General features: G+C 38.7%; 3 protein-coding genes and 1 non-coding gene across 4 annotated transcripts; 1 reads left to right on the top strand and 3 right to left on the bottom strand.

Moving 5' to 3' along the window:
* Positions 1 to 1,291: 1,291 nt before the first annotated feature.
* Positions 1,292 to 4,245, bottom strand: LOC104610284 (putative carotenoid cleavage dioxygenase 4, chloroplastic). Its single transcript, XM_010276830.3, has one exon. It carries the CDS (start codon positions 3,460 to 3,462, stop codon positions 1,549 to 1,551), a length of 1,914 nt encoding a protein of 637 aa, XP_010275132.1. The 5' UTR covers positions 3,463 to 4,245; the 3' UTR covers positions 1,292 to 1,548.
* Positions 4,246 to 26,791: 22,546 nt separating this feature from the next.
* TRNAI-AAU (transfer RNA isoleucine (anticodon AAU)) lies at positions 26,792 to 26,865 on the top strand. The gene has a single exon. It is a non-coding gene; the product is annotated as a tRNA-Ile (tRNA).
* A 3,174-nt stretch (positions 26,866 to 30,039) lies between these two features.
* Positions 30,040 to 40,726, bottom strand: LOC104610281 (2-oxoglutarate (2OG) and Fe(II)-dependent oxygenase superfamily protein). Its single transcript, XM_010276829.3, has 4 exons — positions 39,809 to 40,726; positions 39,518 to 39,693; positions 30,868 to 30,938; positions 30,040 to 30,781 (listed from the first exon to the last, which is right to left on the bottom strand). Exons 1-4 carry the CDS (start codon positions 40,514 to 40,516, stop codon positions 30,585 to 30,587), a joined length of 1,152 nt encoding a protein of 383 aa, XP_010275131.1. The 5' UTR covers positions 40,517 to 40,726; the 3' UTR covers positions 30,040 to 30,584.
* Positions 40,727 to 44,781: 4,055 nt separating this feature from the next.
* On the bottom strand, positions 44,782 to 53,960 carry LOC104610280 (P-loop containing nucleoside triphosphate hydrolases superfamily protein). The gene is made up of 7 exons (XM_010276828.3): positions 52,733 to 53,960; positions 52,331 to 52,636; positions 51,898 to 52,181; positions 49,179 to 50,210; positions 47,935 to 48,103; positions 46,649 to 46,806; positions 44,782 to 45,290 (listed from the first exon to the last, which is right to left on the bottom strand). The coding sequence occupies exons 1-7, from the start codon at positions 53,553 to 53,555 to the stop codon at positions 45,048 to 45,050; spliced, it is 3,015 nt and encodes a 1,004-aa protein (XP_010275130.1). The 5' UTR covers positions 53,556 to 53,960; the 3' UTR covers positions 44,782 to 45,047.
* Between the last annotated feature and the right edge of the window lie 18,129 nt (positions 53,961 to 72,089).

The following is a 72,089-nucleotide window of genomic DNA, read 5'->3' as shown; positions in this document are numbered from 1 at the left end:
TATTATTTAACTGCTTGTGCAACACATTTTCAAGATTGATAAGAGTTTTCTATTTATTGGGGACTCTGTTATTTGTTTTTGCACCTCTTCAAGTTTGCTTAGTAAAAACTGTTTTTTCTTTGAAGATATACCAAAAAACGTCTCTGTTCCTTTGATTGATCTTTTGTGCTAGATTATTACTCTGCTTTACAAATTGGACAGCTCGGGAACCAGTGGCATTGATATTCCTGGCTTGAGAAACCACCCCCTCAGGAGAAGGGTACATGCACCACATGGACTCAAATCGGAAAGGCTTTAACCTCTAACGGATTGGCAATCTATATTAGTTAAATGATGTGAAGCTAAAAAGGGGAGATTAGTTAAACAAGCATCGGAGAATAGGCTTCTCCATTCGACATTGACAAAAATCCAATCGAGTCTTTCCAAAATGGCTTTATTTCTCCACGTGAATTGGTTCCCCATCATCCCATCATCTCCAGCTCCAAGACAATTAGTGACATCACCGATAAATGTTGTCGGTTAATCATAAAATCTTGTCATTTTTATCTGATAGGGGTTCAAGTTCAACTTGGGTGGGCTTAATGCTAGCCTGGACCGATTCAGTCAGCAGTTTTATATGTATGAGTTTAGATTTTTAGTCTTTGGGTTGTCTCTATGCCTAAAATTTTGGTTTTTTAATCATTTGTATCTATGCCTAAAAATTTTAGTCTTTTGGTTTTTTAATCATTTGGGTTGTATCTTAAGATGAACCTAAGCCCAATCTGAACCTAAGATCAAGATCGGGCATTATTAGTTCCAATTCTTAAATTGGGACTAGATTCACTTGAAACCTAACTCAACCTGCCCGACTTGCACCCCCCAATGGCGATCCCATTCAACCAGGCAATCGGCTTTTCACCGCCAGTTAAACCAATTACCCATTGACGCAGTAACACTGGCGGCTCCCGAACTTCATTCATATGTTTCACACCTTAGCACAGGTAAGGGAAAGAGATGGGATCTGTTCCCACAAATCCAAGACTCCTCTCTCACATGTTGGAAACATTTTTTATAATAAATAAATACGGAAGATGTTGCCAATGGATGATAGGATATGTGTGTGTGAGACGCCAGGTGTAAGGAGCAAATGCAGTCTCCACATTTTTGCATGTGCTGTAGGGCGCTCTCTTATGAGGTGCAGATATGAACTCATCTAAATGTAACGGCATTTGCTCCTCACAATTGGGCGCCTCATATGCACTTTCACCTTACATTGAAAATATCTGAATGATAATTTATAAGTACAGGAGCATGAATAATAATATCTGAATGATAATTTATAAGGTGCAAATGTGACTCCCTCATTTTTTCTAAGTATTTACAAAATATGAAAATATAGTTACAATATCATTTCCAATGGGTGGATTTGATGATGATTGATCACCATTCATCATTCAATCGCATCCGTATATCTCTCCACTCAAATTAATTGTCTAACAGTAGGTCCCATTAACATCTCCAATCCTTCCACATCTTCCTATTTGCACTTTTTTTTTTATTTTTTTGACTTTACACTTTACAGCTTCTGAGATCCGCCTCACTTACAAAGAGGCCATGGAAGCCGTAGGGCACCCGACGGGGAAGTTTCACGGCAGCCACAACCTCCAGCGTCGGAGACCTGGCGTCCATCACCAAGAACCTCGACTCCCCGGAATTCTCATCATGCACGTACGACACCACGTACCCGTCGTCCTCATCGGCCGGATCCCTGCTTTCGGGGTTACTCGCTACGAAGAACGGCTCTCCCCCAAAACATCCCGGCCCGAACATCCGGCATCCCACGGTACAATCCTGGCGCTGCTCCCCCGACACGTCCAGTTTCACCACCCCCGATATCTTGGGCATGGGATCCCCAACGCCGAGATACACGTACCGGCTTTTCTTCGCCGTGAAGTCTGGGTTAACCACCCCGAAATCTATGTTCCTCGCCGACACGGGGAACCTCGACACAATACCGGTCTTGAGGTCGATCCTCACCTTCTCCACCAAAGCGTGAACCAGTTCCATTCTCTCCAAGGTGTGCTCCACCGATAAGATGTTAGGCGCGATCAAGACTATTGCGTCCTCGTCCTCTTCGTCCCACGCGTTGATGGCGTGAATGATGTTGAAGCCAGGTACGTCGAACCATCTCATCTCGGACTCGTCCTTGGCGTACCGTGGAATCACGCCGATTCTAGATACCTTCGCGGGGTCTGAACCCACTGGAGACCCGCTTCCCACGATCATCTCCATTGGGTTCATCCCTATCTGTATGTCAGCGAAGATGGCGTACTTTTTTGTTATGGCGAAGTCGTGAAGGAACGATGGACGGGTCATGGAGAAGATGGGCACGTCCGGCTGTTTCACCCCGTTCGCATCGAAGTAGAAGTAGGTGAGAAATGGTGGCACAGGGGCGTACCGGAATGCGAAGGCCTCGCCGGTGTCGGCGTCTATCTTCGGGTGGGCCGTCATGCTCATGGAAAGTTTGCCGTCGGAGTCCCAACGTCCAATAGTCTGGATGTCTCCTTCTGGAGTCAATCGAACTTGGTAGGGAATATCTGACTCGCCCAGAGCGAAGAGTCGGTTTCCAAAGAAGGCAAGGCTCGTGTTGGAAAGACCGATGCCGTTAATGGGGTTATACTGCCCTGTAAGGATTCTTCCGGCAGAAACTGCTCCCCGGGCGACAGTTGCTGTGAGGCCATGAAAGCCTGAGAAAACGTTTGGCAGCACGGGATGGCCGAGCTGTCTCTCGACATTGTACTTGTAAGTCTTGACGTAGCGGCTGCAGAAGGTGGCACGGCCTCCGGAAAAGCGGAGAGAGTGAAGCATGCCGTCGCCATCGAAAAGGTGGTAAGGACCACGTGGAAGGTACTGTGGGTTGGGACCGTTTCGGATGTAGACGCCATTGAGGCACGGTGGAAGCTTCCCTTCTATAACGGGGCAGTCGGTGGGGGGAAGCTCGTCGACGGGAGCGAAGTTGTCAGCAAGAACGTATTTTGGGTCGACGGAGGGGCGGAGGGGAGGGTCGATGAAGTTGTTGATGATGTCGTCGAATGCATTAAAGATGGTGAATGGAATAGACAACTCAGGGGTTCTTCTAGTAGCAGAGGTAGTGCCTACCGGAGGAGTCTGAATCCTTGTAGTAGGTGAGGTGGTAGGTGAAGCAATTCTTGTGGTGGTGGTGGTGGTGGAACTGAGTGGGGTTTCTGGTTTCTGAGGCTGGCGTGGAGTAGCTGGCTTTGTCTTTGTTGTGCTCTGGGATCTCTCTTCAATTCTAACTGCGGAGATGGTGAAGAGCGGACTGTGAGGAGAGGTAACTGTTGCAGTGGTGGACTTATTAGGAGGAGGAGAGAGAAGGAGATTTGGGTGTTGGAAGAAAGAGGATGAGAAGGCATCCATCCTTTCTCTGTTTGTGTTCAGAAATTCGGATGACACAGATTTCATTTCAGATGATGAACTATTTATGGTTGCTGAATGAGAGAGAGAGACAGAGAAAGGTCTAGATAATTTGATTTTATTTAATTTTTGGATGCAAACGAGCTGAGGGTGAATGTTTGCATGAAACAGATAGCTTTTCAAGGCTAGTGAGCTAGTCCATGAGCTCTAAAACGTACCATTATGAAAATTTGAAAATTTGGGTCCTTACATCCAATGTCTCTGCATTCATGGAGCATTTTATTAGACTGGAATTGTGGGTATGAAATCATTTGCCATGAATAGAATATAGAATCACTCCACGAAGGCACGAAAGGTGGAAAATGAAAGTGGGGCCACGTGTAACTATCGTCCACAAGAAAAAATCTGAGTGAAAGTGGGGCCATGTGCACAAGTGACGCGTGGGATATCTCAGACACAGGCTCTCTGGTTCAGGAGTTAATCTGGTGGTCCACGGCTCACATGGAGAAAACATTATCCATCCCGACTCCCGAATATCAATCCGGATCTAATGAGAAGTGAAAGAAACGAAGATGGTAAGTTGGTACTAAGTTCGGATCAGCTACCAACAACGGTCCCCACATCGTTCCAAACTGCGATGGCAGCCGTAAATCGGGAACATCTATATATGAATTATAAGAGAGATGTTCTCAATGTGCATTGCAGTGAGTCATATGTTGTAATAGTGTTGGATCATTTAGTTGGTAGCAGATCCTTACCCTTTCAAACCGATTGTTTTGGTCTGTGCCAGTAGGTATTCTTGCGTAAGATACAATAAACAGGAGGAAGAATTAGGGCCACCAATAGTGCAGGCAGGGACACCTTTCTTGTGTGAAGAATCAATATAGGTATCTCATTCAGCGGGACCCATTAAAACCGTGTTTTGGTTTTGTATAAAAACACAATAAATATTTAGATATAGATATTTTTGCTTAAAATACATATAAAAACGAAAATCAATTAAACCCATAAATAGACCCAAACTAACTCATCATGTCTGGGTTAGTTTTGCTTTAGCGTCGGTTGGTTTTACTTTAGTCAATAAATAAATTGATTAAATTAAATTAATTGAAAAAAAATGATTTAAACCGATCCAATCCAACCCGTAAACATCCTTAAGACCTACAATCATTTATCCGCACCTCATATTTATTACTGACGTGGGGCATTATCATTGGTTCGATGGGTTGTTATACAGCTAAAAGATTCAGTTAATTCAGATTATAAGGAAGAGAGTCCGGCTAAATAAAATCAAATTTGTTCCTCATCCATTCGTAATCAACCGGCTCGCACATTGCAGCCGTGCATTGACAACATCTCCCCAAGCTTTCTATGAGGAACAAATCCAATCTCGGGCCTCTCGACTAAACAGTTAGAGGCTGAATCTAGAGAAATCAATCGGTCGGGTCTGTCGTATAGAATCAAACTGACTTAACCGCTTATGTAGGTTCTGGTTCTGTTGTTTGTATCTCGATTAACAGTTCGGTGGGAATATCTGGTTAATCTTAATTTTTAATTTTTATTATATTAGTGGCGCCGTTTAATGCATGGAATTGGGTTTAAAATTTATTGATCTATTGAGGTATGGAGCTACACAACCTGGGGGTAGAGATAGCAATTTTCTCTATCTTCATCAAGTATTTGGCCTTACCAATCAGGCGAAGATGAGATGGAGATTGCCTTAACGGGGACAGGGTGGGGATGGGATTAATAGGAATTCCTGATCGGGGACGGGGAGTGAAGTCCACACCCCACCCCAACCCCAATTATATATTAAATATATGTGTATATATATTATATTAAATGTATAGTATTATTTATGTTATTTATAACATTATTTATATTATATGTATCAAAATTTATTTAAAATACTATTTACATTTTAATTTTTCTGTTATTTTAAATAAATACCTTTCTAAAAACAAACTTTTAATTAAAATATTCAAGGATTCAGGTCCCCGATGGGGAAGCCCTCTTTATTGAGGACCGGGGATGTAGGCTAAAATTTTTTATAGGCATTAACTTAAAATTCGAGGTCAAGATGGGGAGTATGATCCCCACCTTGAACCCGCCCATTTCCATTCCTACCTTGGGATCATCCCTTAAACCCATAACACCTCTAATCCCATAAATATATTCCATTAATTATAATAATTATAAATGTAGTATCCAATACTTATGGAAATTATTAAAATTTTTCAATATTTATTTAAAAAATTGGAAGTTTTATAATTTAACTTTCACTAAACTAACAAAATCACTAATTATTGCTAAAAAATTATACTAAATATCAAAATTACAGAAAATATATATTTATATTTATTGGAATTAATTTTCTACTAAAATTACTGAAAATTTTTAATTATTATTTGATAATATCATTAGATATTAGTAAATTGACCAAAATTACTAAAAATGTCAATAACTACATGTTTCTAAAAATTACTGATAATTTTAATTATTAAATTCCTATTTATTAATATTTTAATTAATTACTAATTTTTTAGTAATTATTGATTTCGGTAATTAAGTTTTAAAAATTATGAAATAAATTACTAAAATCAGTAATTTTCAGCAAGTAATACTTACTAATTAAAATTTTCAGTTTACCAAAATTATGAAAAATTATAGTTTAGGTGTTGATATTTACAAAATAATATTCAACAATATCAATAACTATTGAAAAATAAAAAATATTTCACAAAATAATTTAGCTATCCAATTTAATTTAATTTAATTGATTTAACCACGTTTTTGGTTTTTAGATGGTTTATAATATAGATTAAGAGGTGTTTTAAGAGGAATTTTAGAGGGGAGAGATTGTCTTGGAGAAATTTTAGGAAGGGGTTGAGCCAATTGGTAACATGAGAGAGAGAGCGAGAGAGAGAGAGACTAGTGAAGAAGAGAGGGCTGCCACTTGGCAATATAGATTAAGAGGTGTTTTAGGAAGAACTTTAGCTGGGAAAGAAAGCATAGGAGAAATTGTAGGAGAGAGTTGGCTAAGTGATTGGGAACATGAGATAGAGATTTGGAGTGGGACTCTAGTGTAGAAGAGAGGGCTGCCACGTGGTTACATGGAAGGGCTACGAATGGATTAGGGAGAAATGAAGAGGTTTAAGGAGAGAAGAGAGATGGGGGAATGGGAGAAGGAGAGGACTGTTGTGGGACCTAATCGCTTTATAATATAGTACTAAAGGGTACTCATGCAATGCACAAGCTTTGTTAAAAGAATTTGACACAAAAGCAATTAGGGTGCAACTTTGGTGGCTCCAATACAATCTTGACCAAGATCAACCCAAGATTTTGCATTGGTTGGGCTTCATTTTTAGAACTTCAAGCTGGGCAAGGGCCGAAAAAACTCAGGCTTAACCTAAACTCATGTTTGACATGGGTTGAGACCTTGGGCGCCTAAGCCCAACCTGACCTAATCTGAGCCCTTCCAACATATTGTGATATATAGATCTATATATTATCAATCTATTCTTCGTTGAAGTTGGACTACAAAGCTCAACATGCCCAGGCTCAAGCCTAGCCTGAGATGTTGAGTTAAACTCAACTTGGCCCTAGGTTGCTAAGCTCAAGCTTAACCTTGAGTTGTGCTAAACTTGAGCTCAAGGTTTGAGAGTTAGGATTGGGCTTGGGTTAACCCTCAACCCGACCCAACCCACCTAAGTTGCACCTCGAGAAGGAGTGTTGTGATATTCCTAATTAAATTTAAAACTAATAATTTTGTTAATTTTTAAATCTTATCAACAAATTTATTGCATCATTTTATCATTTTAAATGAAATATAAATGGATATCAAATTATAAGATTTAATTTTGAAATTAAAATTGTCTAACTTTTTGTTGTTTTATTAATAAACACGTAAATTTATTTTTATGAAAATTGCAAAAAAACTTATTACATTTGTGTAGTTTTGAAATATTATTGAAAATTAGTTTTAAATTGTTGTTAAATAGTTTATTTACAAAATTACACTAATTTATCTTTTTTCCCAATATAAGCTAATTAATAATTTCCTTTTGCAAAATTATACTAATCTATCTTTAATTTATCAATAATTCCTATTCCAATATAAGTTAATCAATAACTTCTTTCTTCAATGCTGATTTATCTATAATTTATCTTTTGAGGAAATTTTCCAAAACGACACTAACTTTTTTTTACTAAAAAATGTAAAAAAAATAAATTCATATTTATTAAAATTAATTTTCACTCAATGAAAATTTACTAAAAAAAATTAACTATCTCATAGTATCATTAATATTAATAAATTTATATCATTAAATATTAAAATATTGATGTTTAAGAATATTTTGATTAATTATTTATTTTTTAGTAATTATTGATATCAATAATTGATTTTCAAAAGTTTCTGAAATTAAATTTTCAAGATCAGTAATTTTTAGTAATTAAATTTTAAAATTTACCAAAAGTACAGAAAAATGGAAAATATTTCACAAATTAATTTAACTAATTAATAAATTATCAATTTTGGATAATTTAATAATTACCAAAATTATAAATTTACCAAAAACTTTAGGGGTATTTAAATGTAATGATTATTAATATATAATAATAGTTTAAAAATAAATAATATCTTACAATAATTAGGTTAATTTTTTATTGTTAGCAATAATTTCCGGTTAATTTTTTATAATTAATCTACCAATTTTAATGAATACAAATCCAGTTATTTAGTAAATTATGTAAATAATTTATGGAAATAAATTTTCCAATGAAAAATTACTGATAATTTTGAATTATTATCTTGTAAAGTCATTAATTATTAATAAATTGATACTTATTAATATTTTAATTAATTATTAATCTTTTTAGTGATTATTTATATCGATATTTAATTTCAATATTTTATGAAATTAAATTTCCAAAATCAGTTTTCCACTTTAACAAAATTACGAAAATATCAAAAAAATCACTACTAATTTAACTATCCAATTTAATTTAACTAGCCAACTTCGACAACGCATCAACTCGGATGTTTTCGGCTTGGGGGATCTGCTGAATAACAAAGTGATCAAGTCGTTGGATGAGCACTTGCACCTTTTGTAGGTAGCTCGCCATGGTTGGGGTCCGTGTCTCGAATTGGTCGTGGATCTAATTGACTACTAGTTGGGAACCGCTGAAGGCTTCGACGTGCCGAGCACCGAGGTCTAGGGCAGGTTGGAGTCCGGCATCAGAGCTTCATACTTAGCTTCGTTGTTGGAGGCCTTGAACTCAAACTTGAGAGTGTGCTCTAGCACTGTGTTATCTGGGCCAAAGAGGATGAGAATAGCCCCACTATCTTGCTTGTTGGATGAACCGTCCACATGGAGAGTCCATATCTGCGGTGTTGGGGCTGGATCTTGAGTTGTGAAGGTGCATTCTGCCAAGAAGTCGGGCAAGGCTTCGACCTTGATGGCGGGCCAAGGTGCATATTCGATGTTGAATTCGCTCAGCTCCACACTCCACTTGATTAAGCAGCCAAATGCTTCCAACCTCTGTAGCACTTGCTTGAGAGGTTGGTCGGTAAGCACCCGAACGCTGTTTGCTTGGAAGTATGGCCTAAGCTTCCTTACCGTGGTGACCAGGGCCAGGGAAACCTTCTCTAAGTTCGTGTAGTGGGTCTCCACGCCGTTGAGAACCTTACTGGTGTAGGAGCTCGACCATTGTACCTGGTCTTCCTCCTTGACCAGTACCAAGCTGACCACCTCGTCTCCCACCGGGAGGTAGAGCAATAGCTCATCCCTAGGGCTCGACTTTGTAAAGAGAGGCGGTGAGCTTAAGTACCTCTTCAGATCCTGGAAGGATCACTCGCATTCCTCAGTCTACTAGAATTCCTTCATTTTCTTTAAAGCCTTGAAGAAGGGTAGGCACCGGTTCACGGACTTGGACATGAACTTGTTGAGGGTGGCTACTCGTCTAGTGAGACCTTGCACTTCTTTGTAGTTCCAAGGTCACTACATGTCGAGGATGGCTTGGATCTTTTATGGATTGGCTTCGATTCCTCGCTATGTGACCATGAACCCCAGGAATATGCTGGCGCCGACCCCAAAGACACATTTTGTTGGGTTCAACTTCATTCTATACTTCTTGAGGGTGCCGAAGGCTTCTTTAAGGTCGGCCAGGTGGTGCTCGACCTTATTGCTTTTCACGAGAATGTCATCGACATACACCTCGACATTGCGGCCAAGCTGATCCTTGAACACCTTGTTCACCGGCCGCTGATAGGTAGCGTTGGCATTCTTGAGGCCAAACAGCCTGACCTTGTAGCAATAGAGTTTGCAGTTTGTGATGAAGGCAGTCTTCTCCTGATCACCGAGATGCATTTGGATCTGATTATAACCTGAGAATGCATCCATAAAACTCAAGAGTTCATGCCTCATCATTGCGCCGACGAGTTGGTTGATCCTCAACAGGGGGAAGCTGTCTTTGGGACAAGCCTTGTTTAGGTTAATGAAGTCGATGCAGATTCTCCACTTCTCGTTTTCCTTCTTCACCATCACCATGTTGGCCAGCCAGTCTGGGTACTTTACTTCCTAGATGAAGCCAGCGTCGAGTAGCTTCTAGACCTCCTCGTTGATTACTTGCCACTATTCCGTGCTGAAGCTCCTCTTCTTCTGCCTAATTGATCTGTAACGCGGGTCGGCATTCAAGTGGTGGGTGATGACCTTGGGGTCGATAATCGGCATGTCCGCTGACATATTCCCGAAGACGATCATCTAGGAGAGACTCAACCTGGACTGTCTTCTCAGGGTCTTCTTCAGAGAGCGGCACCTGGATGAGATCTTCGACAGGCTAGTCGCGTTGTGTCCTCAGTTTCTCCCACAGATATATACTCTGTAATGTTAGGGTTTCTGCGGCTGGGAAGTTTCCTTAACAAGACGTCAGGTAGCATTGTTGTGCTGCCCTCTAGTCTCCACATGCCACTCCCGCTCCATATGGAGTCAAGAACTTCATGGCGAGGTGGAATGTGGAGACAAAGGCCACAGAGCGTTCAAGGTCGTCTGACTGAGGATGGCATTGTAGGAAGACAGGCAACAGACAACAATGAAACCAACCATTGCTGTGGAGGTTACCTCACCGTCTCCGATCAACATGGGCAACGAGATCTTCCCCTTGGGCATGAGCAACTCTCTGGAGAAACCCACCAAGGGAGTGTTGATTGGGATGAGGCGATCCTTACTAACCCAAAAGTCATCCTATGTGAAGGTGATCAAGTCTTCGCACCTTCTTTTCTGTTTCATGTCATCGATCTCGTGCATCTGTGCATATGCCTTGCGGCCCGAGCTGCTCTCTCCTCTGACGGACCATCCCTCCTACAATCACAATGATGACCTCGACTAGCGAAGCTCAGCCTGGGGGTTTGGGGCACGGTTCCTCCTCCTTTGGCTTGTCCCTTTTAGGCCAATGAAGCCCAAAGGTAGCAATGCCTGATCAGGTCCTCAAGGTGGTGCTTCAGGTCATGAAAATTGTCAATCTCATGGCCATGGTCTTGGTAGAACTCGCAATACTTGTCTCGGTTCCTCTTATTGCTCTGAGTCTTAATCTTTTCGGGCCACTTGACGTACTTGTTGTCATGAATCTGCATTAGGATTTTAGACCGTAGTGCAATTAGCGACATGAAATTCTTATAGGTCGGGGGGGAGTCCTCGGCCTCTGATTTGGTCGGCGGTCTTGTTGCTTGATGTCCTGTACTAGATGGTGGTGACTTCCCACTGATTGGTTAAAGGACCCGACCTGTAGAACTTTTGTGTTGAACTTGGCGAGATACTCCTTAAGTGACTCTCCTTTCCTTTGTTGCACTTGCATGAGGCTCACTAAAGTCTTCCAGCATTTTTTGTTGGTCGTGAATTGGGCCAGAAACTGGTTCTTCAGCTGCACTTGAGAGTAGACACAAAGGCTTTGCACATCAGGCCTTCAGACGTGTCGTGCAACATCATTTGAGCTTTAAAGGCTTCAAGATGATCGCTAGGGTCTCCATTTCTATCATACCTCTTGAACCGTGGTGCTTGCCAACTAACTAGGGGGAATTCATCCACAATTTCTTGGGCAAAGGGCGGCTCCTTGGCAGGTTGGCTATTCAGCTCTACTAGTTGTATCATAGGAGGGGCCGCGCTTCTTTGAGCCTGGTTGTGCTCCAACTCGGTTAGGCGTTGTCGAAGTTCTCAGATTTTCACATCCTGTTATCCAGGATAGCGATGTACGGGACTCTTTCCTTCTTGTGCGATTCCCATAGACAACACCAATCTGATGTTGCTTGATTCGAGGTAGTTCTTGAACCAAGGTCACAGTTAGATAATTCTGCCAACTGGGCGGACTCGAGGTGGAAGAACGAAGCCACACTCCAAGATCGGAAACCAAGAAGAAGATCAAAGGCCCAAGGAGTTATCCCCAGGTAGATACTCCGACGCTCAAGTTAGTCGAGAAAGGTGGGTGGTCAGGCCGAGCAGTTAGAGAATGGTGCTGGTTTGAGCAGAGTAGCGGTATGGAAAAATTTAGATCCCCTTACCTTTAGTGTGAGGTACCTTTTTGTAGCCGAAGGTCCGTGTCCTGGTCGAATGAGGCTTCTGAAGTTATCAGGATGAGGTTGTCCATCGAGGCTTTCGAAATAAGACCTAATCCCCAGCAGAGTTGTCTCCATCTATTCTCCTGTCTTGGTCGCGTTTATCCACATGATGTGGTGTCGACATGGCTAAAGAGATAAGACTGGATGCGAGGGTGACACGGTGTTGATGTTGCCGAGGTGATAAGGCTGCCATAGAGGTGACACACGGCACTCAAGGCCAGCTCAACCGTAACCCAAACATGTATTAAATATGGAAGCAAGCAAAGAAAAAGATTTACATGACTTTGTAGTAAAGGAGTAGATGGATCTTGATGGGGGCGTATAGAGGGTATGTGCTTAAAGAATAGGGTTCCAAAAACTAGAAGGAGGTAACGTATATGCAAAAAAATATGTTTCTATAGTAAGAAACCTTAAGTTTCAATTTCTTAAGTTCCTTGAAAAGGAAAGTCTATTGTCATGGTTCGGTTAACTTAACCGTAGAGCATATTTTGGGACTGAATCGGTGCTATCAACTTTTGGAAAATCGATAACTGGAACTAAACCGAAACCAGTCAGTTAATCGGTTGACCGGTTTGGTTAATTGTTGGTTTTCAATTTTGTAATTTTTACAATATATATTATAAAAATATATAATATATAATAAAATATTATAAATATATAAAATATTATATTTTAAATAATAAATAATATATATATTTATATATTTATATAATGCATATCTATTACTCCCGAAGAACAAGGGATAAAATTCTTGTTCTAAAACATGAATTTCTAAACATATCTAGTACTGAAAATTCTTGTTCTAAAACAAGAATTTCTAAAAGAACAAGAACAAGTGGAAACATTGCAAAACAGGGCCCTAATTTCCCAGATGGGTCATTACCTTTATTACTTGTTGTCTCTTCAGTTGGGTAGTTGGTTTTGTTTTCCTCTTTGTAGGTGTTGTTGTTTAGTTTATGTTGCTTAGGTGTTGTTGTGTTGTTCTTTCTCCTTTGTTTGTTCTTGTTCTTTCCTTCGTTCTTGTTCAATGAAAACAAGGTTTAACAAAAAAAGAAAAACATCGTCATTCTCTTATCCATCAAATAAAACTACAACAGTATCTTTATAGCTCATAGGTTACCACCCTACTTATACTAGGTAATAGCTAGTACTTATAAACGAATTCACATATGTACCCAACATCTCCCGTACTTGTTATCGTGCCATGCCATGTGTGGAGCCAACCCGAAATCTTCAATTTGTATTGGGAACCCGTGCGATAGACAGGATTTATTAATCAAGAATGAAACAATTAAGACTTACAAACAAATTAAAAGAATCCAATTAAAAGAAATGTATTTATTTGAAAAAAAAAATTATAATTATTATTAAATTACTGTATTTGTAATAATAATTATTGAAAAACAAATTATAATTACTGTTAAACTGTTGAAAACAAATAAAATGCTGTTAAATTACCGTATTAATTTGTAACTATTAAAAATATGGTTAATTAAATTATAATTACTGTTAATTAACAGTATTTATAATAAATATTGTTCATTATATAAAAATACTATAATTATTTAAAATAAATGTAATTACTATTAAATGTAATTAAATTATAATTATTTTAATCACCACTTTTTATAAATACTGTTAATTATTTAAAAATACTATAATTACTGTTAAATTATTGTATTTGTAACCATTAAAAATACAGTCAATTAAACTATAATTACTATTAATTACAATTTAAAAATATTTACAGTTAATTAATTTCTATTTTCTAATAAATATTGTTAATTATTTAAATATACTATAATTACTTAAATTTCTGTTCATTATATTGCTGTTAATTAACAATAAAATTATATAAAATACGGTTAATTAATAAAACTCTATTCATTAAAGTAATTAAAAGAAATGTATTTAATATATGTAATTATTAAATTATAATTACTGTCAATTAATTACCGCTAAATAACTATGGAAATTAAATGTATTTTTCTGCTATTTATTATTATTATTTAATAAATACCGTTTATGATTAAGAAACATGTGTACTACATTGGTTGTTGATCAAGCGTGACACGGACTGTTGGGTTTCGCAACCCGCACCGTTATCCTAACGGAATTTTTGGATACGGGTGGAAGATGACCTGATTAGATCGTCTTCTTCACTCGCACGGTAAAACGGGTCATGCGAAGACTCGGTTCTGTTTTTTTTACCATTTTTTCGTTTTTTCCAAATTTTTGACGTTTAGTGAGTTGGCTTGGATAGAGGTCTAAATTGGGCTGGGCCGCCCGGCACGATGGCTAACGGGCCGTGTCAGGCCCGGCACGACAGCACGTGCCATGCCGCTTACGGCTCGCATGCCTGCACGGCCTAACCCGTGGCACGGCCCGCCACGGGCCGGCACAACACTGCCTGCCAGGCCCATAACAGGTTGCGCTCGGCCCACTTGGGAATATAGCCATTGGGCCCCCTAGTTTCATCTTTTTTTGGGGGGGAGGTTTACAAAAATACCCCCCAATAGCTATAAACAGCCATATTAGGGGGGTATTTCTGTATTTTGCTTATTGGGGGTTGAAAAAATAACATAAATGCCCCCCAACAACAATATAACAACTAGTTTAAGGGGCATTTTGGGTAAAGTAATAAGTAACTTTACAATAACCAAAATACCCTTCCCAACAATTAAATAACAAATAGTTTTTTGGGTATTTTGGGCAATTGAATTATGTTCAATTCCTATAAATAGCTCTATCTTCCACCATTCTCATCACACAATTTCAACAATTCTCTTCTCTCTCTCTCATACTCATACATTCTCAATTATCTACAATCCGAGAAATTCTGATTAGCTAATTGTCTGACTTTGCATTTTCCAATTCTCAAGTTTCAACTTTATCAAAGTTTTGACTTTCAACAAAAAGAAGACTTGCTCAACCAGTCAAATTATCTCAAATCGAAAGGCTTGGACGTTGAAAGGCTTCAACTATTGAAATCAAGTTTGGATTTTGAACTAACAATCCAGGTAAGTCAAATTAGATTAATATTTATCCTTTTAGAATTAAAAAAAAATGACCGGCCCTTCTCAAAACCGATTCCCCAACATGTTCACCGTGGATGAAATTCAATCGCATCATGATAGTATTAGTGCTAGCACTGATGCCGATGTGTTTGATGTCGATGGAAGTGGAACTCTCACCCCTAATATTACTAATACTATGGGAAAAAGGAGGGCTTCTAAGCTGAGTAACCCGGTCTGGAAAATTTTCAAAGCAGAGGATATTGAGGGGAAGGGGAAAAGGGTCGTTTGCCAAAAATGTAGGAAATACTTTAGTTGTTGTAGCAAGAGTAGTACGAGTCATTTGAGCAGACACTTGCTCACACATGAGCGAGAGGAAGATGAAGGGAGAGAAACAGCCTAAACACAGATTGGGAGGGGGACTAGTTTTGGTACTTTTAGATATTTACAATAAAAAATGAGACAAGAACCTGCTAAGTATATTGTACATGCATAACAACCATTTATGTTAGCTGAAGATCTAAAGCTAGAAAAATGGTTGCGTATAGTTTTGTAAACCCACAATATAAAAAAGTTTTTAGGAATACTATAAGAACTGATGCTTTAAAAATTTTTTATTCATATAAACAAAATTTAATTTCTTTGTTAGCAAATCTTAATTATAAAGTTGCAACCACTTCGGATGTTTGGACATCCAAATTTAATATTAGTTATATTTGTGTTATCGGTCATTTTATTGATGAAAATTAACTTTTGAATAAAAGAATTTTAAGTTTTACTAGGCTTGAATGGCCACATAGTGGCCCAACTATTGCTGCAAGTATTTTAAGTACTTTGCATGCTTATGAAATTGTTTTCTATTAGTTTTGATAATTCTAGCAATAATGATTCTGTAATAAATATTTTAAAATCTTAATTAAAACTATGCTTAAATGGTAAATTATTTCATATTAGATGTGCATGTCACATCTTAAATTTATGTATTCAAGATGCCTTGAATATTATTTCAAATCATATTTCAAAAATTAGAAATTGTATTATATATATAAAAAGTTCAAGGGCAAGAAAACAAGAATTTAAATATTTATACCAAAATTATGGTTTAAAATATAAACATTTCATATTAGATGTAAAGCATAGGTGGAATTCTACCTATGCTATGTTAGAAAGTTGTATATCTCATAAACAAATTCTTTCTGATTTTTATAATTTAAAAATGCCTAATGATAGGATATTTGAGGAAGACTGTGAAATGGAAGTCTATATAAGATATTTCTTAAAACATTTTTATGATGCAACAAATGAATTATTTGGAATTTATTATCCAACTAGATGTAATTCACCATATCAATTAATGGTAATTAGTGATTATTTTGCCAAATATAGAAATAATCCACAATTTCAATATATTGTTGAAATTATGGAAAATAAATTTAAAAAATATTGGGAGAACATTTCTCCCCTTTATTGTTTAGCTACAATATTAGACCCTAGGATTAGGAAAGATGGTTTAGATATTTTACTTGAAACATATTATGAAAATATGGATATTGATATAGGAAATAAAAAAGAAGAAATTAATAATTTATTATTTGAAATGTACATTTTGTATGAATCTGAAGTTGTAGGAGAGAAAAGCTTGTTCATCTTCTTCTTCTTCTCCTTTTGACTTTGAGCCCAATAGTAGAAGAAAAAAGCTTTTTTATTTAATAAGTAGAAGGTAGAAATCTGTTAGTTCTACAACAAGCTCATTTACTGAACTTAATTTTTATTTGCAAGCAAATTTTTCTAATTTAGGTGAAGTATCAAATAATTTTGATATTTTAGCCTGGTGGAGTGAACACTTAAAAAATTATCCGGTTCTCGCCGCCATGGCACATGATCTAGTAACCCCTCTGGTGTCTACAATTCCATCGGAGTCTTGTTTTAGTGCAGGTACCAGGGTGCTGGATGACAAAAGAAGCTATATGAACGATGAGAGCATAGAGATGTGCATCTCTGCTTCAAGGATTGGCTAAATGCTGAAGATAAATTACAAGACAAGGGAGGGCATTACACAACACCACACATTTCACTCGAAGCAGATGATGAAAGTCATGAATTTTTCATTGTTTCAAATTATTATAAATTTTTTAAATTTTATTCAATTTATTTGATATATTGTTTTAATTTTTTAACAATGCAATTTTGTATTTTCAATTTGTAACCATATTGTATTTTTTATATTTTATTAATTTATTCCATTTTTATATTTTATTTATCCAAGTATGCAATGATCCAATGTTGTATGTGCAATTCACTAATTTGTACCATTCAAATTTAAATGAAATAAAATTCCTATTTTTCTTCCAATTTGGTATTCCATCATTCTTATTTCAATTTGGTTAAGTATTTTTTTTCATTTATGTATTAAATAATTTAGATTTCTCATTTCTTAATTTTTTAAATAGTTCCTAATTCCCAAAGTTCATAGGAAAGTTAAATATTTTACTTTTACAATTTTACTTAGAAAAGAAATCAAAATTTTCAAAAAAAAAAAAAAAAACAGTGCAGCCCGGTTCAGCCTAGGCTCAAGCCCGCCCTATGGCCCAACCCGGTACAAATCAAACCCAAGGCCCAACCTACAACCCAGTCTGGCCTAGGCCCACGTGCTAGCATGGCACGGCACGAGCCCACTTGGGCCTAAGCCGTGGGCCGTACCAGGCTGACCCCGAAAATTTCCAACAAGGAGGATGGCACGAGCCCACTTGCGTCCTCGGCTGGTGCCCCTACCCATATCAAGATTTCGGATTTTGGATGGTATTTGCCCTTGTGAATAATACGACAATCCAAGATTGCTTCCGGTTGGGGTAGGATGGTCGAAGTATCCGAGATTGGGGGTAGCTGGGTGGAAGTTAGGGTGATTGGTCCCAAATGCTTCCATAGTAAACAAACATGAAACACATTGTGGATCTGAGAGCCAGGAGGCAAGGCTAATCGATAGGCCACTGGACCGACCTTCTCAATGATTGGGTATGGCCCAAAGTATCGTGGGGCGAGCTTCATAGAACGTCGAAACGCCACCGAGGTTTGCCGATAAGACTACAACTTCACATACATGAAATCACCTGCGACGAATGAGACTTCACGTCGGTGTTGGTCCGCTTGACATTTCATCCGGTTCCGAGCTACCTGGAGGTTATGTTGTAACTCGCGTAGGATGATGTCCCGGTCACGCAAGTATTCATTAACTGCCCCTACTCGAGCAGTACCTGGTACATAGGTCAGCAGACTTGGGGGTGGGATACCGTAGACCGCTTCGAAGGGTGTCATTTTGGTGGAAGAGTGAGTGGAGGTGTTGTAGTTGTACTCTGCCCAAGGAATCCACTCAAACCATTTCCGCGGCTGGTCACCTGCAAAGCATCGTAGGTATTGTTCCAACGTTCGGTTAACAACTTCGGTTTGCCCGTCGGTTTGGGGGTGGTAACTTGAGCTCATACACAATTTCGTCCCATGCATCTGAAAAAGTGTTTGCCAAAAGGAGCTGATGAATACCTTGTCACGGTAGCTAACAATGGATGTTGGAATTCCGTGTAAGCGAACAACGTTGGCAACAAATGCCTTAGCGACTGTCGTGGCAGTGAATGGGTGTTTTAAGGGGATGAAGTGGGCATATTTTGTCAACCAATCCACAATTACCATGATAACCGTATACCCATTGGACGGAGGCAACCCTTCGATAAAGTTCATTGAGATATCTATCCACATTTGAGTGGGTATCGGTAGCGGTTGAAGCAATCCTGTTGGCCTCATGCAATCTGTTTTGAAGCGTTGACACACGTCACATTGCTGCTAGAATTCCTTCACCGCCCGACGCATGTTAGGCCAAAGGAAACTGTGCTTGATACGAGAGAGGGTCTTGTGAAACCCAAAGTGCCCTCCTACTGAGGATGAGTGGCAGTCCACCATTACCTTTGAAATCAAGGTGGAGGCGGGGCTCAAATAAATTTTGTCCCCTTTGAACCACACTCCATCTCGTTGAAGCAACTTGTGGGCGAGCCGCTTCTTCATCAATTCTTCATAAAATGTGTCTTGTTTGACCTCTTTTTGTAGCGTCGGCCACCAATCTGCATGGGGTATAGAGATGGACAGAAATTGAAATTCGGCCATTCGCGACAAGGAATCCGCACCTTGATTCTCAACTCCTTTCTTATACTCGATCTCGTAGTCGTACCCCAGTATCTTTGGCAACCACCGCGTTTGTGCTGGTGTGGTTATCCGTTGCTCGAGTAAATACTTAAGACTTTTTTGGTCGGTGCAGATTGTGAAAGGTTTCCCAAGCAATATGGGCGCCATTTCTTAATGGCTTTGACAATAGCTAACATCTCCTTCTCATAGGTGGATAACGCCAAGGCTGAACCCTTCAATGCTTCACTGAAATAGGCCACCGATCGGTTTTGCTGGGTGAGGATTGCGCCAATCCCAGTTCCACTCGCATCGCATTCAATCACAAATTGTTGGGAAAAATCCGGAAGACATAAGATCAGCGGTGAAGTGAGTGCCTTCTTCAACTGCTGGAAGGTCAGCTCTGCTATCTCGCTCCATTGAAATCCCCCCTTGGTCAATAGTTGGGTCAAGGGAGCTGCTATGCTTCCGAAGTTGCGGATGAACTTCCGGTAGTATCCTGCTAACCCGAGAAAGCCACGGACCCCCTTTTCCGATGTCGGTGTAGGCCATTCGAGAACGACTTGTATTTTGGTTGGATCAACTGACACGCCTTGCTCTGAATTATATGACCCCAAGTACTCAACCTGCAAAACACCAAATTGACATTTTGACATTTTTGCAAATAATTTGTTAGAGGATAATATTGTTAGAACAATTCTCAAATGATATATGTGGTCTTCCCATGATTTTGAATAAACCAGAATGTCATCGAAGAAGACCAAAATAAATTTCCGGAGGTATGGATGGAAGAGGTCGTTCATGAGGCTTTGAAAGGTTGCAGGCGCATTCACCAGGCCAAACGGCATCACTAAGAACTCGTAATGCCCTTCATGCGTTCGGAAGGCTGTTTTAGGGATGTCTTCTTCTCGCACCAGAATCTGATGGTACCCGGACCGTAGATCTAGTTTGGAGTAGAACTTGGTCCCGTGGAGCTCATCTAATAGTTCATCAATCACCGGAATGGGGTACTTGTTTTTTACCGTGATGTCGTTCAGCGCTCAGTAATCCACGCAAAATCGCCAAGCTTCATCAGCCTTCTTTACTAACAACACCGGTGATGAAAATGGGCTGTTGCTTGGCCTTATCAAACCTGATTGCAGAAGTTCCTTCACCATTTCTTCTATTTCCATCTTCTGGTAATATGGGTACCGATATGGCCTCACGCTAACCGGTCCCTTGTTGGGAAGAAGCAGAATTTGATGGTCATGTGGTTGTTTAGGTGGCAGGTTGGTGGGCAACTCAAACACATGAGAAAACTCAGTTAGGATGCAGTCCATCTCAGGCGGATAGCAATTGGGTTGGCTGCTGCAGTTGGAAGGAACTATTTGGAAAAGGAACCCCGTACCTTGTAATCCGTTGCACTCTTTGTCGGTCAAGGCTTCAATGCTGGCTCATCCCACTCCCTGGAGGGTGCAAGAGACTCCTCCCTTCTTGAACATCAAGGTCAGCTGCTTATAATCCATCTCGGCGGGTCCAAGTGTTTCTAGCCATTGCACCCCTAATACCAGTTGGCATGCCGCAACTAGGAGAACATAGTAGTCAACAGTAATGAGATGCCCTTGGATGGCGAGAGTAAGAGCCCGACACTGCCCCACACATTCTATCTTTTCCCGGTTGGCGACCATAACTTGGAATTTTTTGTCCCGGTTCACTGGTATCCCGAACTTAGAGACTATGGCTTGATCAATGAAGTTGTGGGTACTGCCGCCATCAATAAGCACTATCACGTTCCTGTTTTTCAGCTTACCTAGAACGTGTATAGTTTGTGGGTGCTCAGCTCTTGCAATCGCATGGAAGGAGATCTCAGGAATCGCTTCTTGGTTCTCTGCCTCTGCCTCGTCATTTTCCGTGTCCGCCTGTATGGGATCCTCGATCATGAATAACTGTGGACGTTCGCAATGGTGGCCAATGGTGAACCTCTCATCACAGTAGTAGCATAACCCCTTCTCGCGACGCTCTCGCGCCTCCTGGTTGGTGAGCTGCCGGAACGTTGTTGGTGCAGCGCTGGGAACCTGGTTCATGCGCTGGGTGGGTGGAGGCCCGAGCACACCCGCCATTGGGTTGGATGACCCTTTCTGTTGTACTACGGATGGTTGGGATCAAACCTACTGGTTTGATTTCCGTTGCAGTAGGTTCCGCTCCTCAATCAGTCGTGCAACTCCGGTCGTGCCTATCAAGGTTCTAGGCTGCTTGATTTTCACGTTTATACGGATGTCATCGTGAAGCCCTGCAATAAAACAGCCAATGAGAAAACTCTCGGGCAGGCCGTCAACTCGATGGGAGAGCCCTTCAAAGGCTTCTTGGTAAGCTGCCACCGTTGTAGTTTGCTTGAGGCAAGTTAAAGCTTTCGACGGATCCTCATAGTCGGTTGGACCAAATCGTTGTAGCACAGCCTTGGAGAATTCTTCCCATGTAAGTGGTCCGCGATGTTTTGTCAGCCACCAGTGCCATTGCAAGGCGATGCCTTCCAATGGAAGGAAGCTAGTTGCACTTGTTGGTCTGACGCAATATTTTGGAAATCAAAATATTGCTCTGCCTTGTAAATCCAACCGCTTGGGTCATCCTCATTAAATTTCGGGAATGATAATTTGACGTACTGATGAGGGTGATCATGGACGGAACTGGAACGGGAAGTATGTGGGTGTGAGGCTTCTTCATGAACGAAGGGGTTGATCTTGGGAGTGGTTCGTAAGGCTCGGAAGGCTTGAGTTCAGTTAACACTGCTTGTAAGACAATGTTCACCTGGTCGAAGCTTGACTCATGCCGGGCCAAGGTCTCGTTGACCTCATTGTGGAATTCCACATTGGTTTTGCCACGAGTGTCCATGGTCGTAATCGGCTCTGATACCAACTAATATGGTCAAGCTCTCAGACAAGGGAAAGAAAGATTCAGAATAGAATAAGGAGAAGAGAGAGGGATTTCAGTTGTAGGAAAAGCCAATGCCTTTATTCCATTCTTCAGGCTATATTTATAGCCTTATTGTGCTACAAACTAGGAATTGAGATAGGAATTGTCGTCCCATAATCTTAGGAGCTTATCAACAAGAAACAGAATGGACTTATCTACTAAAACAGAAATGAAGACTTATCTACTTAAACAGAATTAAAACAGAATGGCTAAGGCTTATCTAATAACTAAGAACTATTATGACCGGGTCTCCTGCTGCTATCAACTTTGACTGTGTCAGCTTAGTGCATGCATGCACATGCACGTATCACAAACCTGGAAATGATTGCTCGTCGTCAGCTGCTGGTGGTTGCGATGGATCGGACGACAGTATTGGGTTGAAGGAGAATGGAGAGAGAGAGAGGTGGGAACTGAGAAGAGAACGATTGAGGGGAGAATGAAGGCGGGTTTAATAGACTTCAATTTTTTTTTTGGAGTCCAGACTCCCGTTAACCGTTTGGACTCCGTTAAGTTATGATTAATAAGGTGGAGTAACGTTCGTGGTTGCACATATTTTAATACAACCCGGATGCAGACGATGTGAACTCGGAACTTATACCAAAAATGGAAAAAAACTAACGATATCAGAAATGGAAAACTGATGCAGAAAAACAATGAAAAAAATACCAACCTGAGACTTTTCCCTAACGTTCTCAGACTACTGATTCTCAAAATCCAGAACCGACTTGAAAATCTAAGGAAGAAGGCGCCGTTGAAATCCAAGGAAGAAGGAATAATTGGGAATGGAAAATCAATGCAAAAATAAAAATATCTAAATATAAAAATAATAAAATATAGAAAAAATTCCAAAAAATATAGAAAATTTTCCAAAAAATATAGAAAATTTTTCTAAAATAAGGATTAATCAAAGCACAGTGAAGGGGCAGTTCTTAATCAGTTAATTGATTGATTCAGTTGAATCAAGAGCTCCCTCATCAATCAGTAAAAATAAGGATTAAGGAATTAAGTGACCCCTTTAGAGTTATTTTCTTTCAATCTCAAGTTGTTTATATATATATATATAGAGCTAATGACAATAAATTATGCCATTCTAGCAGGTCCAAAGAATTCAAAAAATCAATTAAATCATAAAAAAAAAATCAGAAAAAAATTATACCTTCAGGGATTTGCCGCCGGTGGGCTCGGGCAGTCCGCCACTACTGCAAGTCACTCACCATCTGCCACTACAAGTCGTTGCTGCTACAAGTCACTCATCGTCTGCCATTGTAAGTCGCTACTGCTGCTAGTTTGCTGGTCGACGTAGGGTGTGAGGGTTGAGACTTGAGAGTTGAGAGGACTGAGGAGTGACTGAGTAAGGAGGGAACTCGGGAACCCTAAAGGCTAAACTGAATAAGGGACAGGGATTCGGATTCGAAAATCATGGGATATAATTGGCATTTTAGTTTTTGTTTTTTATTTAAAACATTAAAAATAAAAATATTAACTCGCAAACTGCTGCACGGGTCGAACGGTTTAGTGGTCTGACTGCCCAGGTCAGCGGTTTTTTTGACTTTTCAATGTTTTTTTCAATTCTCCAATTTCTAGTAAAACCGGACTCAAATGACTGACTGGTTATCGGTTTTTCCGGTCCAACCATCCAGTCTGATCTGATTTTAAAAACCATGGATCCAACCCAAAACTGATCCATTGACACCCTACTTATAAGCACAATCGCAATACACCCGATGGTCCGCGATGGAACTGTCACCATAATCAGTACTCATGTATTTGTTCAAGACATAAAAGTTTATTATCCTACCTATAGGATAAAGCACATAACTCAAAGGTTTAAGATAGTAGAAAAAGCTTTATTCTAAGTATGCATTCACATCCACTTACTATCAGTTTGACAAACTTGAAACACAGCTAGACTCTAAATAGCAGAACAATCTAACTCTATTAGGCTATGTTTGGTTTGAAGAGAAAGGTAGGGGAAGGAAGGGAAAAGTAAAGAAATTTATTGAAGATTTGTAAAGGTATCCCTACATTTTCCTTCTTTTCCCTACTTTTTCCTTTAAGCCAAACATAGCCTTAGGGACAAGATTTTATTAAGAATGGCCATGCAAAGATTCAGTAGAGAGGGGACCCGAGAGTTCCTCCGTATGCCGATAGAACCATGCATCATGATTCAAACAAACCTAGTTTTAAAATGTCTCTTGTCTTACAATTCCTCATCCAACTCGTTTGGTCTAACATTTTCTAACCCAACCTGAAATTCAACCCATAATATCTTGACCCAATCCGGACCCAACTCATGCCCAACACAATTGCCAGGTCTATGGATAACGTATACTTAACAGAGAAGGTCTTAGTTCATTTTGAAAAGAGAGGGTGGTCTTATTATTTTATTTTACCCTAATTTGAAACAATTAAACATCATAATATGATAACATTATATATATATATATATAATATCATGAGGAATTTAATTCGGTGAAACAGATACCATTTGCAGCCCTAAATGCATAGGTACCAATAAGATGACTCTGAATCTCCTGCCCACAAGAATCCTATCCATGTTTACCCACGACACACTATCCCCGTGAATTGAGAACATCTCCCTCTTCATAATACTATGCAAAGGTTGAGATGCTCTCCATGTGTAGATGAGATAAATGTGGGCAAAGTTTGTGTGGATAAGAGATCCGGACTCAAATAAGACTTATAAGTGAAAGAGATGAACTACATAGTCTAGTTTATATATTAAATTTTGGGTTGGACCAATCTGGGCCTAGAAGTTTGGGAGTAGGCCCTGCTTGCAAGTTTTAAGGCACGATGTAGACCAAAGCCCAGGGCAGGCTGGATACAAAACCGGTGGCCATCTTAGAAATATCGCTGGCTATATGGGACATGCTAGGAATGATCACCCTTATGGAAGCTCTATCTTCACTTTACATCACCTCAAATTGCTATTTATTTTTTATTTTATTTCCTGAAACCCCCATTTATCACATATTACTCTTCTCTTGTATTATGCCAGATTCTCCCACCTGTCACGGTTCCCAATCTGATAATTTATCTTCTTTTTTTTTTTTTTTTCTCATGGGGCTATACAATCAATTCAGATCATCTACTCACATAGGAGATATTTCCAATGTATAGCTATAATGTCATATGGGTAAGTGTGGATAAGAGATCCGAAGTCCTATACAGCGGCAGTTGTCCATCCCCCAACCCTGATACAGGTGGGATTCGATCTCAAATATCTTTTACAAACAATCTGAAAACCATACCAACTAGCCTGTTGGAACCTTGCGGCCATGGACTTAAGAAGTGAAAATGTGGCCAAGCCATAGAGTGCTCTCTCTGGTATAATGACATTGGATTGGCAGTAAATAAATTAGAAGTTATTAGTTTTTCACTATGACTACGTTGGATTTTTTAGAGATTATCCGGGCAGTGGCAAATTTAATTCATATTTTATCAAAAAAAGAAAGCATGATTTGGTATTCAATTTTTCAAAATTTAATTCATATTCAACCCATTGTATGTTGAATCTCAAGCCTAGCCCATGCCCAATTTGTTGTAGGAGGAATAACTAACACAGGTTTATAACAAAAAATCCAATGTGCATTCATTAATACTTCATTTCAAGCTATTGGAGTTTCCCAATCATTGGTATAATCTCACCATGTCTTGTGTGCATACCACCTCTTAAGGGTATTGAAAGAGGCTGTTTTACTGGCTATTAAAATATCTCGAGGCAGTATTGAAAGAGGCTGAACTAACTTAGCTGGTTCAACTACTTTGATGTGCTTTGGATAAGCTATTGAAAGATGCTGAAGTGGGCAGCCCTTCAAACGAGTGACTACCATTGGATATGGGCTCTCCAAACTTCTCACCAAACATGGTTTATATTTGAAGGTGGAGAGAGATAGACATATAAATAGATATAGAGATATAGTGGGAGGAAAAGAGACATGGTTTATTGAGCATGTTTGATTGGGAGATATTTTAGGAGGAAGTTTTAAAAGGGGAGATAATTTAGGAGAAATTTTAGGCGATTCTTGAGAATATGAGAGAGAGTGCTGAGGTGGCAAGTTAAGAGTATTAGGAATGGTATTTTGAGGAGAGAGAGAGAGGCAATGGTTGAAGAAAGGGAAAAAGGAGAGAGAGGGCCATTTTTGTTTTAATATGTATTAATAATAGATTGGGACAAGAGTAGACTATAGAGGAACATTTTGCCCTTGAACCTTTAAATCCCTAAACTACCATCTAGACAATTTTGCCCTTTCTCTTACATATTTGTCTAAACCCTTTACTTGTTTTTCTTTCTTCTTTCTCACCCAATGTGGCAAGTAGGCGAGAAAGAGATAATTTGCTTTTCCCTACCCATTTTCATCATTTAGAAATGTTGTCCTCTCACGGTCTCACCCACACAAATCTCAAAAGTATTTTAGTAAATTACATTTTCCCATCGACAGGGAGGGGGGCAAAGTATTGGAATTTGAAAGGTCAGGGCCCTATAATAAAGGTGGTGAGTAGTGAACTAGGAAGATATTTCAGAACTTCAAATATGAATCACTTGGGTAGAGGAATCAAAAGATTCATGGTATGAATTGGCTAAGGAGTAAACGTAGAAACTAAAAACAAGCGTAATGGCCTATTAGCTCAGTTGGTTAGAGTGTTGTGCTAATAACGCGAAGGTCACAGGTTCGACACCTACATGGGCCAAAATGTGGGGATTAGTATTTTTACTATGACACACCACCTCTGGTTTCACATGTAAACATGGTTTTTAAAATCAGGCCAGAATCCACTTCATCTCAAAACCATTTTTTGGCCAAAAACCATTGATTTGATCAACTGCTGACCCAAATGGTTGGATCATTCGACCCGGGAATCAGTCCCTAGAATGGTTCCTTATTAGACCCGGTTTTAAAAACCTTGCATGTAAATACTAAGACCTACCCTATAATCTGTAAATTACTAAGGCCATGTTTGGTTTGCGGGAATAGGGTCTATAATCGGAATCAGAATAGGCTATTCCAATTCCAAGTTTCCAACTGTTTAGTTGGGTGGAATCGGAACCCCATTCCCATTTCTGCTGGAATGGCATTCCCCCATTTCATTCCTGCTGATTTCAATTCTCATTCCCATTCCTATCTGAACCAAACGGACTATGGGAATAAATCACTTTGATTCCAATTCCGACTCCAACCGCGAACCAAACGGACCTTAAGAAACTGTCAAATTTTGGAACAGCTTTACTCAATGAAATTTATATATATATATATTTCACAATGGTTTTTTATTTAAAAAAAAGAGCCTTGCATGCATTCGGGAATGGCATTTATTTCAAAAATATCTATTAAAAACTCTCATGTCACCCTTTTAGAAATTAAGGCTCAGTTTGGAAAGAGTACAAATACAAATGTTTATAGTGCAAATACATACAAAATACAAGGTTTTGCACTCTACATATTTACATTGTACTCCTTCCAAACTGAGCCTAAAGGTGTAAAATGAGCCTTGCATACAGTTGGGAATGGCTTTTTATTTCAAAAATTATCTATTAAAAAACTCTCATGTCACCCTTTTAGAAACTAGAGATGTAAAATGGGCCATGCAACCTGTGGGTTGGCACAGCCCACAAGGTACAACCCCAGGGCCGAGCTATATATAAACAATTGTTTACATCAAAATTCATGTTGGCCCACGGCCCAACTAGTCTTGCAACAAATTCGGCCTGAACCTCGGGTCGTGTTGGGCTTCCCTCACAGGGAAATAGAATTGTGGTGCAAAACAAAGTACTATGATAGTTTGGAACAAGTTATTTTGCACTTGGATTGTGTAGTACAAAACAGAGAGTAATGCCCAAAATTGGTTTTAGATTGCTTTAAGTGTTTTGTTGACCATTTCATTGTGTTTTGATTGTTGACCATTTCATTGCTTTAAGTGTTTTGTTGACCATTTCAAAGTCATTGTTGGTTGTGTTGTGATTTTCTTTTGTCCCAATTGAAATGGAAGAGAGTTCTTGTGCAATGTTTAAGTTGATAGCTACAAACTATACCGTTTGGACGATAAGAATGGAGGATATCTTGTATTGCAAAGAGATGTTTATTAAACTAAAAGGTGTTAAACCACCAAAAAAAAAAAAAAAAATCAATGATGATTGGGAATTGTTAAACAAAAAGGCATCAGACAAATTAGGCAATGGGTTTATCAAAGTGTTTGTCATCATAAGAGGTTGATGCTTACAAGCTTTGGCTAGGAGAGTCTATAGGAATGCAAGACCTCACAAAACAAAGCATTCATGATTAGGAAACTTAAAAACATGAAATACAAGGATGGGTGGAGTATTGCAGAGCACTTGAATAGCTTCCAAGAAGTCTTGATTAAGCTGTCCAATAGGAAGATTGTGTTTGATGATGAGATTCAAGCATTACTTCTCTTGATTTCCTTGCATGGCAGTTGGGTTGGTAGTTTCACTTAGAAACTCTGCTTCTAATAGTGTTGACCTTGATCATGGTGAAAGATAGCATGTTTAATGAAAAAGCAAGAAGAAAAATAGCATGGTACATTTTCTCAATCAGAAAAATTTGTTGTAGAAAAGAAGAAGCAAAATGTTATCATTGTGACTAGCTCAATCATATGAAAAAAGAGCATAGAAAGCTTAAAAGAAAGCAATCAAGGGAAAGAGAGGTGAAGATAAAAGAGAAGAGACAACTGCAGTTACAAGTTACAACCGATGGTGATGTTATTATTAATGGTGATGGTAGATAGTGGATTCGGGTGCCTCATTCCACGTTACTTCACGGCACGATTTCTTCACATCCTACACTAGCGGTAACTTTAACTATGTTAGATAGGGAAATGGTGGGGTATCCAAGATTATCCTCATAAGTGATGTTTGCCTCTAACTTGATTTTCACTAGTTATCTTGATAATGATAAATGTTTCAACTATTTTGGTGAAATAAAGTGGAAGCTCACCAATTTAGCATTTGAATGAGCACAATAAATAACATAAAAGATAATATTTATAAAATTTAAATTATAATGTTAAGTTTTTAACTATATTATTATTATTATTATTATTATTAGGGGGGTGAGTAAAGAAAGATCAAGTTCCACTACTTTGTTTGGTTCGATTGGGTAAAGGGAGAGAAGTTTTCTTTGATATACTGACCCAAATGGGTACCCATGAAACAACCAACCAAATCCTTTTGATGACACAATGGTGATTTGACCCATATGCAATCCATATTTTTATTTGGTGGGGTTGGGTGGGTTACAGCTTACAAGAGAGTGGAGGTCAGAAATTGCCAACCCCAGATCCTAGAGAGTGGCTTTGGGTCAAGCTCGTCGCTGGCAAAAAAAAAATTCTGCCGAGCTCTCACGGTAATAATCTTGATGATGATTAAATAGTTTTTGTATTACAGCTTTTTTTCTTTTTTGTTTCATCTATTACAAAACGTTTAGCCTATACTTCCACCAGCTCCTTCCATGCCATACTACATAGGGAGGTGCCCAAGACCCATGAACTCTAGCTACCTGGCAATAAATAAACGCATAATGCAGAAGACTTCACTGGCAGTTAATCCATGTAGCTTGTACAACCCTATTTTGGTCAATCCCAGGAATACTAAGGGTCCATGTATTTCACATTATCGTCATCTTAAAATGTCCCAAGATTAGTTCTTTGACACAAGGAGAAAAACGTCATTTCCCTCGCCCTTTGATTTGAATAGAAATGTCATTATTTGTAGGGAAATGGTCCAATGAAAATAAACAAATTTAAGTATCTAGAAATGCTCTTTGTTTTCACTGATTCAAGTTGCAAGGCTCGCATCCATATTGTTGTAAAATGTTTAGCTCTTTTGCACATGGTAAGAAGCCATTTCCCTTTAATTCAGAATTGAAGTTCTATTATTCATTGGGAAGCACTGCAATATATATAATGGAAATGGGGCAGGTACAAAAACAACTAAATTTAGACATACTCTTTGTTTTCACTAATTCTGAATGCAAGAAGACCCAGCATACATGGCATTGGATATTCATTTTCCATTATCATCACTCCTTTCTCCTGTATATTGCTTGTATATTAAGATTTAGAGATGGTTTTCTTAACCTGCATAACAAGACTTTACTTTCCTGTCCTTATTTGTTATTGGATTATCAACACAACAATAATACAATGAAGATACACCAAATCAATCCACAACCAAATAAAAGCGATTCCAATCACTGATGCCAATGGCAAATACCTATCCCAGACCCTCAGCAGCTCTCTGCAGAGCAAGAAACAGGAAAGAAGAATCCATCTACTATTATCCCAAAGGAGAGAAAAGGCCCCTTTGCCAGTCATTCACTCGATATGAGATCATAGCACCCTACTCCATTTTCAAACATGTCAAGATTTTTACTCAAACATTCAATCAACCAGTTTCATGGTGATTCCTCACCTGAATTCCCTTTGCCATTAATGTTGCAGTTTGATTCATTGATTGGATGACATGCAGATCCATCAGATTGTAAACTGTCACGTTCTTTTTCAGAAGATCCTGATATATTGGATGATGGATAATGAATTGACTGCAAGAAGTTGAAGTATGCATACTTAATATCAAACTGCATATCATACCCTGCCACAAAATGTGTTATTAGCAAATTGCCTTTAACAGAACCCTGACTTAAGAAACAGAATATTAGCATAAAGCAGCATTCTTACAATAGTTTATTGCAACAGTGCGCCCTCTACTGTCTGGACTCTGCCTAACATAATGAAACCACATACTTGGCCTGTGTTAACGCAAATAAATCCTTTATCCCATTAATGCAGTGAAGCTGAAAGCAAAAGTGGATAGATATAGATTCACAGAATATAGCACAACAGCAAACTTCTGATTCTAACTTATGGTACCTAGATACCTGTATAACAGTGCCATATTGTTTTAGATACTTCAAGTTTGGTATGAATGTCCAGCCATTATTGTCTTGGATTCTAGTTCTAGTTCTTTTATACTCCATCTTATTTCCAAAACATAAACATAGTTGTCAAACCTTTATTATACATTGCCAATGTTAATTTTGAGGATGACCTAGCTTGTTTTTCTGTGACTAAGCTAAACACTGATACTCCAAGTGAAGGATGTCTCACCATGGCTGAACCCTGAATGGTAGGCTCTTGGGGAAGTGACAACAAACTCCCCCACATTTTGCATCAATCTGATTTATGACAAATGAATTAAGAAAAAACAATGTGTTCATGCCAACACCCAAAATAACAATTTTGATTTGAAAAATTGTAAATGGACAGTGAAAGAGATCTAGGGGCCACCTGCAGCAAGGAATCCCTGTGATGAACATCACTGTGGTCTTCTCACCAAGATGGTGAAGCTCGTAGGTAATTCATTGGTTAAGCTCCTGCTCATTACCCCCTTCTCCTCTGCCTTCCTCACTGCCGGCAGAGGGGAGGTACCCTCTTCCAGATTCCAGTCCCTATCAGGACTTTTTCAATCAAAGCTAAATCCTTCGACCTTGGGTTTAACCCTAGCGTGGAGAAATGTTTCTGCCAAATAACTGAAGGGAGAAAAGGCTTTTGGGCTAGGGTTTCCTTAAGACAATAAGTGTTGTCTGATCTTTTTCTTTTCTTGCCAAAATCTCTTACAGGCGCTCGGTCTCTACAAGACAAAAAAAATCTTCAATGGTCATTGCACAGTGGTACAGTTGAGATCAAATGCTCAAAGGCATTACATCAGGTTAGCCTCATGGAGATGCAAAGAAAAATCCAGAGGTAGTTCTATCCCAAAAGGTTCAAAAGGTTGTGAATGGAAATGCTTTGTTGATGCCTTGTCCCCAGTTTGTCAAAAGAAGCAAGAGAAACCCCCTCCACAGCTTGGTGTGGAGTCTTTTCCCCCGCCTACCAAGACAGAAAGTCATATTATTAGATCCAGTGGACGAAGTTTCATCAATATCGTGCACCCTTCCAACCCTTTTGGTATTTGGAAGTTGGCATTTGTTTGTGAGAAGAAAACTGATTTGAAGTAGTCTGAAGTTGAACAGGGGCTTACTGCCAACCTCCACTCCCAACTTGGATTTTCCCTGAGAGGCTGAGACCTGTAAACGAGTATCAAGCTATAGGTTTTGCAGAGTTTGAAGAACAACTTCGGCATTGGCTTCAGCTGGATGGCCACGAGGTTAAATTAAGTAGATGGTGGCCTTTTGTTAATTCAGCAGATGAGTCCCTAAGTTTTGATGGTTGGATAGCCATTAGAGGCCTGCCTTTCCACCTTTGGTCTCAGTCGGTCTTTGAGTTGAAAGAAAATCTGTGGGGTTTGTAATCCATTCACCCAGACACCAAACAGCTAAAAGACCTAATATGTAAAGGGTAAAGGTTAGAAGCAGAAGTCTGTTTGCCATTCCCAGATCTGATCTTGTCCATGAGTGCAACATTGGCATCTCGCTGGGAAGGGAAGAGTGTGTCCAACTCAATGTTCACTCAGACGAGTCAAAACTCAGCTAGGATTTTGCCTTTTGGCACCAAAGTACAACATGTTGATTGGTCAGAGTTGTCAGGACTCAGGAGGTGATCATTTGAATTCAAATTCCTGTTTCAAGTTGAACCGGTTTAGTTCTGAAGAGCCTAGTAAGGGGGTGGGCCCTCTATCTCCTAAGGTGGGCTAGCAGGCTAGCTTAAGTAAAGAGTTTGACCCAGCTGTAGGGCCAAAGTCCAAGATTTCCCTTTCATCCTATGCTCAGGACAAAGCTAAAATAAAGCAGGGTTCTTCTCTTTCAAACAGATTTGTCAGGCTAGATCTCATCGAAGAAGAGTAGTGAAGCAGCTTAGATACTTTGAAGCCTGTCCACTGTACCCATTAGGGGTCTCTATCTCTACCCCTCTGGTAGCAAGTCAAGAGGTCCCTAAAGTCTACTATCTGCATACCACTTCCTCCTCTTCGGCTTTGGATTCAGATGATGAGGTGAATTTGGAACAGAGACTGGTATAAGTCCAACCAGGATCCTATCACAGAAGGCCCCCCACCTCCTAGATGGGTTAAGATATTCTCAAAAGGGTCAGTGAAGGAGCTACAACTACAAAAAGAAGGTACTGCAGCTTCCAATAACCTACTTCCCAGGATTAGGGATCTGAGCGCAACTCAACAAGTTTAAGTCCTTCCATGCTCCTACAATCCCAGAATCCAAGTAATCTTTTCTTCATCCTTCCCTCAACCTTCTGTTCTCCTACAATGGAACAAGTTGCATTTTTGCCTTGTCCTCTTTCTTTGGTAGGTCCATTTGTTGGAACTGCCCCTCCAAGTGTTGCTCCTCTCATGTCTCCTCCAGGCAATCATTTAAGGCCATCTTGCAGGGATTGCTTCTACGAGGGAAAGAACAGGGAAGACAATGGAACAAATGGTCTGGCTGAAAAGTTGGGTATTTCTACAGTTGGCAAGAAAGGTAATAAGTGGAATAGGTAACTTTCTTTCTAACGAAGGGAATACATTGCATCCCGAATCTGCAAGAGACCAATGAAGTGGAAGGAAGATTCTGAGTTAACAGTTAGAAGGAAAAGGCTTGGGGAAAAAAACTGTAGTAGTGACCAATGAAGATCCTATCCTAGAGGGTGGGGTGGTGACCAGAAGAGAAGTTTAGTGAAAGAAACCCTTTTAAGAGAGAACCAAGATATAGTTGTGTTTCAGGAAACTAAGAGTGTTTGGATCGTAGGCTGATTAGAGCCATCTAGGAGGTCAAAAGCAAAAAATGGGTTTAGTTTCCATCTTCAAGTGCTTCAGGAGGTCTGTTGATAGTTTGGGATGAAAATCACCTCACGAATGCTGAAGTTGATAGGGGGAGTTTCCCATTTCAGTTCTCTTTACTAATGTAGAGGATGGTTTTACATGGACTTTGACTGGGGTTTATGGTCCGAATAGACTGAATCATAGAGGTTTGTCTTGGGAGGAGCTTCAAGCAGTCAGTTATCACAGCTATTTATCTTGGTGTGTCTGGTTGGAGATTTTAATGCTACTAGATTTGTAAGTGAGAAATTTTATGGTGGTAACTTCACTAAGTATGAGAGACTTTTCCTCCTTCATAAGCCTTAATCTAATTGATCTGCCTCTGCCTTATGCTAGTTTTACTTGGCCCAATCTGCAAGTTGTTCCCATTTTTTGTCAATTGGACAGATTTCTTATTTCATTTGAATGGGAAGATCATTTTCCAAAGGTGTCCCAAGAGATAGGCACACAAAGCACTTTAGATCATTGGTCGATTATCCTAGATACAGATAAAACTTTGAGATATAAGATCCCTTTCAAGTTTGAAAACTTTTGGATTTTTCATCATGATTTCAAAAGGCTGATGGCTGGGTGATGGATTTGTCAAGTTGATAGTTGGGCTGGTTTCATACTTGTGAAGAAACTTCAGCTTTTCAAACATAAGCTGAAGGATTGGAGCAAAGTTAGCTTTCTCCCTTTCGCAGTTGGAAAGGATAAGATTTGGGCAGAATTAAGGGAGCTTGGTAAAAAAGAAGCAAAAGGGCTCTTAGAGAGCAGTAAAAGCCAAGTGAGATCTAATTTGCAAGCTAAGTGGGAGTAGGTGGTTTTCGATAAGGAGATTCATTGGATGCAAAGATCAAAATTTCAGTGGATCAAGGAGGGGGGATGGCAATACTAGTTTTTTTTTTCCACAAGTATGCTAATGGGAGAAGGAAAAACTTAATTTCAAATTGTAGATTAATGGTCAGATGGTGGATGCTCTTGATGAGTGTGGATGGTCCCTCCTTTGTAAAGGAAAGAGATTGTTAGCTACTTTACCATAGTTGTCAAGGCAACGCCTAGGCGCCCTTGGAGGCTCACCTCACCCAGTTGCCAAACAGTTTTTCGTACTGTGTAATAAAATACTTTTATATTGTCATTTTTTTGAGAACATGATTATAAAATAGACATTATTAAAGAAAAGTATTCATTTTTTGTGTTTATAAAATAATATTCTTTTATTACTTTCTTATTTGTTAGGATTTAATCAACGCAAACATTGCTAACTGCTGTTTTGAACCCTCAATGACTTCAAAACCTGAACCAACAAGTAAGGCAAGAACTTAAAAATTCTTCTTCTTTTCTTTTCTTCTTTTCTTTTCTTCTTTTCTTTTCTTTTCTTCTTTTCCTATAACAAAAATAGGGGTTCAGCCCCTATATTTTTTGAATTTTCTATCCTTTCTTCTTTTTCTTCTCATAAATATGTTGATTTTCTAGACTTAAACATGAAGTTTATAATTTTCTTATGAAAATTATGGATATTTATTAAAGAAAGGTGGTTATGGAACCTAGGGAACTACCCTAGGATAAGTGATTTTTACTTAAAAAAATTCCATCGCCTAGCAACACCTAGAAAACTAGGTGACAAGGCGCCCTCCTGTCGCCTAGCCTCACCTTGGTGCCTTGAAGACTATGTACTTTACAGAGTTGTTTTCTTCAGATAGATGTTGGAGACCTTTTCTTGGCTCTTGGGAGGGACTAACTCTTTCGCCTGAAGCTAAGAGTTGGTTTGGAGAGAGCAGTGTTTTAAAAGCGCAAGGTGCAAAAAGGCACAGGGGTCAATTTGCACCTAAGGCGCAAGGCGAGGTGCGCGCCTTTTTGAAGCAAGGCGCAAAAATACAAAAAAAGAAAAGCTAAAAAATCCAAAAAATGTCAGAAAATTCAAAAAATTCAAAAAATGCCAAAAAAATAAAAATATTAAACATATTATTAATAAAAAATATAAACTTAAATTTTAAAATAATGTTTTAAAAAACCTATTATCTAAAATTAAAATACATAAATATAAGATGTAAAGCATATTCAAATGAGAATTTAAAAATAAAATCAAAGATATAAAACATTTTCAAGCATGTAAAACCTCTAATCGCTTTTTCACTCAATTGCTTTACTTCACATAGCTAATGTAATGTAAAACATATTACATTCCTGATTCTATTGATCCTACGAGCCGCCTTTGTGCCACACCCCTTGAGGCAAGCCCAAACAAGTCCATGTTAGGTCTTAAATTCTTAGTTTTCACACAAAAAAAAATAATGATTTTATAGTTTTAATTGCTTTTTAAGAAGACATTTTATTAGGATGAATGAATGAACAACAGTACGCAGATGACATCATCTTCTTTCCTAAGGATAAGTTGGATTTTCTCCTCAATTTGAAGGTGTTGACTTGCTACAAAGCAGTGACAGGGCTAAAAACCAACTTACAGAAGAGCAATATTATTGGTGTTAATGTGCCTCATCAAAGGTAAGCTGAGTACAGTAATACAATGGGTTGTAAAGTGGAAAACTAGCCAATAAAAGATCTTGACTTACCTCTAGGAGGAAATCCAGAAAAGGTTGACTTTTAGGCTCCAGCCATTGAAAAGTGTAAGAAGAGACTTGAAACTTGGAGGAAAAATTATATCTCCAAAGGTGGTAGACTTACTCAAGGCCTCATTGTCTAATCTTCCTACCTTTTTCTTGTCAGTGATTAAGAGTACCAGCAAACGTTAGAAGTCAGCTAGAGAAGCTCCAAGGAGACTTCTTATGGGAAGATGGAGGTAAGAAGGATCACTTGGTTAGGTGGGAAGTAGTCTACAAGCCCAAGAAAGAAGGTGGGTTGGGTATCGGTTGCATTTCAGAGAGGAATACAGCTCTCCTAGGCAAGTGGCTTTGGAGTAGGGGTGCAAATGGATCGGATCATGATCCAATCCGATCCGAAGTCCAATCCTATATTCTCATATTCGGATCAAATAATATGATCCGATCATAAATCGGATCGAATCTGGATCACCCCTATCCAATCCGATAGGGGTGATTATTTATTTATTTATATAAATATAACACACACACACACACACATATATATATATGTTATTTATTTATAAATACATTATTTATATTGCATTTTTGCAGATTTGTTATTACTTAGCTTTTTTATAAAATCATGTATATATGATCAAAATAGTTGAAAAGATAGCTGTATTTTTTGTTTTTATTTATTTAAATTGTTATATTTTATTTTTATTTTAATAATTTATTTATTGTTTTAAAAAATCAAATCAGATCGGATCAGATCCGACTGCCTCATCGGATCTGCAATTAATAGTGTCTGATCGGATTTGGATCCAATCCAGTCCGATCCGTTTGCATCCCTACTTTGGAGATATAAGAAGGAACCACAACCCCAGTGGACATCTGTAATCCGCAGCAAGCACGAGAAGAGCAAAACCGAAAGGGGTAGTTTCTCTTTGGCCAGTAGAACTTCCTCAGCCAGCCCGTGGAAAGTTATCTCCCAAATTCTTCCCATTTTCCAGTCTAACCTTAGATTCTGTCTAGGAGATGGGAACCAAATAAAATTCTAGACAGATCTCTGATGGGATCCTTCCCCCTTGTCTGATTCCTTCCATAATCTTTTCAACCTAGTGCATGATAAACAAGTCCTAGCCTCTTCTACTTTAATCACAGACAAGCATGGTGTTTCCTTCAACTTTAATTTCAGAAGAGGCCTAAGCAACTTTGAGTCATATGAGTTGTCCTCCCTACTTTTGTTGTTGTCTAATATGTATCTAATCTCCTCCCATGATAAGTTAATTTGGTCTAGCACCCCTAATGGTGCCTTCTCCACCAAATCTTTCTTCTTTAGCTTAGTCTCTAGCTCCCCTCCTCCCTCTTTCCCATCTAGTAGGATCTGGCCTCTTCGGTCCCTCTGAGAGTATCATTTTTCATGTGGGAGGCAGCTTGTGGCAGGATTAATACTTGTGATATCTTGCAGAAGAAATGGTTGGGACAGTGGTGCCTCTCTCCTCATGTATATAGTACGTGCTTTGAAAGTGGAGAATCTATTGGACACCTGTTGACTGATTGCAGGGTGGCCCGTAGTGTATCACAGTTTCTCCTAGATTTTATTGTCCTCCTAACATAGTTGGTGAGTTCTTATTGTAGTGGAAAGGTAAGGAGAGGAATAAAAGGATAATGACTCAGCTGATTTCTTGAATGGAGACAAAGAAAGCTTTCATTGGTTATAGCCATGGAGATTTAAACAGGAATCTGTTAGAGATCCTTCAATCTACTACGATTGGCCCTCAGCCCCCCATTTCCCCAAGGCCTGATTGTGCTTACATGCTGAGATTTGACAACAGTTTAAGAAGAGCATTTGACTCTCCTCTGATGGCAGGAATAGGAGGGGTTATTTACAACTCAAAGGGGGTAATTTCTTGGGTTTTCAGCGGCCCTGTTGTAGCCCAGGATGCTTCTGAGGCTGAGGTTCAACCTCTTTTGGTGGGACTTCGGGCTGCTAGAGCTCTTCAAGTGGAGCCATTACTGGTGGAAGGAGAATCTAGAATCACCATTGAGTGAGCAAGTGAAGGCCCCCGGAGGCTTGTCCATTTCTTGCAAGAAATTTTTTATCTCTCTTGTGTACTTCCATTGCTGTTTCAGATGGATTCCTAAGAACTTCAATGTTGTGGCAGATGCTTTAGCTAAAAGTGGGCTGAGAAGGAATTTGATGTATAGTGCAAATACGTTTGCTATTTCTTGAGTGGGCTTTAGTTGTTTTTTTTTTTTTTTTGAAGCCCTGTTCTTTCAAATAAAAAACAAAAAAAGTGGTCAAGGCAACACCTAGGTGGGTGTCTAGGTGAGAAGTTATCCATGGAGGGTCGCTTTGCTTAAGCCCCTAACTATTACATGGCACTATTATATATTTTTCTATCATTAATTTTTTTGAGATTATAATAATAAGATAGCTATTATTATTACACTAAATTATTCATTTTGTGGGTTAAAATACTAGTTTCTTTTTTATTTTCTCATTTGTTAAGATTCAATCGACACACATGTGGTCTATGCTGTCTTTGAACCCTCAAAGGCATCATAACCTGAACTGATAAGCATGCAAGATCTTAAAATTTTGTCCGATCAACATATTATCTGAAATTTTCTTCTTCCTAGGAAAAAACAGGGGCTTAGCCCCCTCTATTATCCAATCCACTAGTGTAGCTCATCCATGGTTGTTGGTTTGGCCTGTGCAAAAATGGTTCACCAACCACTGTCTTAACAGCCATTTGATCTACCAAATTTCTCCGTGCCTCAACAATTTCAAACTTTTATGTACTTCATTGAAGACCAGAACATGAATTTCATTTAGCATTTATAGAAGAACCACTTGACATACAAAAGCCATGCCCTCAAAAATCATGTTAAATCTAGGATCTACAATATTCTAACACCATTTTCCTTTATGTCCTTGTTCAAGTTATCAAGTTGATGGTTGTTACAAAGGGATGAAATTAATTTAAGCGACCATAAATAAATCATTAGTTGAATCAGAAAATTACAGACTTACAGTTCAAGAAGTCGGGCTTACAAGTAAAGAATTTCTCCAGCCTTGACAGTGCACTCAAGTGGCTTTGGGCCATTGAAATATAATGGGTACAAGGATATCTCCCTTTCTTCATTGCTAAGTGATGGGTAAGGGTTCACGCTGCACCAAGGCACATTTCTCACCGGTTTCTCAAGTTCCAATGTGAATTCACCAGTATCCTACAATAAAGAATCCTAGAGATTTAAGTAGATAACAGAAACAAAGAGAGAAAGAAGAAGCAGTAGAACATAAGCATACAGATAGAGACAACCATTGGCAAAGGTAGTTTCTGACCTGGGAATAGATGTACTGGGCAGCAGGATATTCGCGAACATACATCCTGTGAAGGTCGGTCGGGGGGAGAAGGAGGAAATGCTTCTCGCCGGAGATGACGGCATATAAGTTCTCATAATGGTCCTTGTGGAAGGAGGTCTCAGAGAGATGGTTGCCAATCCAGAGGTTGACTGCTTCAGGGAAGCAACCCAGTGCTTCTGTTGCCCAGGGAATGTGGGATTCAACGTCGGGAGAAAGAGCAGAGTACTCGGAGCGAAAGCAATCATTCTGCTGCTGGGCATATGCGACGAATGGCTTTGAAATTGAACCAGAAGAAGAATTGGAAATGTGTTTGAGAGCAAGATCAAAGGGCATCCGTTCTACATGAGCAGAAGCAAAGCAGAGGGAAGAAGGGTCATCGGGTCGGGGGACGAGGGCGTCGGCTCGGCCGTCTGGAGTGAGGTGGACGGAGACAAGAGCACTGGCGGTGGTGGAGGCGTCAGTGGAGTCGGAGGCGGAGAGAGCTCGAGTGAGGTAGGCGTCGTCAGTCCAGGAAGTAATGGCGGGCCAGTGGAGGGTGGCGTTGGAGATGATGCAGGGTCTGTTGGCGGAGACGAAATCTCTCAGGAACCGAAGTGGGGATGGGGGTCCTTCGAGACGTTCAACCCGGGAGGAGGTGCCCAAGCTGAGTTCCCTCACCTCCTCCCACAGCTTCTCTATTGCCGCCATTAATACTACAGCTATACCTTATAGGGAAGACATTAACAAAGAAAAACAAGCCAAGATCAAGGAGCACTTGCACACTTCTCAGTTCTGAGTTCTAAGCTCTGAACTAGAAGCCTATTCACTATTGAGAGAAGACAAGTAGGTGTTGGAGACAACAGGGATTTGGGTAGGAGGAATGGAGGATTTAGGCAAAACGGATCGGATCAAATCGGATATGCAAAACCCAAATGTGATACGTTAAGGATTCGAATAGAATCCGAATCTAATAACCAGGGCCAGGGGAACTTAACAAATGATACTCTAAGACCAGTAGACCCAAATCGAATAGCATTAATTAAATTAAAAATAATCAAAATACTTTTTAGGCATTGTTTGCTTAGGCTAGATTTGGAAGGAGTACAATGTACATTGCAAATACATACAAAATAATACAAAATGCAAGGTTTTATAATTTATAAAATGCAAAGTTATTTATCTATTTTCTCTAAATTTTGCATTTTTTCTTATTTTTTTGTTTTAAAAATATAAAACAGTAATCATTGTTCATCTTGATTAGATTAATAAAACTGCACGCAGTTACAAAGAGGTCTTTGGATTTTTCAAATGCCTCTTATTTTAATGTATGTTATTATTATATTTAAAAAAGGCATTTAAGAGATAGAACTTTGGATTTTCAAATGCATGTTATTATTATATTTAAAAAAGACATTTAAGAGAGAGACCTTTGGATTTTCTAAAGCCTCTTATTTTAATGCATGTTATTATTACATTTAAAAGAGAGAGAGAGAGAGGGAGTATAGTAATAATATAAATCAAGTTTTTTAAAACCAAATCGGACAACGAATCAATTAGAAGTCCAATTCCTAGGTCGAATGGTCCGACCGTTCAAATAGAACGAATGACCCGTTCTGACAAAAGAAATAAAAAATGGCCAAAACCATTGGACAATTCAAACGGTTTGACCACCCAGGTCAGCGGTTTGTTGACCAAATCAACGATTTTTGGTGAAATAATGATTCTGGGGTAAAACGGAACCGGTCACTTGACTGGTTCCCAGTTTTTCCAGTCCGGTCCAGTTTTGCAAACCATGATATAAATCAAATAATATAAATAGGTTGAGGTTAAACAATCAAAAAATTATTAATTTAAAAATCCACTAAACTTTCCCTAAAAGTAAATATTAACAAAACTTAGTAAATATTAAGAATGTGTTTCAATTCCACTTAAAAATCCAACTTAATATATGCTAATAAAAATAAGAAATTTAAATATAAAAATATTAATTGATAGTTTTAAAATACCAACAATTAATTAAAAATCCAAAAATTCTAAAAAAACTAAAGATAATTAATATATTAAAAATAATTAAAAATATTGAAAACTAACAATCTTTTATGTTAATAAGGGTATTTACTAAAAATAATTAAAATTACAATTAATAATATTTTATTATTAAAAAATACCCAAGCTAGAAATTATTGAAAATTTGCTATATTTTTTATTGACTATGTTATTTATTTAGTTATTTAATTTATTTTTACTAAAAGCAAATGCAAATTAATTTTGTAGTGATTAATATGCAAATATAAATGATGAAAATATTGAAAATTATTGAAAAATACTCATATGCAAAAATTACTAAATAATAATGAAAAAACACAAAAAATTAATTAAAAATCCAAAAATTCTAAAAAACCTAAAGTTTAATTAAAATACTAAAAATAATTAAAAATTAAATTAATTTTATTTTATTGCAAAAAATACTGAATAATAATGAAAAATAATGTATTTTAAGTATTAATAATAATATAATTAACAATAATTATTTTTAACCTGTAATTAACAATAATTATAATTTAAGCTATAAATAGTAAAAAATTACATTGAATTACCAAAATGTTATATTTAATTACCAAAAAAATACATTTAATTAGTTTTAGACAAGAAATTAACAATATTTCTAAAAATATGAATTTCCAAAAATTATTGTATTTTAAATAAATATAGTAATTTAATAATTACAATATTTTAATAGCTAACAATATTTTAATAATTAATAATAAAAAGTAACAAACCGTTTATAACTTAACCTAACCCGATTAGATCTATAAATTTGCAGGCTCAAGCAACAATTTTCTTTTGAATTAGGTCTAAGTGAGATACGCACCATGCCCACACATTATCAGAGATAATCAAATTCGAAGTGTAATTGGAAATCAAACTTTTGGAGTCCAATGATGGCTTTAGCGGATAGGGCCCAAGCTAAACAATCCTTAATAAGTTCAACTTGGAAGTTATATGCATATATGTTAAATATTATTATATAATATTTAAATAACAAAATTTATATTAATATATATAGAAATGTTATATGTTTTATTATACTAGACTAGAATTAAATAAAAAATTAATTTGTAAAAAATCATAGTTTTATAATTAACACAAGCCTCTTTATCAACAAAAAATGTGCAAGCCTGAGTCCAAGCCCAGATCTTATATAAAGCCCAAAGCTTAAGCCCAAGCCCAAAGCCCAATTTGTACACAAAATGTCTATTTTCAGTATATTTTTATAAACTAATATTATATTAATTTAATAAATTAATAAACTAATTTATATTTTTTAATAGTAAATTGATATTTATTAATAATTTAAGAAGCATATATATATATATATGATAAGAGGTTAAAGAGATATGCCAAATAGTAAAATTGAGTTTGTGCTTGGTATGAAGACATGGGTACTACTATTGCCGAGTCAACGGATAAGCTCAACAACATTGGTCAGAGAAAGGTAACACTATTGCATGCTATGCCATCAAAACATCTTTACTGAAAGCATGAAAATACCAGAAAGAGTGGACTAGATAGCGTGAGGAAGATAGTTTGTTGATGAGGTTGCTGTCTTTATGGTTGCAACTTGTTGCTAAGAAAATGTTTATCTTGGAGGATTATTTCATAAGCAAAGGGTATTTTGAGCCAAATAGTGAGAATGAGAGAGGGCATGTGGATCAACTATTTATGCAGTTGTGTGAGCAGATTTCCCAAGAGGCCAAGAGCATCTCAGTTTTCCTCTGCATTAGTCTTTGCCTTTCTTGTTTGGGACCTTCAAACTCTATTTAACATTTCACTTCTATTTTCTTTGTATTTAACATTTCACTTCAATTCGTTGTGTATATTATACAGCAATAGTAGCTTATGTGTGATTAAAGTTCTTGTAGGAAGCAATAGTAGAGAAATACCTTCTAATCAGGTATGCTTGTAGAGCTCGTTATATGAGAAATTTATAGGGTTGGAATCAAGGAAGATGGTGGAAGAGTCTCCTTTGTTGCATATTTTGGAATAGGCATGAAAAAATTTATTCTATTGGGTTGATGAATAGATAACAGATTTAATCATTAAGCTCTGAGATTTTAACCAGTCAACATCTTTTATTTTATGATCAGCTCTGTCAAAATCTTTTATTGAGGACCTACATAAAACAGCTGCTAGGAGGGATAGTAGTTGGATGTCATGTGCATCTTTTATTTGTATCATGATCCAATTCATCATCATCTTCATGCTTCTCATAAACCCAGATAAAAAATAACATAAATGATATTTAAAGCATGAAAATGGTCAATTAACACATTTCAAACATTACACCATCTGGATTTACCAAACAGATGCATTCAGAGGGGCAATTTGAAATTGAATTCAGAGATCATATAATCAAATATCCCAATGACTTCACTGCATTAGAAAAGCAGAAAAGCAGCTTCACCATTTTAGTGAAAAAAAAAACTGTTCTCGGAAGTTTTCTGCTTATGAAGGATCATTCAATGTTGTCAACCACCACCTTAGTATCTCCACTCTTCTCTGATATTGATTATGGCACTAAAATCCTGGAAAACTCTAGAATGGTGACCAATGAATCATCATGTTACAAATTTGGGAAACATACCTCATCATTAAACCATAAATCTTTGTTTTGATTTTTCTTCACCATGAATGGGTAAAATGTTTAAACCTCATAGCCTTCCTTTACCAAGTTTTAAATATACGCAAATGCTTGATTCAAAGGCAAAGTGAACACATCCTGCTTCTGGGAATAATGTAAACTGGAGTATTACAAACAAAACCATTTCATCACGTATGCCTTTGCAATATTTTGTGATCAAACTAACTTGAAGTATTAGCATCTTAGTTGCCAAGAGAACAAGAGGTACGACTGTTAAAGCATTCTTAAACTCAGAGGTACTTAAATGCAAGCCAATGTAAGTAGTTACAAATATAGAATAACTTCTGTCTCCCAATTTATATTAATAGAAAAGAAATTATCTGTGTATATATACAATCTCAGGTATTACTGATTGCAATGATTGTAGGTGCATTTCTTTCAAAATATTATTTTTCTTTCTGACTTTTTCAAGAAATTGAAAGGCCTATACAAGAATGAAGGTGGAATCAGATGCAGAAAAGAGAATATGCATCTACTTACATTTGTCCATAAATCATCAATCGTCAAAAAGTATGACTCTTGTCCTGATATTCTGTTTCAATTTATGGAGGGAAACGTGGGGTTCATGCTAAGTCCAGACCCACCAAAAGTTCCAGGATTCGCATGCTTTACTCTTCCAAAATGTCGGATGTGACGCAAAAGCCTGGCCAGGAAGGTGTTGTGGCATATAGTTGAACTATCGCAAACAACTGCTACATGTTTGCGTGCTCGGGTTATTGCAACATTCATTCGCCTACTATCGCCAAGGAATCCAACAGCACCCAAAGTGTTTGATCGGACCTGACAATACAAGAAATACATGTCATGGACCTTTCATTATCATAATGTTGAACCCAGGAGACTTACTGTACTAAACATTAACATATAAATGGTGTACTTGCTTTCTTCATTTATATGCTTCCAGGGCTGAATGCATTGACACAGAAATAATGCCAAAGGGATTGCTTCCTCACTACCATGTTATCTTTCTGATAAAATATTTTAGTAGCTATCTCAGTATGTGATATGGTCTATGAATGGGTTCCAAAAAGCAGGTTGGCAATCATTTGGACATTGGACAAGAAAATTATCTTTTGGGTTATCTAAATACAAAATTCAAACCATTTGAATGATTCCAACAATCTTAATCTTTGTGATTATGCATATCAGAGACAAAAAAAAATGTCGCACTCTTTTCTAGACTTGGACTTGGAGTAGGTTGCTTGAGGAAGAATAACAGAAATGCATACTGAGTGGAGGTAGAGATTGTCTTGAACTCTAGATGACAATTACATTAGGAGAGATTATACACACTGTCATTTGGGGGAGAGGAGTATGGGGGGAAAGAAGCAACTGTATCTAGGAAACAGAACCATATTTTGAAGCACCAAAATGAACATTCAATTTCCAATTAGCTCATGATTAATAGCCAGAAAAGAATTCAGAGAAGTTTATTTCAATGATTTTAGGGTGAACCTGTTGTAGGTACCCCACACCAATGTGATTACATAGAGCAAAAGGATTTTCGGAGCCTAAGGATATTAGCCCATTATTGAAATGAGATTAAAGAGAACCGGTTTTCTATGTCCATATAAATTATATGGACCCCTAGATAGCCGAATACAGTTGTTGATGCTCTGGCGAGATATGGGTCGATTGGCCTTCTCCCTTTTAGGCCCCATTCGTTTGCAGGTAAATATGCATGGAAAAGTCAATGGGTAACTTTTTTCCATTGACCAACTTTCCCATGTTCTTTTTGCATTAAGCAGTGAGCCCCATGGTAAAGTTACCCTTACTTTCCTGGGTAAAACTTACCCATCTCCCAGGTGAGAAAGTGACCATTTTGCCCATTTTAATACTTACTTTTTGTGGGTAGAAATGCCATTTTATTATTTACCTAGGAATCCTGAAAATCAAAAGAACATGGACATTTACCTGGGTAAGCTGCACTGTTACAAACGAACAAGGCCTCAATATTTGTTAGGCAGGAGGGTATGTCTAAGATATGCATTTATTTTACATTTATGTACATCTTTCACTCTGTTCTTGCACTTAATACAAGTTAGAGTTTTCTTTTCCCCCAAAACAGAAAAAAGTAAACAAGAATAAGAAGAAATCCCATATTAATGTAACGTAAAAACAACTATAAATGAGCATACCATTGATATAATAACTGCATCAGCCTCCCGACCTTGAAAGCTGTCTATAGTTGCCACCTCCACACCAACTGCCTCTGGAAGTTCATCAAGCCTATCCCTCAAAAGTTGTACTTGAGAAACATAAGGAGATTGCACTGTAATAGCAGTTGGGCTGACTCCTACATGCAATTTGAAAAATAATAATTAATTGGAGTTAGAGGAAACCCAGAAGAAAAGACAGAACCACCAAAGGTGCACCTAGTGCATGGCACATGATAGAGAAAACAATTCTGGATTCAGGAAAAGACTTGTTATATCAAAAGAACCTAACAGCTGAATGAAACATGGAACATTTAACACATAGAATGTACACCTTCCAATTATAGGATAACTGCACCCATATAAGACTCCAAGCCATGTGCTATTATAATGGAAAAAAAGAATTATTTTCAGCAAACTAGACACTATTCCACAGTGCAGAAATCAAGGACCAACAATCTCACAAGGAGTAAAATAAAGATGGAGCTAAAAGAAAATGAAACATTTAAGCTCCCATCAGCTGAAACAATTGAAAATAAAAGTTTCGAAATTGGATAAAAACAACCAAAAGGGATTACCACAAGGTAAGAGTAATAAAAGTTTATCTCTTGGAGAATGCCAGTGCTACTCTTGGAAGTGCCTTATATAAATCAATGGAATTCTTGAAAACTATCATGCTTGTACTAAAACTTGGACTAAGTTTTGATATCAGTAAAGTAGAATCAAACAATCAATGCTGTCAGATCAGACTGGATGTAAGATTCTTTTGGTCACTGGATAATGGGTCAAATAATCTGATTGTCCATTTCAACTCATTTAAATAAAAAATTAAAAAAAAAAAGCAAATGGTTCAACATTATCTTTCAAAATCAATTTACATCAAAATAAGCCTAGAACAATATCGACACAGGCTGATACGCCAGTACAGGCATATCATCCTGTATCGAAGCTCGCTCTCCCCTTTTTTTTCTTTAAAACTGGTTCAGAAGGGTCGGTTTAAGGCTGGTCTACCCCTGAACAAGTTTACAAATCCAATTGATGATCATTAGCAGATAATTTCCTATTCTTTTATGCTTCTCACTTTTTTTCTATGAGGACATAACTGGGCAAAGTGTTAGATGTAGAATTTATAGATAATTGAAGTATATAACACAATATGGTACCCTTAACAGGTATCTAGGTATCATGGGTTTGTTTTAGATTAGGAATTAGGCTTTAGGACTTGCATTAGCAACCAATTCATGTTATTAGAAATTGAAAACATATACCCGCATAAATCAGAGAGAAGACATGTTGGACAACAATATCAGCTTCGCCTTCATTATAAAAGGAGCCTGTGCCAGCTGGGTCCATTTGCTCCTCACAGCCAACAGATAAACTACCATATGGCATTCGTGTGTCAAGCAAGAGCAATGGGCATAAGGTTATCCATGTGGCCTACAATTGAATCATAGGCAGTGGTTAGAACAGAGAATAAGTATTTAAAGTAAATTTTTGTAAGAAAATAAAAAAAACCTGAGAAATTAAGCTTTCCAACTCATAGTGCTCTTTGTTAAAGAAAACATATTTTTCTTAATATGAAGCTACTAAGTAGGTCCTAAGCATGTTGATATTGATTAACCAATGCTCTCTCTATGTTTGGAATCACAGAATGAGCTAAAATCTAAATAATGTTACATTCACCTGGTTCAATTACCACCAGAAATAAATTATGTAAACAAAAGAAAATACTAATGAAACAAGGAAAAAAGGAAATGAACAAAGATGAATGAAAAAGCATATAAAGTTCAGATAAAAAATTTAAAACAAATAAGGGAAGGATATCTGAAACAGGAAAAATACAGTAACCATTGTCTTCTGCAACAGAAGACATGAAATTTAAATGTCATTTCATCAAGATTACAAACAAGAATGAATCTTCAACATCAGACAAAGGGAAAGAACGAAACCACAAGTTCAATGGACAACCATGCCCATAAACCAGAATGACAATACAAAGAGCATTGATTCCATCATTCAGAATTTCTCTTTTGCATGTGAACCTTCTTATATGTACTAGATAGTAGAAAAAGAAAAAAACTTAACTAGTCAACAATAACAACCTAGGGCAGCAATACAAACACTTGCTCTTTTTGGCATGCCAATATACATGCACCGAAAGAAATAGAAAAAGGCAGGAATTTTTGTACGGAAATGCAGATTTTTTATAGAAACGAGAAAAAGGACAAATACTATCAAACATTGGAAACAATAGCTTCACATTCCCTAATAATTTGAAGACCCATCGTCATATTTTCCTTGCAAAAGATGTATGCCAATGACTGATCGAGAATAAGATGGTCAGAGTTTCCTACATATATCTCAGATGTTTAGTGCATAAGATTCCATGTACAATAATAGCAAGATTCAAAACAAAATGGATTTATTAATGTAAGTATTGCATAGATAGGATGTCCCCAGTACAGTTGTTACAAGCCTAACATACAAATTGAGATTGAATCAAGAATCATACCATAACAAATGGGGAATCAACAAGAAGGTGTGAGGACACAGTTGGAGAAGACTGTAACAATCCATCATACATCTCCTTTGAGGCCCAGCTGGCTATTGCATCATTCATCCGGTATTGTGTAGTCAACTTGGTTTTAAGAACTCCATCATGCAGAGTTGATGCTCTTTCCAGAAGAGATATGCCAAGCCCACCTTCCAGGGCTTTTCTGGACAAAACCACTGGAGCTAGCTGGCATTGATCACCTGCAAGTATACAGCGCTTTCCTTGCAAGATTGGAATCCAGCAGGATGGCTCAATTGCCTGCCCTGCTTCATCTATAACAACCAGATCAAAGGTATCCAGCCTTCGGATCAAAGGATCTGCTGCCCCAGTATTTGTGGAGAGTACAACCTGAGCACTTGATAGTACTTCCTTTACAGTTTCCTTCTCTTTCTTCTTCAATTCTTTTCCAAGTTGTTTTAGGAGTTGGCGTATGCCTGCAGCTAGAGAATCATCCTTTAAGCAGAGTCGTAGATCTTTTCTTAGGTTCGCCTTCTTTCTTTCAAACTCTTTGCGAAAATTTTCAAGCTTAGCATTGACGATCTCCCCAAGAGACTTTGAAGCTACAGGTGCAGATATTCGTGCTGGATTTCCAACACGTACAATGTTTATCCCAATATCTGAAAGCTTTTCAACCATGTTGTCAACAGCAGCATTTGTTGGTGCAGTGACAAGCACCCTTTCACCTTGTTGAACAGAAAGTGCTATCAGTTCCTTGAGCAAACCTGACTTTCCAGTACCAGGAGGCCCTTGGATTATCAACACAGGACGCTTCTTGTTCAAACCTAAGGCAATTGCTCTTAGTTGGGAATTAGCGTAACTGCCATCTTGTACTAGCCCATCTAGCTTTGCTTCATGCCAATCCACCACATGCTCCTTCTCCATCCATGTAACATCTTCCTTATCTCCAAATAGAGTTGCTACAACAGCAATGGAAGGATTTTTCTTATGCAAACCATTCTTCCGGAGCAGCATAAGGGCTTCGCAGTTGCGCTGTAAAAAGAAGATAAGAACTAAATAAAACAAAAATCAACAGGGACATATGGCTAGAGATTCTACACATGTATGAATTTGCCCAGCAACTAAAAGATCTTCCCAAGACATCCAAAGGGTATATACACAGAAAGATGGCAAAACTGTCACATAGATCAGTACCTCATCTGTCATCCATAACCATAGAATTGAAATTACAGTTAGATAATAATTCTTCAGTCTTGATAGAAAACATAGGTAAAGCACTATATGGTCTCGTTTTTTGTTTTCATTCTCTGGTTTGGATAATAACATTGTTGTAGTACTTTCTATAAAAGTTAATTCATAATTGAAAATGTTAGCATGACTACAGAATTGACAGGAGCAGTGTCAAATTCCACAAAATCAGTAGCATTAGAAGCTACAGAGTGGATAATTCATATTTCAATATATTTCATGCTTAAGAAAAGGTCCTTCCAACATGCACCTAAATCTCTTCAATATACTTAACACAACCCCAATTAATTACATGAAGGGGTAAGTGGAAAAAGTTCATTGTGACAAACCATATCAGCCTTACAACCAAGCATATATTCACCATTATGCCTACAAACAGTTATGTTTCAAGCCTCTAAGAATAAACTATCTAATAAAGAAGAATACCAAATTTGTTTCTTGGTTGTGTGAGAGAGATATCAGGCCATAACTTGCCATATGAAGAGAGGCAGATCTCTGAAAAACCTGAACAGCCACCTAAGATGTACTTGTAAGTTTGTAACTTGTAAGAGTACCATTGGTTCAAATTCATTTACAACCTGGAACTGTATATACCAGTCCCTTTTTTGTAATTTACTTGTGCATTTTCGGAACTTCTCCTGGTTGCAAAATAGGCCCTTCTACATGTAAACAGTGAAAAATCTCATGTCAACACTGAACAAACGTTAAAGCAGCTTATTGTAAATCATCAAACAGAAGTCATCTAAGGAGAGAACTTTTGGTCATGTAGCTGACTCCATATAGTTGAGTAAGGTTATGTTCAGTTGTATAGATGGTCAGGATTTGTCTAAAAATTTAATCAATGCAGTCCAAAACCTGACAATATAAAAATGAGCAAGCATGAAGTATCATAAACTAATAAACAGCAAGAAATGAAGCTGCACTTGTTCCAATAATAAGTAGGAGGCAAAAGTCTGAACTCTGAATATCCAGAAAGATAAGGATAGGCATAACTCCATCTATTGCAGAGCAACATCCTTTGGTATTCAGCATGAACAATTCAATTTAAAGAACCCCAAATTCCTTTGCAGATGCACTATCTAGGAACTGATACATATAATTTGAATTGCAAAAGGCCAGAGACAAGTGTCAAAATGCAGCTAACAACCTATAAGATGCCTTCTAAACTGTAATGATTTTCTAATGCTTAAAAAACGATGAAGCCTAGTAACTGATTTCTTGACAAGTTATAAAGAGATTCCAGTTTAGGCAGCAAGAAATAACTTGTTCTTGGACAGGTAAAGAGAAGGAAGAAAGGACCAGGGATATTAAAAAATGCCAATTCAGTTAACAAAGTAAGATAATTTGATTTCTAGATTACTTAGATTGTAATTGGAGTCATTTGCATCTTGAAACATACTCACAGAGAGAAATTCTGCAACACAACAATCAGAAAATATTGTGGGATTTGGATCAAGCTTATTATTCACACCTCATAAGTGAGTGCATCAGCCAATCCATGGATTCTGTCAATGCGCACATTCTTGCCAAACAGCTTAGAAAAAGTAGGATCACCATGGCGAGATTCCAAAGCCACACATATGCTACAACCATCTTCTCCTAGGTTGTGAACAAATCCCTGCATGCAAGAAGTTGCACCAGCACCCCTGCTGTCACATGTTCTCACACAAACCATGTCTCCAGGAGAGAGTGTAGTAGGTGGCAATCGATGATTCCCTTCAACCCTAAACAGAACCAAATGCATGCCTCCTAACCCTGTAAGAATTATTACAGCTGAGACAATGAGACACTGAACCATGCTAAATCACTCCAAGAACATTCACTGAATTCATTAAGAAAAAAGGAGCCAATAAATCAATCACATTGAGACAAGACCCATTAAGAAGAGAAGAAAGTGAAGTCACCTGTAGAAGAACTAATAGCATTCAGATTGCAAATAGTATCACAGAGCTCTTGCTCAGCCTGGCCATGGCTGACCAAGAATTCAATAGGCTTTGTAGAGTTAGAATTCTCATCTGGCATTGGAACAGCATCCAATTCTTCCTGAGTAAATTCCAACTCAGCATCCCTTTCAATGCGAAGGAGCTCCGACATGCATTTTGTAAAGTCATCAATCCTGTTCTGTATTGCCCTAGCCTTCTCAAGGTCCATTCCCAACCCACTGTGCACAGGCTTCTGGGGAATCTTCCGTGCAATCGCTCTATGCTGAGCTGCAAATGAATAACCTCACCCCCCATAATCAATCATGCTCTAGAGTGAAGAAAAGGATTTGAAACAAGACAAATGAAGCAAAAGAGGAGGAGAACCTGAATTAGCAAGCTCCTTTAGCAACTTCCATGACTCAGTTTCTCGCCAATCACTCTCAATCTGTGAATTGCGCTGGAGACCCTGTAACACATCTCTCAACTCCCTCTGGAAGTGGTCGAAGAGCGTCGGATAGTGAGTGCAGGCTTTCAAACAGAGTGCCTCCGCACCAATAGGCATGGGAATGGCATTGAGATACGGCTGTGCCTGAATGACAAACGTAAGACCGGGTCCCATACGCTGCCTAACCTCAGAGAATTCACCTTGAACCTCAGCAGAGGCAAACTCCGACGCCATGGTTCTCATTCCCTGAGAAATCCATTTCACCACGCATTTCCCCAAATCCCTCCGACCCAATGGGTCTCCATTCTGATACAGTGTCCGGACACTCACTTTAGCCTCCTTATCTTCATGGGTCTTCTTTACTGTCCTATTCTTCTCTTGCACGAGTTGCTGCTGCTGCGGCTGGTTCTGCTGTGGCTGACTCTGCTGGTTTCGTCTCAAGATCGACGAGGAGGGAATAGAAGAAGAAGTGGTAGAAGGAATGGTCGGACTTCTGTTGTTGTTGGGTCTGGATGTGCGGCTTCTTCTTCTGGTGGTGGTTTTGGAGTTGCTACCGCTGCTGGTGCTGTTATTTTGGATTAGTTGTTGGAAAGCCAAAGAAGAGGAGAACAAATGGGTGTCTTTCTTCTTCTTCAGAAACAGTAAACGGATGGGACGGAAAGAAGACAAGTAGGAGAGATTCTGCAGAGGGAAGCTCGACCTCGAGGAGGCCTTTGAAGAAGCTGCCAAGGGGACCCCGCTGAAGATGCTGGTGGCTTCCATTTGTCCACCAACAGTCGCCACGCTCCAACCACCCGCCCACGAGAATCTCGAGTTCAGACTAGCTACGGGGACGACCCATCAATAGTCCATCCCGTCCATGGCGACGCAGCATGAGCAGAAACAGCAATGCAGTAGTTGTTGTTGGCGCGAACAGCAAATTTAGTTTGGGAAGTTGTGACCGAAATACAATAGAAGAATTGGAGAGAGAAAGAGGGGGACTAACCTATTTTTATTGGAATGGGAATTTAATGGTTGTGACTTAGTGACAGAAACTTCGATATTTTGGTTCGGACTCTGAACCTTCTTTTTTTCTGAGAATTTTTGGGGGGCGAATTATTCGAGCCTCGACTGAGAATTGTGGTAAGAAATGAGGCAACGAATCTGGGAAGAATGAAAAGAAAGCAAATATTGTAGAAAAAACAGAAATAAATGCACGAGAGAGAGACAGAGAGAGAGAGGATCGACTGAGATTTTGCAAATCGAGAGTTCTGATTGGATGACCTGGATTTTTTGGTGAGCAGGCCTGGCTTGTGTGGGTCCACGTTTCGGCGGTTCGACCTTTTCCCTCCGGGTTTTGTGGTTGAAACGGCCCCAACGTGTGCGGACGCTGCAACTTGCAAGCATGAGGGAGACGTGTCCTCCCCCTTCCCGCTCGGTATTCTTCAATTTATTTTGGAAAATAAATGAGGAGATATTAACTATATATACATGGCAAAATCGACCCAACCCACAAATCCAAATCGACCCGATCCGAAAAACGGGTTAGGGTCGGTCTCCCTGGCCCGGTAGGAAATTCTGATCGGGTCATAAGCTGTCAATGGGTCACCACCTTTTTTCATGTCAACATTTTCAAATCGGTAAAAAATCATCAGGTCAAAAAACAGTTGATTGGGACCGTTGATAGATCGAACTTAACCTGAATATTTTGGGTTACATTCTAGCTATTCGCTGACCCAATCTGAAAGCTAAAATCTATATCTACATGTATACTATTTAAAAAGTAGGAATAGCTTGGAGAATATTTATGTAATTTTTTGAAGATATTTAAATTTATTGATAAAAAATTAGGATAAATAAGATAATTGGTTATTAATATTAAATGAATGAAATGAGATAATTTTAAGATATTTAATACATTCAATTCTCTCACATTAAATCCAACACTTAAGGTATTAATTTGCATTCATCTTTATTGAATCATATATTTCAGGCTTTTTTGTTTCTTTTCATCATTAAATTCTATAATTAAATACATAATGAATTAATAATTTCAATAACATAAGAACATGTACATTGAAAATCTACCTGAAAAAATAGTGTTTTCATCTAGGTGGTGGTAAGAAATTAAACCATGTGGGTCAAATGAGCCAATCCATGTTGACACAATTAAATAATAAAATTCAAAAATATATAAAATGCAAAAAATATAGAAATTAAAAAAAAATTGGGAACGTTTTTAACATCATATATTTGACATATTAAACAATAATAAGTATGATAAATAATGTTTTAAAAACCGACCCGAAGGCCGACCTATTTTTGCCTTTGGGTCATAGGTCACCAATTTGACTATCAAGGTAAAACGAGTCAAACCGCTCTATGTCAATACTATTCAACTATATGTGTGTGTGTAAAAATGCATATTTTATCAATAAATAGTATAATTATGTTTTACATATATTAATTACATATAATATATGTATTATGTTATATTTATTTATATTTTTTAATTCAATTTTAAAATTTTAACTTTTTATTTATAAAATATTAAAAATAGCAATTTGGGGCCAAAAAATGGGTTTTTTTGCAAAAATAGCAAGGCAATGTGCCTAAGGCCCATTGGGACTTATAGATCTTGAAAAGTTACTCAAAATTAAAAAAAAAAAAGATAACCTAATCGGACATCGAAATGCAAAGTTATGGCTTCCAAAAGTTTTCACATAATTAAGTGTGCAACCTACGACCTGCTTACTAGGTCGAATGGGTCAATGGTTAAACCACTAGGGTTAGACAACTTTTAATTGAAAGGGGGAATTTCAATAAAACTAAACCCAGAATCAAGGCGGAGTGATAGTTTGAATGGTTCAATTAGCCAACTTAACAACAAGTTAAAAACATTGATGATAAATAAGAAATGTTTTTATTAATGATGGAAATTGAATGTAAAACTTAAAACCAATTGGAATTTGGAGGTAAAACTGTTTTCTTATTATCTCTCATTAAATCTCATATCTAAGGTATATTTTCTTATTAAATCCTATATTTAAGATATATTTTTCTCATCATGAAATTCTACTAATTAAATCAACAACATGAATTTTAATAATATAAAAATAAATATTTTGAAAAATAATTAGAAAACAAAATCATTTTCTTCCCTCTCAATGGTGGGTAAGCCATTCAACCATTTGGGGTCAAATGTGTTAATAAATAATGTCATAAATAAATAGTCAAAAATTAAAATAAATAAAATATATAATACAAAAAATAAAAAGAACTAGACACGTCACTAATATTGTATATTCATTATACTGAACAAAAATAAATACGAAATAGAAGAAGTATTTTTATAAATGATGAGAATGGAATGCCAAAGTTAAAATCAACCTAAAAATTATAATAAAATTTTTAAAAAATAGAAAATACAAAGAATCACAAAAATAAATATTATACATAAGATATAATGTGGTCAAAAGAATATATACAAAAATTATATATTAATTATGTCAAACAAAAATTAAGTATGATAAGTAAAAATTATTTATATAATGTTGATGAAATATATAATTTAAAATTGAACTGATCTAAAAGCAAAGCTATTTTGTTATCTAAATGGTGGGTCAAGGATCCAATTTTTCAAAGAAATTTGTAATGTCATAATTGAATAATAAATATTTAAAAAAAATATAACACAACAAATAAAAAAGTACAGAATTTTGTTAAAGACATTTCAAAACATTTCTACCGTTATATAGTCATCATATTAAATAAAAATTATTTTTAATTAAGACAAAAATAAAATACAAAATTTAATAGTAGTAGTAGCAGCAACAAATGTAATAGTAGTAGTAATAATAAATAAAATTGTTATTATAATTTAAAATTTCTACAAATGCACATTTAGTATTTAAGTTTATTTTTAATTAAGCATGCAAGGCACATGCTTAATTATTAGTAACCCAAAAATGTCTGAACCTGCTCCAACTATTAACCATTTAATTGTGTTTCAAAATGGAGCCCACGAATGACTTGCTCCATACTTCATACTCGTATAGTCGTATACAATAGATTGGGGTCCAAACAAAGATTCAAATTCCAAATTAAAGCTGAACCACCTTCACATCATATGTCCATTTTCATGACGACTCAACCCATTTTTTGGTTTGAATACATGAATCCACCTTCGGGTCATCCAGGTTCTGTACCTCCGTATGCACCCATTTACCCCATCTTGGATATGGATCTAATTCCCTTCCAATCCAACCGGTTTATGCCACAACAACCGACAGAGCTTACCATGGGTCCATGGCCCTCCGGTCCAACCACTCTAGCTCAATACTGGCCAAAATATGCTTGAGTGTTAATTGGGCCATCCGAACTTATACAAGGGCAAAGAGATCCATGGATGGATTGGACCCGCGGTTAGCTTTGGTCCTTTTTTAAGTCAACAAGTCTATGACTATAAGCAAGCAAGCAGGGCGTCATAGCAATGTTGTAATATGCTTGAGTTACGTTTTTTCAGTTGGTCTGTTCGATTCATAAAAACCATCATTAAACCTGAAAAATAGTAATCAATTCTCAGATTTTATGGTCCAACCATCTAATGGCCCTCATCCGATTCAACCTTATTAGATATATTATTATAAAGTGGATATTTGTCTTGATTTTGGTGTAAATCATGAAAGTTAAATTTGATTTATGATGTTGATTTATATTTTTACTATTTACTTGTACATGCATCTTTATGCTAGTATCCAAAAATAGTTTTTTTATAAGAGATATAAGATATTGTTGGGTCCTTTGATCTAAGCACACACTGTGTCATGATCAAGAGGCCAATGTGAACTTCCCACAATATTTATGATTATATGGGCAAGTTTATGTAAGAAGACAGTTTTGATGCCCTTTAGAGTAATAAGAGGCCTACTAGAATGAAAGGGTTAGGTTGTGGAATAGGAGAGGCTTTAGGACAAATGTCTTTAAGAAAGTTAAGGGAACCTCTTGTCTAATCTTCATCATGCCCCTTTAATATTGGTAATTGATAGGTATTTATAGAGAGAGGCCCACTTATTGAGCATTAGCTAATTCAGCTATCACCATGACATCCCCTTGAACAAATGTCTCAAATATTATCTCTTATCTATGGTATCACACTAATGGTCTAATTGTTGTGTGATAAAAACCCCTTTTGTCTTCAAATTTGGATTAGTTAAACGCTTTAACTGTTTAATAGATTATGGAACCAATGATGAAGTTCTACATCAATAATAAATTCATGGATCTCACTGTAAAAGATATGAGCCCATATATTTAAATATTGGTGTAAAACCTTATCATTGAATTAATTCCCAACCTGTTGAACAGCTAAATCATTCTCCTAAACCTTGTTATTCACCCTCGTCCCGACTCTTCGCATGCCTCATCAATGAGATTACATTAATGCAAAGTTTATGTTAAGTCAGAGTTCATGGCTCCGTGATGACATGAAGCCCCCCCTACGTGAAAGAGCTGTCTCCCCTGCCTCTAAACGTTACCCATGGTCTATATAGGCCAAAAGTGAGTGAATCTGACGCGCCCGCTATCACCAAAATGTCAATCATTGTTAGCACCCTTATCTCTTTGATTGAACTCTTGATCATGCATTGATTAGAATCCAATTGTGCTCCGATGTTGCACCCTCATTTGAGTTTGTAATGATGTGGACGCGTGGATTGAATTTGACAATTATTTCTTTTGTCCAAAATCTTCAATAATTTCCAGTAGTTAAACCAATGAAAATATCTCTACTATACTTTAACCCGAATTGGTTTTCTTAGGGTGGCTAACATGTTTCTTCCCTTTTTAAGGAGGTTACCATCCTCCGACCCAAATTGTCCCTATCGGTTGCTAAGGCTAACCCATTTCCTACCATTTTTTAAAAGAGGTTGCCATTCTTCGATTCAAATTGGTCCTCTTGAGGTGGCTTACCTATTTTGGAAAATAACCCAAGGTGTCAGCCATGTGATTAAACCCCTTTCTGATGTGAACTAATGTGGCCTTATCAAAATCTTTCAATGAATCCTGGACTAGATCACGGTAGAGCAAGGTTTTCAAAACTGGACTGGACCGGAAGGTCAGACCGAAAAAACCGGGTTTTTCATAAAAATCGTTGATTTTGGTCAGTAAATCGTTGATCCGGGAGGTTAATTATTCGAATGGTTTTGACTGGTTTTCATTTTTTCAATATTTTTAATTTTTTTGTCAGAACAGGCCAATCGTTTGGTTCAAACAATCAGACCATTTGACCCAGTAACCGGACCCCTGATCGGTTTAGTCTCCGAATCGATTTTAAAAACCATGCGGTTGAGTACCATGGTAGGGTCCTTGTTAGTAAATTTTCCTTCAACCTAGTTGATGGTGAGGGAAGAATATCCTCTAGTGTTTTTGACCTTGTGTTTTGTGTCCTAAGGAATCACTAACAACTTTCCTAAGACTGGTGTAACCATGGTGGGCAACCTGGTAAGGACCTATTTGATTTGAGAGAAGGCATGGGCCTGGGCCTTTCCCATTCAAGATACCACATTTCTTTAGTAATAGAGTAAAATGTGCCATTAGATTTGCTAGTCGAGGTATGAAGTGATAAATGAAAGGTAGCCGCCCTAATGGTCTGTTTAGTTGTCGAGAAAGAATGAGATGAGAAAGAATGAAAGGTAGCCGCCCTAATGGTCTTATTCTGGCATTCCATTGTTTGATTGTTGAGAATGCTTTTTGCTTGAATTCTTCTATTTTGACAAAAATATCCTTTATAGATATTCAAAATTATAAAAATACCCTTATTATATAAAACTATTTTTCATTCAATCCATTATACTATTCACCATCTTCCTCCCTTCAAACTCAAACCATTGGTGGCATCAAGGTGATATCCATTCTCCCTCATCTCTCTCTCTCTCTCTCTCTCTCTCTCTTCTTTCTTTTTCCCTCTTCTTCATCTTCTTCTTCAGCCTACTATGCCCTTTGTTTTCTGTTTGCCTCTGCAAATTGAACCAGCAATGACGGCAGGACCTCTTTCCCTCATATTTTCGTTTTTCTTTTTTTTTTTTTTCAGAGGTCATCTTTTTCCTCCTTATTCCACCCATACGAATCGATCCATCAGGGCCTTCCTTTAATGGCAGCCATCGGAGGAATAGATAAGTTTCTTCTTCACTCTTTTGCCTATTTTGAACTGAGAGAGGAATATATCGGCTTCTTCCTCACTAATTTAGGACAAACGATGTCATAGTGCTCTCTACCGGTTCCATCGGCTTCTAATAGGTCATAATATTTTTCGTGACTCGTTTCCTTTCTCACTAGGGTCTCACCATTCCTGTGTGACCATGCATTCCAAGTTTTAGGAAATCATGTATTGTGATTTCTCCGTTGGTCTTATATAAGGGGAGCATTTCCATTTCCTATTTCTGATTGTAGCAACCAAATGGACTGTAAGAGTCTGTTCAATTCCTTTTCTCGATATGCACTCCCCATGTTAGTGTACTACATGCGGACAATCTCTTGAGGTCATCAAGGTGATCTTCCTTTCTTTTAGATTTAACCATGGTTTTCAAAATCGAACCGGAAAAACCAGGAACCGGTCAGATAACCAGTTTCAGTTTTTCTTAAAACTAGATTTTTTCATAAAAACCGTTGATTTGGGTTTTGCTGATCCGGGCGGTTAACCATTCGAATGTTTTGACCAGTTTTCATTTTTTTTATTTTTTTGTCAGAACAGACCGATCATTTGATCCGATAATCGGACCCCTGACCAATTTAGTCTCCGAATCGATTTTAAAAACCATGGATTTAACAACTAAGTCATCAATGTAGTCCACTTTGTGCATCATATCATGGAATATAAACATCACATCTTGTTGATAGGTCACGCCAATATTTTTCTAATTCAAATGACATGATGGTATAATAAAAGTCCCCAATCTTGAACGTAGTTTTTGACGGGTTTGGATGTAGTAGGCATGTTAGGTAAGCACAATGAGTGAACACAAAATAGCTGTATGACACATGTCCCAGTTAATGCGCCTTTCATCCAAACGTTTTTGTTCTGTTAGACGGAAATTATTCATTATTTTTGTCAAAATAATTAAAAATAAAAATAATGAAAAAGGAAAACCTAAACGTGTTGGGAGTTGGGACTCATTTACGTTTTTTTATTATTTTTCATTTTTAATTAATTTAACAAAAATAATAAAATAATAGATAATTTCTCTCTAATGGAACAAAAAGTTTGAATGAAATGCACATTAACTAGAACATGTATCACACAGCTATTTCATGCTCACTCATTATGCTTACCTAACATGCCTACTACATCCAGACCCGTTTTTGATGCATTTTCGTTGGACATTTTGATCTGATTGTACCTACTATATCCATCTATGAAACTGAACCTTTTGATGACTCACCATTGTAGCAATAAGTATAGCGACACTAGGCATCAGGAATTCATCTTTAGGTTAACTTTAAGATCATATACAACCAAGTTGGGATCCAATTCTGGCATTTCATCATAGGTCAATGAGAAGATGTTTGTATATTCCATCAATAATGCTATTACCTCCTGTTTTCTTCAATAGGGAGTTAATAATTTATGTTGATGGGTTGAGGGTTTCCAAGTTCCTTTGCGAGGCTGACTATTTCCAAGGCTTCCTCTATGACATTGATGTCTTCCTGTATCTATCAAGGGTTCGAAACACATATCCCCTCTTCTTCCTGTATGACATAGATCTCTTCCTTCTCTTGTTTAGATTCTAGGTTTTTGGGGTCCCCTCCAAAAGACAGCGTAGGAGAGTTCCCTTGCATCGTCAAATACGATAAACAATTCTAGGTTCAAAGCATCACTTTTAACTTATGAATCCATAGATGTTCCTATAAGAAGTAGGTAGTGTCACCTTCAATCAAATGAAATTAGACAGGCATATCTATTTCCTCAATCCGGATCACAATAGTAATCGGTCCGATCACCATTTCTTGAGAAATATTAAACCCAATGATTCATACGGCTTCGTGTAAAGATGGCAATTTGACCCATCGCCATGGGGCTCCGCCCTGCCCCTCCCTAATTGAGGCAGGTTTCCGACCACTGATCGGGGTGCCAGGTCGATCGCAAGGAAACTCGAAACTCAATGGATTTAGGGATGGGTCAGGGATGGTTTTGTTCACCTTGTCGTGAGTTCGGCCTCGAATCTGCCCCAATTATATTATATTGCATAATAAATATAGATACAAAACTATTAAATTTAAAGATCCTCGTTCCCCATAGGGACAGAGATGGGGTTTGAATTTCTGGCCCCGCCCTACCCTGTTGCCATTCCTAACTTTGTGCACTATTTGACATTACATCAGTCATGAGGCATAGAATGTCATTATAGACATTAAGTTTAAGGATGCTTTGGGGGTGACGAGGTCTTTTTTTAATCTTAATCTGTAGGCAATAACAATAATGTACAAGGATCAATTATGATATCATGGTCCCATAACATCCTATTCTAAGAAATTTACTCCAAATGTTCCACCTTTGCTGGCATGTGATGGTGACATTGCCACTTGCTCTCTATTGGCAAAGGTAATGTTGGCACTTTCCTGAGCTATCATCTCTCAACTATGCCAAGATAGATTCATGCCATCACAAAACTCCCTAAATTTGGGGTGCCACTATACACCCTTGTTTTCTCTCATTGAGACCTGCTTTCTTCTATCATGCTATTCATAGAAAACGCTATCTACATTGCAATACCTTCTTGCTACAATGTTCTAGTTCCCCTCCTCTTACGGATATGTGGATGAATATCCTTACATGTTGGAGAGGATTGTGGCGAGGTAGTGGTTCTTCATATCATGGTTTTTAAAAACGAACTGGTGATTAAACTGGTCAGGGGTTCAGTTATGACCATTCAATCCAAATGGTCGGTTTGTTTTAACAGAAAAATAAAATTAAAAAATGGTTAAAATCATTCAAATGGTTCGAATGATTCAACAGTTTTCTGATCAAAATCAGCGATTTTGTTGACTAATTCCCGATTTTTCTGGTCAGGTCCGATTTTGAAAACCATGCTTCATATACTTGAGGGATGGGCTCCTCCATTACTTCGACCTCTTCTACGTGATATTTGTTAGCATAAAATCTCATTGGTGCATAACATTCAGGAGTCAAACACTTCACAATTGCCAAAATATTAATCACTGTCAGTACCCTTCTCTCTTTGACTGATCTCTTGATCGTGCACTAATTAGAGTATGGCTATGCTATGGTGTTGCATCCCTCATTTGAGCATGTAATAACACACCTACGTGGCTCGAATCTAATGGTTATTTCTTTTGCCCAAAATCTTCTTGAATAGATGAATTAGTTGATTTATTAACAAATTACCAAGCTAAAGATCTATAATTATGAATCCGGATCTATTGCTCATGTGATGCTAGCCACATTATTTCTAACATGGTAATCATATTTGAGATGTGCAGCTACAAATCATGTTGGAAGCAAATGTATGTGGCAGGTCTACTCTCGATAATTGCAATTAGGTCTTTTTGGGTCAATATTTGATTAATTTGAGCTCAGATCTACTACCCACACGAGATACAACAATGTCTGATTACCTTATGAATGACAATATACAAGTATGAGTGATTTTTTCAAGGCTGTGTTTGGATGGACTATAAATGCAAATATATAGAGTATAAAACCTTATTTATATTATTTTGTATACATTTATGCTGTACATATTTACATTTGTACTCTTTCTAAACTGAGTCCAATGTGCGAATGGAGTGTCTTGTGGGTAATAGGTTTGAGCTTGATTAATAGTAGGGTTGGTCCAAGAACACACAGGCTGCCTTAATTCAACTTAAGGCTTGTGATGAGCTAGATGGTCTATTCATCTTCAGCTTGCTAAATATTTGTTGATCCCACCTCACAATAATGGATGAAGTGGCAAAATTGAATGACTTATATATATAATATTGTTTTGTACTTTGGCTCCATTCGTTTTCAAATAAATTACTTATTCGAGTAAATGCATGTTCTTTTTTGCCTAGGTATATTTTTTTTTTGTTTCCGTCTATATCCTTATACCTTTTTCTATGTTTTTAGTGCCTATTTAATGGGAATTTTTGTCTCATCAAATTTTAGCTACTTTCCCTCAATGTGGGAAAGTAACTTATCGAAGAAGGGTAGGACTTTCCTGGGTAAGCCACTAAAAAACATACACAAGGGAAATTGTTTCACCTAAGTCCCATATTTATCAATAAAAGAATATGGGAAAGTTGACCAACTTTCCCCCCAAACTTACAGGCATGGTTTTTAAAACCGGATTGGACTGAAAAAATTGGGAATCGATCAAGTAATCGGTTCTGTTTGACCCTAAAACCACTTTTTCACCAAAAACGTTGATTTGGTCAATGATCCATTGGCCCGAGTGGTAGAACTGTCAACCCGGACAATGGTTTTTGGCCATCTTTTATTTATTTATTATTTTTTTAAGTTAGAATGGATCGTCCTTTCAAACCGAATGATCAAACTGTTCAGCCCGGGAACCAGTCATTAGACAATCACAAAATTCTAAAGGAATTGGAAAGCAATATGAGAAGAAGTATGACATAGGCTACTACATTTTGGAATATGGTACTATTTTTTATATATAAATAACTAATAATTATTTTTCCTGCATAGGGGTTGATTTTCTTTCTTTTTATTTTTCAAGGAACCTCGTAGGCATTTCATTCTTTTTCTTTCTTTTTTTACAATTCATGGGGCTACACAACAGGGGTAGCCCATCCCTCTCCCTTAAATCCCCCCAACCCTTGTGGCAGTGAGATTTGATTGGTTGGTTCTAGGTCTCTACTCTAACGAGTCAAAGATCCTACCAACTGAGCCACCGTCAGCTGGTTTTTGGATGATATGAACAAAGGAACACAAGTTTTTATTTCTTTTCTTTTCTTTTTTTTTCGCTATTTGGTGATACACACCATACAAGTTAATTCATGATGCTCATTAGAGGATTCAGATACCAAAGGTGTAACAAGAAATTCTGGGATCACATACCACAGCCATGCAGTGCAATCTTATGGGCCATGGAGTTAGCTGACCTTGGTACATACTAGATCAAGCATGAAGGAAATGGAAAATTATTTGAAGAGGGAATGAAGTCCAAGATCCAGTCTGATTACTCAAATAAAAGAAGATAATTACGAAGAATCCGGATCTACTACCCACATGACATTAGAGTTATACATTGGGAACATCTCTTCATAAACGGTAACAAGTAAACATAGAAAGTGTTCTAATATACAGCTGTAGTGTCCTGTGGGTAGGAGATACCAAATGATGGTACTCTCCATCTAAGGGATTTTGGAATAGGGATGCAGGTCAGGTATCTGATTTGAGTAGTTTACAACTTTACATTGTATCAGGCCCATTCAAAATTTAAGAAATGCTCGACATAAGCCTTCTCAAGTTAGGCCTTCCTATTTCCTGAGAAAATTCTTTAGATTGTCTATAATTCTAAGTTTGATTAATTTCTTACACTAGTTATTAAAATATGATTTTTTTGAGATTGTGCGAATTTGACCCATCAACAGCTCTATTGAAAGCCCAAAAGAAAAAATTATTCCAAATAATGAAAATCCCCTTTATTGGGCAATCTGTTCAGTTGTCACCATTCATGGGCCATACAGAAAACGTTTTCTTCTAACTGCTGAGCCTGAAATTAAGTTTATTTTTCCAACTAAATATACTTCAAACAAAATCTATCAAATTCTCGAAAAAATAAAAAAAAAGAAAGAAAAGAAAGAAGAAAAAAGAAAATAATAAATAACGAGAAAATCAACCATTTATTTGTGGTGTTATAGCCTCCAAATCTCTCAAAAAGACAATCTTAAGTGAAAGCACAAGGGAATTCAGAATTCCATGTCAACAAGGACCACAAAAAGAAATTAGGCAGACACGGTGTCACAAGGAATGCTTTAAATTGAACGTGCCATGGAAGTTCCACCTCCAATTTGAGCCAATCAAATAGAAGTTGAATGTGCTCATGTTTATTGTGAGGACAAGATTCAATAACATATTCAATTAATGTACGCAACCATCTCGCACGATCTAGTGATAACCTTGCATTGGGAATGTTTCCGTATTTATATGTTTTATTTTATGGGGAAATATTTCCAATACAAAGTTAGGAGCTGTTGGAACGGTATTGCGCCGAGGGTAGGGCCAACCCAACATAAAGGTATTTATGTGTATATATCATATATTATATGAAATATGATGCCAGAAAGTCTTTGACCAATTAAAATTCCCATGAAATTTAATGAAAACCCATTTAATTGGTTATAAGTTTATTTGTTTGTTTGTTTGTTTTTTAATATGAGGTCTGATGGAGGATGATTTGACTCGACCCCTTGAGATAATGACACGTGGACCTGACTCAGCACGAGCAACAGCTCAACACCACTGCCCGACTGTGATTAAGTAACGAGCTTGCAGGACAGCTCGCTACGTCATAGTTCTATACAACGCGAGCTCGAGGTCCATCGAGCTACTAAAAGGGAATACTCCAAGACTATCCCAATTCACGAGCTAGGGTAACCAACTCGCTCCAACACTTACGCAGAAAGACTGCCCCAAAGACAATCTCGGTGAATGTCACCTCGAAGTACCCCTGGGAGCTTGCTACAAAGTAGCTCGCGACAAGATAGCTCGCTGCGCGACAGGGTAGCTAGCGACTAAGCAACGCAACGCTCTCAGGAAGCTTCTATCTGACAAGACCGTACCCGTCAGACTGCTCCACGTCTCTTGACTGACGGCACAGTCCCTACCCATTCAACAAACTATACCCACGTCTCTTGACAGATGGTGGCGTGCCTGTCCTCCCGGGACATGTCACCCATCCAATTGGGTAGTACCCTGCAACGGTTACCTGCGCAACCCTGGTAGGTAACGGCTACGATAGAAGCCCAGTGGCAGTTACGCCCAATTTGACAAGAATGCCCCTATAAAAGCCCCTTAGTCGAAGGGGAGAGATCCCTGATCTAATCTGATTTTGAGTCATCTTACTTGCTCTCGAGTTAATATTGAGAACTCAGTGATCTAGCGCGACCTAACTCTTAGCCTCTTTACACTCTTTACTTTCTCCCCCAGCGTTCTAATTAAACTTCAGAGTATTCCCGTCGGGCAAATCCCCTAGGAATCCTTCACCTTCTTCTTCTCAGGTGCCATCCGTTGCCAGCTAGGATCCAGTCAGCAGCCAGCTAGGAGTGCTCGGATCGTGCCCCATCATTTGGCGCCGTCTATGGGAATCACTTCAAGAAGCCTTCCTCTAAGCTTTTACAGTTTCCTTTTCTGAAAACTCAGCATTCATGGCTTCCTCCATCAACGCCGGACGTGGTGCCAGTCAGAACGCTTCTGGGGAGCAGCCCTAACTTCCTACTGTCTATATTGGGCAGTTCACCGTCCCCCTCTCAGTGGACAAAGTTCCCAGTTTGAGCATGCCTCTCACAGTGGCACCCGCGGTCGCTCCACTCCCTTCCACAGTTGAAGCAACCTTTGCTGAACCCTCGGTTGTGCCCCCAGCGGCCAACCCGAACCAGTTGGAGGACTTAATGCAGTGCATGCGAGCCATGCAAGCTCAAATGCAACAATTTCAACAATTCCAACTCTATCAACAACAAGTGCTACACCAGGTTTCCTAATACCAGTATCAGTAGCAGTTTCCCTCTTTGCCTCGGGCCCAGCCGTCGCTTCCCCCTTGGCATCCGGCCACGAAGCAGACCAAGCCCTCCCGCCAGAGTGAACGACCTCGCCCGGGAGAGGCCTCCCAGGCCCAGGATCCTGCCAAGATCAAAGCCTCTTCCCATAGCCAGAAGGAGAGGCCGACCACCCTCGCCTCACAGCCTGTGGGCAGGTCGGGGGCCTCCCAGCCAACCAAGTCCATATCGCCTCGACCTTCACTGTTTGAGCTCCCGCTCGCAGAGAATCCGTTCGAGGTCCTGGCCGCAGACTATAGGTAGGGCCCTTCGGTTCAGAGCCACTACCAGCAGTCTGAGCCCGTCGAGCCCGGCGACACTGAAGCATCAAGCACCAACGCCAAGCTAGCAAAGCAGCAGCGAAGACGCTGATGAGCTCGCCGAACTGCTACCCGAGTCTCTCCCGAGCTCAAAGGAAAAGAGGAGGTATGCTCAGGTGAAGTGAAAGCTACCCCTCTCCTCTCAGTTTCTTCCCCATTATCTCCAGAACTCCTTGCTGTCCCCATGCCAAGGGACTTCAAGCTCTCACCACTGGACAATTATGACGGATCCTTCGATCCAAATGATCACGTGGACGCCTTCCAGTCCCAGATGCACCTAGCAAGAGCCAGTGAATCCTACATGTGCGTGGCCTTTTCCACCACCTTCAAAGGGGTGGCTCGCACATGGTACCGTAATCTCGCGCCTGGTTCAATAAGAAGCTAGGCACAGTTCGTGCAAGTTTTCACCTCCCACTTCGTCACCAGCAAAAGGTGCTCGACAACTCAGGAAAGCCTCCTCGGCATAGTTCGAAAAGAAGGGGAGTCCATTCAGAGTTACATCAAGCGGTTCAATGACGCTTGTTTGCAGATACCCGACCTGGATCCCACAGTTCGCCTCACCGCAGCCAAGCGATGTATCACCCACAAAGAGTTCAAGTGGCACGTAGTTGTCAATCAACCCAAGACCGTGACCGAGTTTCTCAAGCTCGCGGATTGGTTCATAGAAACGGAGGAGGAAATCAACCAGAAGTGCGAGCAGGCCCTTGAGAAAAGGAAGAGGGAACCAGAGCCCCCAGCTCAGGGTGACAGCAGAAAGAAGGACAAGCTCGGTGGGCAAGGCCAAACCAGCCTTTCCGAGCTCCACCGGCAGAAAGGGACTACACACCCCTCAACACAAAGCGGGCCGAGATCCTCTTAGCAATCAAGGATGCTCCGTACGTGTAGTGGCCACCTCGGCTAAAGGCCGACCCTAATGCCAGAAATAAAAATCTGTATTGTAGTTTTCATAAAGATCATGGTCAAAGCATCGAAAGTTGTAAAAACCTCCGCGATGAGATAGAAGAACTCATCCGTCTCGGATATTTGAGAAATTTTGTACAAAATAATAATAATAATAATAATAATAATAATAATAATAATAATAATAATAATAATAATAATAAAAATAAATCAGGTCGGCAAGGGGAGCATAGTAGAGATGCTCCCGAGTCCAGCATGCAAGTGGAACAGCCGTAGAAGCAGCCCCCCGAAGAGAGACCATTTCGGGGGACCATCCACGTCATAGTTGGAGGCTTGATTGTGGCCGGCTGTACTTCAGCTGTAGCTCACACATCAGCTCGCGAAGCCACCAAGGAAGAGTAGAACCCCCCAAAGCGGCCAAGGTTGGAAGATCCCATCTTCTTTACAGAAGATGACGCGCGCGAGGTCCACTACCCCCATGATGATGCGCTCTTCATAAAGGTGAAGATCAACGAATTCGAAGTTAGGCGTGTCCTCGTCGACTCAGGCAGCTCAGCGGACATCCTCTTCAAAGCAGCCTTCGACCAACTACAGCTCCAGGAGAGCAACCTAAAGCCCGCGAACACTCCCCTGGTAGGCTTCAGCGAAGAGGAAATCAGGCCCCTGGGAAGGATTACAGTACCCGTGGAGGTCGGCACTTGGCCTAGCATAGTGAGGCTCAACCACAATTTCTTAGTGGTCACAACCCCCTCCCCGTATAACGCCATAGTAGGTCTGCCAATTACCCATGCCTTACGGGCTGCGGTGTCTACCTACTACTTGGCCAGGAAGTTCCCCACGGACTTCGGAATCGGGATAGCGCGAGGTGACCAGCTTGAGTCTCGCAAATGCTACGTCGCCGCCCTCAAGGGAAGGGCCCCTTGAGGGTAGTCAGCAGCCAGTCCGTGGGTAGTCAGTAGCCAGTTCATGCTTTAGGGTCCAACTCAACCCCGGGGTCCTGGATGGCGCACCTCCAAGAGGTTGGGAAGGGCCACCCCTCGGGCTTATGGACCACAAAATAGTCCCGCTTCCAGGCGGGAACCCTGTTCGGAAGGTCATGCAGGAGCTTAAAGCCGCGACGGGAAAAGTAATAAGAATGCCTTTTCGGAGGTGCTCCGGGAGTGGAATTCTTAATGCAGAGAATGGAAGAAAAGATATCGAGATCAAGGGGAAGACAAGACTCATAGCACAGGGAAATGGTCCCAACTACATTCCGGATGGCGTTGGGATGGAGCTAGTCAATGGTGACTTAAATTGATTCAACACCTCCACTATTAGGGGGTGCAGGGGAAGACGCAGCCAGCCTCGAGCTGTTCCTAGAAAATTACTATGTCATTGGGACCATGCTCCCATGGAAAGTTACTGGTGGGGAGACTGTAGACGAGGTTCCTGGGAAGGTGAAAGTAGCGGACTAGATCTGAGTCACGCCATCGTCATAGAGGAGGGACCGAAGGTGTCGGGCTCTCTGCCCCGAGAAGTAGAAGCCATATCATTGGAGGCCTCCCGAGTCTTCGGAACCTGCTCCCAAGCTCTCCCTGAGCCCGAGGGGGCGTCGTCGTCCTGGTTACTGTCCCGGGGATAAACGTGGTATGGATACCCAGACATGATTGACAGAATGAATAAGACTCACTGGAAAGATGAAACGGTGTGAATAGAAGAGCTCGGGCAGACTAGATGGATGCGCGATGTCAAAATCCGAAGACAACAAGTTAGCGTGAAAGAAAATGAGGCCTAGGGGGCCCTCCTATTTATAGCCACTGTGCCCCCAGATCAACGGCCTAGATTGAGACAAATCTGACGGTTCGCAATCAAGCTGACCGCACGCCTCCTGAAACCGAAACGTGACTGACTACACGTCTCCCATGATTGAGGTAATGACGGCTGCACGACATCCAGAGTTAAGAGCCGCTTCAGCGCGTTTCTCGGCATTCAAAACGTCAGAAATCCCCTGACTTTTGTGCACGCATTTAATGCAAGTAGTCAATCAAGTTTGAACTTCAGTCAAATCCACCCATCACACTTCATGAACTCCTCACGCTAAGGTAGCACTCTTAGCCCGAGGAGTGGGGGCCATTGATGGAGGATGATTTGACCCGACCCCTTGAGATAATGACACGTGGACCTGACTCAGCACGAGCAACAGCTCAGCACCATAGCTTGACTGCGTCTAAGTAACGAGCCTGCAGGACAGCTCGCTACGTCATAGCTCGCTATAGGGGGAGCTCGCTACAACGCGAGCTCGAGGTCCCCCGAGCTACTGAAAGGAATACTCCAAGACTATCCCAACTTGCGAGCTAGGGTAACCAGCTTGTTCCAACACTTAGGTAGAAAGACTGCCCCAAAGACAATCTCGGTGAGGGTCACCTCGAAGTACCCTTGGGTGCTCGCTACAAAGTAGCTCGCGACAAGATAGCTCATTGCGCGACAGGCTAGCTCGCGACCGTACCCGTCAGACTACACCATGTCTCTTGACTGACGGCGCAATCCCTTTCCATTCGACAGACTATACCCACGTCTCTTGACAGATGGTGGCGTGCCTGCCCCCCCGGGACGTGTCACCCATCCAATTGGGTAGTACCCTGCAACGGTCACCTGCGTAGCCCTGGTAGTGGCAGGTAACGGCTGCGACAGAAGCCTAGTGGCGGTTACGCCTGATTTGACAAGAACACTCCTATAAAAGCCCCTTAGTCGAAGGGGGGAGATCTTCGATCTAATCTGATTTTGAGTCATCTTACTTGCTCTCAAGCTAATTTTGAGAAATCTGTGATCTAGCGCGACCTACACTCTTAGCCTCTTTACACTCTTTACTTTCTCCTCCAACGTTTAACTTAAGTTTCAGAGTATTCCCGTCGGGAAAATCCCCAGGGATTCCTTCACCTTCTTCTTTTCAGATGCCGTCCGTTGCCAGATAAGAGACAGTCAGCAGCCAATTAGGAGTGCCCGAATCGTGCCCCGTCAAGGCCTTTTAGGCATTATAGTCAAACCCTATATTATACATATATTAATACCATAATAATATTATAAAATTAATTTAAAATAATATATATATTCTTGATTGGCTTGTATTCACACCATAACCGTTAATTCTGAATAACTTAATATTATCATATAATGCCGATTTTTACAAATGGTGGTTGTCAAAATATTTTATTCTTTAAATCTAATCACGAGAATTATAATTAAAAAAGTTCAAAGTTTTGTCAGTAGGCCACAAGTCAAACAGCCCGATTGATTGGCTTGACCATTTATTTGTTTAATTATAATGCAAAAAAAAAGCGAAAAT

The sequence above is a fragment of the Nelumbo nucifera genome, chromosome 1 (genome assembly GCF_055504915.1).
Source record: "Nelumbo nucifera cultivar China Antique chromosome 1, China Antique-T2T, whole genome shotgun sequence".
Lineage (NCBI taxonomy): Eukaryota > Viridiplantae > Streptophyta > Magnoliopsida > Proteales > Nelumbonaceae > Nelumbo > Nelumbo nucifera.
Note: the sequence above shows the minus strand (reverse complement) of the source record. Positions and strands in the feature narration are given on the sequence as shown.

Excerpts from the sequence above, each read along its gene's own strand:
- LOC104610281 (XM_010276829.3), bottom strand. The coding sequence starts at position 40,516 with ATGGCGGCAATAGAGAAGCTGTGGGAGGAGGTGAGGGAACTCAGCTTG. Across the intron at positions 39,694-39,808 it reads CCCAGTACATCTATTCCCAG|GATACTGGTGAATTCACATT; the intron begins GTCAGAAACTAC and ends TCTTTATTGTAG. Across the intron at positions 30,782-30,867 it reads CACTGTTGCAATAAACTATT|GGTATGATATGCAGTTTGAT; the intron begins GTAAGAATGCTG and ends ATTTTGTGGCAG.
- LOC104610280 (XM_010276828.3), bottom strand. The coding sequence starts at position 53,555 with ATGGAAGCCACCAGCATCTTCAGCGGGGTCCCCTTGGCAGCTTCTTCA. Across the intron at positions 48,104-49,178 it reads TTGATTCCCCATTTGTTATG|GCCACATGGATAACCTTATG; the intron begins GTATGATTCTTG and ends ATTCAATTGTAG. Across the intron at positions 46,807-47,934 it reads CTTCTCTCTGATTTATGCGG|GAGTCAGCCCAACTGCTATT; the intron begins GTATATGTTTTC and ends AATTGCATGTAG.
- LOC104610284 (XM_010276830.3), bottom strand. The coding sequence starts at position 3,462 with ATGAAATCTGTGTCATCCGAATTTCTGAACACAAACAGAGAAAGGATG.